Consider the following 54,774-nt stretch of genomic DNA (forward strand, 5'->3'; position numbering starts at 1 on the left):
TCAAGGTTTTGTGAAACCCCTTTGAATACTCTACCATTTCTTTCTTTCCATAGCACCTAAATAGTAGCTAGGAAGGACACATTCCATAGTGTTTTGCCTTTTGTCTTCCTAGGTACTAAAGACGAACTTTGAAGGAGGTCCCGAGGTCCACAAGCTTTTTAGGGAAAACCCAGGAAATGCCAAACCTGCCAGGCAACTTACTCCACACCTGTCTAGCAAATTTACAATGAAGAAGAATATGATTCGGTGATTCGCCCGCCTCAATGCATAGAGATACTAGTCAAGATTAGGTTAATCTTTATTTTTATTTAGCTGTTTTCATTCTTATCATAAGAGCTTTCGAGATCTTTATATTATATCTCTTGAGTGTTTAATATAAACACTCATTAGCTTGTCTCTAAAGGAATTCGTCATTGGTGGTTTGCTAGATATTTTGATGAAATGCAAGATCAGGTAGGGGGTAGGGGCCGCTCAATTGTATTTCAACATGTGTGTTGTTCAGCAAATGCGTGTGGCTGATAGGCTTGCTAGGAAAGGGGTTGAGAAGGAAGGCTTGGAGTTCTTTGACTTGTTGCCTCCTTAGTTTTTTTTTTTATCTTTTCATTGTATCTATCTTCCTTTTATTTTTCTTTGTACTTGACCATCGCGGTCTTTCTTTAATGAATTTTTTTGCCATTCAAAAAAAAAAAATGGAATGAAGAATTTTGACTCAAAAGTTGTGTCTTTGAGCACAAAAGAGGACTGGCCCTTCCCTCAAAGTGGGTCTCAAGAGGCTGATCTTCCCTGTAAGAGAATCAGTCGCATTGCGAATATATCCATTCCTTTGGCAATAATTTTTCCTTTTAATTTTCCTTGGTGAATCACTTCAGTAGTTTTCAATCATTCTTTCAAATTTATAGAATCAAATCATAAATTGAAAAAAAGAAAAGAATGCACCGACTGCTGCATGAAGTATCTTTTGGTGGCTTCATCTGATTCTACGCAGAGACCCCGATTATTGGAAGGAGAATCCTTTGACTCAGACGCCATTGATGAACAAAACAAGCGAAATTGACATTAATTCTGCAAAACCCATGTTGAGAAAAATGGAGATGAGGGATTGGGATGTTCTCTAGAATGAAGAAATATGCATTAAGAGAGAGAGAGAGAAGACCTTTCCTTTTGGGTCAGAAAAGACAAAGTGAGATGGAGATGAGGGGATTTTGATGGGGAAACGAAAGAGAGAGTGAGGAAGAGATGAAGGAGGATGCCATGGGCTATATTGAAAGAGAGGGAACTCACCTCCAGAACAATTGTAGTCTCAGGCCCTAATCCTGCTGTTGGAATGTTTGGATATTCCTCATTTTATGTGCCACTACTAGTATGCGTATAGTCCTGTATGTGGGGCCCATGTGATCTAAAAGATGGACCCAATGTCTCTCCTAATCAGAACCGTTGATTTGTTGTTCTAGTGTAAGGGTGCATTTTAGGCTCCAAATTTAGTATGGGTTATAATAATGGGAAATGTTATTGGCACAAACCCTGCTGTTTTTTCTTCTTTAGTTTGCTGGGGAGGGTTTTTGGGTAACCTTTTGACAGCTCTTTAAACACTAAAAGACAAGATGGGTCAGGTAAAATATGGAAATGATATTACACATCTTTTGATAATAAATCTACTACTATATAGCTAGTGAAAAAAGGAATTTCTTTTCTTTTTCTGAGATTTACGGCATTACTCTTTTACCATTAACCCCTTTGCTCATATCTAACATCTATCTCTATGAGAAATTATTTGAGGGTAAAATTGTAATCTACATACGAAAAGTACCGACCTGGGTACATGTATGTGACAATTACGAAAAAAAACTACCAAGAAGAGGTAAAGACATATGACATTGACGAAAGAACGACTTTATATTACTCATGCGGGACACTTGCAAAATATTGAAGGATTCCGAGCACCTGAAGAGGAACAACAATTATGGAAACCTCTATGGATTGGAGGGCTATGATCAGCCTAAATCGATTGGAGATCGAGGATCAACCTATGGAAATGATTTTACGGGCACAATCGATTGATATTGTGTTCCATCACATGGACGGATTGGATCAACCTATAACCCGCTATAGATCGAAGGGTTCGGATCAACCTATGAAAATTATTTTTGGGGCACAACCTATGTAGGCAGTGGCCCATCTAATAGACGGTTTGGATCATCCTATGGTACAGGCCATACCGTACATTTTAATAATGTGAGGAGTGCGATCATCAAAATACGGTGAGTAGTGCCATTATAAAATATAGTCGTGAGGACATTAGCACTATATATAATTTGAAACCATCGTTGTTACTTGGATGTTCCCATGCGGGTCGGGCTCAACCCGAATTTGGGTTGGGTCGGATTAAGCTTTTTCGCAAATCGGGTTGGGTTGGGAAAAATCAACCCGAATTGGAAATCGGGTCAGATCGGGTTGCCCGACAGCCCAACCCGACCCGAAACCCGAATTTGAGTTTCATCTGAAGAAGTTTTGTATATGTGTTTTTCTTTTTCAACATTGAAATAGTCTCCACAGTCCACAATGGAAGGTTTGGATAATCCTATGGTGCGGGCCATACCGTACTTTAATAAAGTGAGGAATGTGATCATCAAAATATAGTAGTGTGAATAACATTTTCCTTTGTTAATTGTTAGTCCCTGTTTGGTTTGGATTTTGAGAACCGATTGTGAGTTAAAAACTGATTATTGGTGACTCACTATTGGTTCTCAAAATCCAAAACAACCAAGCTTGAGTTGAGGTGGTCAATAATTGGTACCACATCAAATCGGATCAACCCGACCCATCCCAACCTGAATTGGAAATCAGGTTGGGTCGGGTTGAGGAAATTGCAAATCGGATTGGGTCAGGTTGAACCCAGTCGGGTTGGAAATCGGGAACTACTTTTCCTTATTCACTATGTGCGGGTCAAATTACAGAAAGTTTGATATTACGAATGCGGACACCTGTAAAAATATTGACGAATTCTAGGCACCTTAAGAGGAACAACAATTATGGAAACCTCTATAGATTGGAGGGCTAGGATCAGCCTATGGAAATTATTTTACGGGCACAACTTATTTATGTTGTGTTCCATCACATTGACGGTTTAGATCAACCTATGATGCGGTCTGTACAATTCTTTGTCGGCCCGTGCATCGCACCGGGTTTTTTGCTAGTTCACAGAATATGAGTATTTTTATCAAACAGTGTGTAAAATGATTGTAAAATATCATTTCGAACACCTTAACGGGTGCCTAAGGGCACATGTGTTGGCAAAACCCAATATCAAAATATAGTTGTTTTGATATCATTTACCGTAAATATTAATGCCCCAATAATTTATAATCTCACATATCTTATGGGATTTGCTAGGGACCATCACAAAAGGCATTATGCAGGCCGCCTGTTCCATGAGAGAAAAACCACATAGACTTACTTTTCAACAGATTTTGTCTTATTTCATGAGGTGGTTGCTCTCTCATGTAGGGGGCAACTCTGGTCGGGTTGGTTCAGGTTGAGGCCAACCCTAGCCCAGCCCGAGATAACATTCCCTCAACCCTAATCAGAGCCTTGGGTTGAGGATGGTCAACCCTGACCCAACCCGCTTCTAAAAGTCCCAGTCTCAACCCTAATCCAACCCATCTAACCTGAAATCAAGTCGACTTGAGTGGGGTCGGGTTCACCTAGGGCCAAACAAAAAAATACAAGAAAAAAACATAATCCAAAGAAAATCAAGATGAAATGGGAGGATGGTGGTCGGGTTCTTGGCACACGAGCCGGAGGCTGATCCTTAGGAAACAAAAATCCTAGAGGAAAAATGATCAACATTAGGATCCCACCAGGGACGTGCAAGTATAATCAAAAGTTGATCCGATGGACTCTGATGATTCGACTCCCCATATGTAGATCAAAGCTACAAAAATTAACTCTTTAGCTTGTCTTAGTTGAACCTTAAATGATGTCTAATAGATTAAAGGGCTAGGATCCTCGAATCAAGGTGGGTGGCAGGAAATCAATGGACATGATCACATCTAGATAGCACATGTGGTGCCCAAAGGTGATCTCGTTAGCAACTTAGCAATACTCGAATGCATTAAAGGGGAGAATTTATATGGTGGACAGTCGTGCATGCACATGCAGCCCAAAAACACAGCGAGACGCCGAGACCCACATTGTGGATGATCCAAACCCTTATTTTGTTGGACCCTGACTAGAATGGGTGTGCCCAGAAAATCCCCTCCATAGGATGATCCTAACCCTATGATCCGTGAACGGTTCTATACTGAGCACATAAAATCTTCTCCATATGATGATCCTAACCCACTGATTTGTAGAGGTTTAAAATTGATGGCGCAGGATAGAAACCTCCACGGATCATAGGGTTAGGATCATCCTATGGAGAGGATTTTTACGGCATACCCGTTCTACATCAGGGTCCAACATAAGAATGGTTTGGATCATCCAAACAGTGTGGACCCCTCTGTATTTTTGGGCTGTATGTGTCTACATACGCTGATGCTAACCCATTGATTTACAAATATTTCTAAGATGTTTTTGTTCTTTAAACTTTTTGAGCCATCTATTTTGCACTATTTTTAATGGAGGATTAGGATCATATGATGGACAAGATTCATCGGGCAACTTATCTACTTATCCATCGTGGAGACCGAAAAATGAACCGCTTAGATCATTTAGATAGGTGGGTCTCACTTTTTGTTTGTGGACGTGTATTTTCAATCGAGTATAGATATTCCCACAGAAATGGGCTGACTCAAAAAGTAAAATGGGCCTACCTGTTTCTATAATCTAAACCATTCATTTCATGGTCCCACCATAGATATGCAGTACCCCAAAATCTCCTCCATAGATCATCACCATAGGATGATGCTAACCATTCATTCGTTGGGCCTACTTCATAGGATGACCTAAACAGTTCATTTGCCGAGCAATAACATAAATAGAGTTTTTATACGGTCTTGTATATAGTCCAGTGTTTTTCAAAAAGTATTGCATGGCTTATACCATAGGATGATCCAAACTGTCCATTTGATGGGCCACAATGTAAATAGGTTGTGCCCAAAAAACCATTTCCATATGATGATCCCAACTCTCCGATCTATTAAGGTTTTCATAATACACAGTTCCTCTACAGATTGGACGGCTAGGATCATCCTATTGAAAAATTTTGTCGGGCACAACATATTTATGTTGTGGCCGGTTTGGATCATGTTATGGTGTAAGCCATACAGTATGTTTTGAAAATGGATAATCTTATGGTGTATTGAAAAATACTGGACTAGACAGTTTTACGCCATATAAAATGTCACATAATTAAGTTGCACCCCTTAGATCATTTCCATAGGATGATCCTAACCCTCCGATCTATGAAGGTTCTACAATGTGCAGTCCATCTATATAGATCGGAGGGATAGGATAATCCAATGGACATGATCTATGGGGTAGAGCCTATTTACATTATGGCCTAACAAATGAATGGTTTAGATCATTCTGTGAAGTGGGTCCCATTGCACTTTCTGAAAAATGCTAGACATCACGCGTACTCATCAATATACAGGGGATAAAATAAAAAAGCTTTTCTGTCCCAATCTCTACCTTCCAGTGTCCTTTAAAATATCAAAAATATTGGAAACTAGTGTTTTTTTATATCCACCTGTCAGTTTCCTTGTAAACGTATGATTGGAAAAGAGTCCTTTTAATCTCTGCTGTTTCCATGTAAACGTCAAGGTTCTGCCAAATACTGTCCTACTTATTCAATGCTTTTGTTTGTTTGCTCCCAAACAACACAGACTGTGGATTCATCCAAGATTATCACCCATCTAAATCAAAGAATAGAAATCCGACTTGAAGACAAATCGACAACGAGACTAAAAAATTTCAAACACTTCAATCCATGCTCTTCACTAAACCACAAAAAAAACCCATCACTATATCAAAACAACCAATAAGAAAATCACTCCTAAACTACCAAACTTAAAAAACTCACACAGGAAAAGACCCAGTAAAGAAGCAACTACTAAGCATAAAACCTATCAAAGAGAGCCAGTAAAGAAACAACTACATAACCATAAAACTCATCAAAGATACGAAAAAAAAACCCACATTCTTGTAGTATCAAAGTTTTGATCTCTGCAACCCAACTGAAAAAATGGAGAAATCTTGTTATAGCAAAGATGGCATATACAGGTCTCCACGTCCTCCAATCCATCTCCCAAAAGACCCCAACACTTCAATGGTCTCATTCCTTTTTCGCAACTCGTCATCCTATTCAAACAGACTAGCCCTTGCCGATTCCGATTCCGGCGAGTCCCTGACCTTCCATCAATTGAAATCCATGGTCCAAAAGGTTGCCCATGGTCTAGTCCAAATAGGTGTAAAACAATGTGATGTTGTTCTAATTTTCGCCCCGAATTCAATCCAATTCCCACTTTGTTTCTTTGGAATCATCACTCTCGGCGCAACTGCAACAACTGTCAATCCTTTGTACACCATCCATGAGCTATCTAAACAGGTTAAAGACTCTCATTCCAAGCTTGTTATCACAGTCCCTGAGTTATGGGACAAGATTAAAGAACTAGGCCTACCTACTGTGATACTTGGATCGAAAAACCATTCTCAGATTGTTTCTGATCATGGAATTACCTACTTCTCTGATCTGATCGAAATGGCGGAGCCTATGGATTTGGATTTCCCTCGGGTTTCGATAAAACAGACTTGACACGGCTGCACTGTTGTACTCGTCTGGTACAACTGGTACTAGTAAGGGTGTAATCTTGACTCACCGGAATTTCATTGCAGCCGCGCTGATGGCTTCTTCTGATCAGGATTATAATGGAGAGATTCATAATATATTCCTTTGTTTCCTTCCTATGTTTCACATATTTGGGCTTTCTGTTATTACATTTACTCAGTTGCAGAGGGGTAATTCTATTGTAGTTATGGGGAGGTTTGATTTAGAGGAGGTTTTGAGGTTGATTGAGAAGTATAGGGTGACACATTTGTTTGTTGTTCCGCCGGTTATGATTGCGCTAGCAAAGAAGAGTTTGATGAACAATTATGATTTGTCGTCGTTGAAGAGGCTTGGTTCTGGGGCTGCGCCTTTGGGGAAGGATGTAATTGAGGAGTGTGCTAAGAACTTCCCTCAGGCCGTCATAATTCAGGTACTTATGCAGTTCTGCTTGGACTGAATGATATATTGAAACAAATGGTGTAGAATTTATTTTGAGATTGCCCAGATAGGGAGTGACTTGATCTCTGTTTAATTTAACGTACTGTTTGTTTTGGATTTTGAGAGCCAGTTGCGAGTCCAAAACTGATTATCAGACTCAAATTTGACTGTGGTAATCAGTTTTGGACTCCCAACTGGCTCTAAAAATCCAAAACAAACAGGGACTTAGCATGATTTGAAAATTCTGGTTTGTCGGAGGAGAGGCAAATTGAGTTGTTGTGAGATACATGGGCTAAAACATTGGGGATTCCTTCCTCTGCCTAAACATGCGCAATAAGTGTAAGTAATAAAAATTATAAAACCTGTATGTTGGAAATTTTAAAGAATTTGAAAAGTCAAAAGTGATTTTTGCCTTGTCTTTAAAATTTAGAGGGAAAGATTCAAAATTTGGTTTCCTTCTTATTTCAAAAGCTAGTGACTTTTGAGTGCTTTTTTGGGTTAAATGAAAAGATTCTTTTTAATGCCCAAAACGGTTTCCATTACACCCCTATTAATCGCTAAACGTTTTTTATAATGGCACCTTAAACGGTTGTGATAATAACACCCATTAAAGTTGAAAAACCGTTTCATCTCCAACGGTCACAAATGTAAATGTTGGGAGAGAAACGTTTTATGAATTTAATGGTGGCTTTTAATTTCCCAACAGACACTTTGAAGTCTATAAAAAGGGGAAGAAACATCTTTGCAAAAACACAATGGTGTAGGCTTTTATCTTTGAACAGATGTTTGGGGTGGCTTTTGCCAACAGAAAAAGAAAGAGATTTACACAAAAAAAGGGTTATGTTTTCGTGGTTTTGCTTCATCTCCTTCCTTCCGTGTCTGAGCATAGTTCTAAGGTGGTTCTGGGTGGACCAGTCAGCGAGTGCACGTGGACTGGAGCCAAATCTGGCTGTTTTATCTTGGAGAGTCGATTCGCGGATCCCGGTTGCACCGGTAGGGGGCAGATACGATTCTTAAGGAGAGTGACCAGTGGCACGACTCAGCCTTCTCTCTTCAAATCTAAATTTTCCAAACGGTTTTTATCAAAAGAGATAAGTGCAATCTGTTTTCCATGTTTTATTTCAATTATGGTTTGATTTACAATACATGGATTTTTTGCTCCGACTTGCACTGTTTTGAGGTCGAGTAACATGTTTTCATTTCAAGTAATGTGTTTTGGGTTCAACTAAGCCATATGTCATTTTTCATTATTTGTTTATAAGATCTGTAGAAATCTGATCCTTCTATTTTATCCAACAGTCCTAAAAATCATATTTGGGCTTCTTAAGATATGGATATTTTTCCAACAATATTAAGAATCGTATTATATTAGATTTACTACTTCTCTTTTAAGGGTAAGAGTTGTTACTGATCTATGATCTATGGCCTTCTAAAAAACCCATTTTTGGTGCAAACAAAATCAAAAGATATGTTCAGATTTCTCAAAAGAAAATAGAACATTTTAATGAATTTTAGCTACATGCCATGATGTTGATTGTTGATCCATTTATGTTTGCTCTTAAAAACATGAACAGTTCCATAATTAGTTTTACATATAGTTTTGGAATTGCACATGCTTGGTTGAAATTCATATGATGATGTTTTCATCCTTTGGTTAAACCTTTTTTTATGTTTGGAACTAAAATTAATGGATCACATGGATGGGGTTTGGGAAACACTTTGTTTTTAAATTGGTGTAAAAACCCATCTCTTATTTGGTTTGGAAAATTAAAGGTTGAGTACCTTAGGACTCAATATTGTAATTGGCACCTAAACTAGTAGATTATATTTGTTTGGCTTTGGTGATGGATTTCCTTATTGTATCTTTACACAATTGCCTCAAGATGTTAAATTTCTGTTTTTAAGAAATTTTGATGGTTTGTTAATAAAAGGAAATTCATGGTTGATCATCATAGGGGCTTGATATTTAGACCGCTTATAAAATCAGTGGCTTATGTTTTGATATCAACACCCATTTATCTAGTTAAATGTTTTGACACTCATTTGTTTTCATAATGGTACATGGTTAAAAAATGATGCTTGTCAAGTGTTTGCTAAAATGCCTTTAAGAGATAAGCATGCCTTGTTGAATGCTTGTTGAATGAATCTAATGGCAATATAAGTAATGATTTATTTTCAATGAGAAAAAATCGGTATTACTAGAATGGGAATGCTATATAGTTCATACAATATCAAAGTTTAAAGTTCATGTTCTTGTTAAGGAACTTGGTGTATTGTCATCATGTATTGGAAATGATGTTTTATATGTACTATGGCATGAGAACTCTGAGAGCCAAATTGGGTTTGGCATTACCCTAACTAGTTCATGCCATCTAAAGAAGAATTGATGAAATTCATCAATATAATGCATGTTAAAATGTCACTCTAATTTTCCGGATTTTTTTTGAAAAATAAGTAGATTTGGCATATTGGAACACAATTTGAACATTATATGCATTATGTGCCAATTAGATACATACTCTACAGGTTGTAAAAGGTAAGTATATAAAAATACTTATATAAAGATTGGACTATTGAATGCAATTGCATATGTAATTATGCATGTATTGTATGGACATGACTCTAAATTCTTGGTTGGGAGGCTAACCATAACTTTTGGAATATAGCGGCTTAAAATGTAAATGCCATGTACTCACTTATGGTTTGTTGCTTGATAGGTACTTGTGTACATCATATTGGGATGGATTGAACCTTGTAACTCAGAATTGAGAGGTAATTATTCAAATTGTGGGGGTCCTGCTATTCGAAAAGGCTAGGTTGTGCTAATTGGATCTCTAATTAAGAGAATCCAGGAATACCAGTGGGCACTTATTCATCTTAAGTGGTGGAGCGATTTCATGAAAATCGGTTACACAGATGTGTTGTAAAAGTCCCACTATGATAGCAAGATTATAGCCTTATCCTCAGCAGGAGGTTGAGCCAAATGGCTCAAGTTATGTTTTAATGGCAAATGGGTTGCTATGGCCAAGACCAGTTCCCTCGGTAATTTTATACAGTGACTGTCGAAAAATCCTTTAGCCAAGGCCAAATGTAAGACCTTAAATGGCAAAAGGGGCATATTTGCCTAAGGCATAAGTTGGTAAAGCATAAGAGGGACAGTAACAATCGACCTTGTAAAGGCGGAGAGGAGTCTTCAGATCCTCTGGTAGAGCCACATAAAGTGGTGTATAAGGCATCGGAAAGGAATGGGGTTAAAGTCCGAGGCATTAACCATTAGTGATGGACACCCAACCTATGTGAAAGGAGATCCCTGGAATTAGGTTCAATGGGTACTAACAAGTCACCGGATGGTTTGTTAACACTATCATCCCCTACTCTTAGATGCAAAATGTTGAAGGATAGTGTTCACTGCAAATGCGGTAGGATGAGTTTGAGACTCTTAATCAGTTCATAACCTAAATTGGATGGTGTGTTACTTGCAGTGCACACTTGATGACTAATCTAAGTGATTGTGGAAGTGAGGCCGCTTCCTATGAGAATTTAACGGGTAATTCTCTAGAACATTCATGAGAACCAAGAGAGGAACAAGGGCAAAATGTTCCAAAAGCGTGAATGAATCACCAAGGAATCGAAGGTAGGGTGTGGGTAACAGGTTAGCCAGTTACACCTATGAGGAAAGGTTGAAGGAGTCTAACTCTACCTGTACTCGGTAACGCAATCTATTTATCCTAAATATCGGTTGAAGTCCAAAAGACACCGGTATGAATCCACTCTATTTTTCTAATGTGCTCAGATACTTCCGTTTTCAAATTCTAACTGTATTTTGAATCTTGTGGGGGATTGTTGGAAATTTTAAAGAATTTGAAAAGTCAAAAGTGATTTTTGCCTTGTCTTTAAAATTTAGAGGGAAAGATTCAAAATTTGGTTTCCTTCTTATTTCAAAAGCTAGTGACTTTTGAGTGCTTTTTTGGGTTAAATGAAAAGATTCTTTTTAATGCCCAAAACGGTTTCCATTACACCCCTATTAATCGCTAAACATTTTTTTATAATGGCACCTTAAACGGTTGTGATAATAACACCCATTAAAGTTGAAAAACCGTTTAATCTCCAACGGTCACAAATGTAAATGTTGGGAGAGAAACGTTTTATGGATTTAATGATGGCTTTTAATTTCCCAACAGACACTTTGAAGTCTATAAAAAGGGGAAGAAACATCTTTGCAAAAACACAATGGTGTAGGCTTTTATCTTTGAACAGATGTTTGGGGTGGCTTTTGCCAACAGAAAAAGAAAGAGATTTACACAGAAAAAGGGTTATGTTTTTGTGGTTTTGCTTCATCTCCTTCCTTCCGTGTCTGAGCATAGTTCTAAGGTGGTTCTGGGTGGACCAGTCAGCTAGTGCACGTGGACTGGAGCCAAATCTAGCTGTTTTATCTTGGAGAGTCGATTCGCGGATCCCGGTTGCACCGGTAGGGGGCAGATACGATTCTTAAGGAGAGTGACCAGTGGCACGACTCAGCCTTCTCTTTTCAAATCTGAATTTTCCAAATAGTTTTCATCAAAAGAGATAAGTGCAATCTGTTTTCCATATTTTATTTCAATTATGGTTTGATTTACAATACATGGATTTTTTGCTTCGACTTGCACTGTTTTGAGGTCGAGTAACATGTTTTCATTTCAAGTAATGTGTTTTGGGTTTAACTAAGCCATATGTCATTTTTCATTATTTGTTTATAAGATCTGTAGAAATCTGATCCGTCTATTTTATCCAACAGTCCTAAGAATCATATTTGGGCTTCTTAAGATATGGATATTTTTCCAACACTGTAACTTTGAAAGAGTTATTTAATATGGTTTTGTTGATGTTTAACAGACTATTAGGCTGTTGTATAGAATATTAGTTGGGACCTAGTGATGTTTTAGTGATTTATATGTGTGCTTCATTTCCTGTAAAAGGCCTTATTGACTATTCTACACCCATTGGAGGACAATCAAAGGATGACATTTAGTTTAGGGTAAGTTTTTGCCTTTCAAAGCCTCAAAGCCTCTGATGTTGCATCAATGTTGGGTTTGAGTTTGAGAGGAGGATGAATACTTTGCAAAATATAGGAGTGAAAAAAACTATCTCCAGACTTATTGTTTTAATGGATTCTTTAACAATAAAAAATCCTGTAAAGCTTTGAATCTTTCTTTTCTACCTCGTTGTTTGTTCAAATAACACATTTAAGTGTATTTTATTTTTGACCTTGCAAAAATTAGGAGTTATTGACTTTTTATTAGATAGTTTGGTCAAAATTGCAGTAGGATAGTGGTTCTTGGTTGGTTGCTCCATTGCTTTACAAGTTTTTTAAGTTATTATTTAGTACGAGTTAGATACAAAATAATTTGTATCACAGACATTACTTTTCCACTAAAATTATTTAAGCGGAAGAGTGTTGAGTTGGTGATACAAAATCACCGTTTCTATTTCATTCTTGGAGTGGGTCCCACTGCGCCTTTTAAGTGGGATGTGTTTTATCTCTATATATATGGTTTGTATATGAGAGGGTTTTGAAGAAGAAGGGAAAATATAGGGAAGAGATGAGAAAGCTAGGGCGAGACAAGAGAGGCTTCCTCTTGGGGGCTCTAGAGGGCTTTTGTGGTGAAGCAAAAGCAAGTTCTTCCACTCAAGGTTGAGAAGAAAGGTTACAGCAAAAGAGGGGTTTTCTCTTGGGGCTCATTGAGTGCTTTTGTGGTGAAGTAAAAGCAACGTTCTTATTGGAGGTGAAGAAAAGAAGAAAAGCAAGGGCAATAAAAGAATGGTTTTGCCATTCAAATAATAATAATAATAATAAAAGAATGGGTTTCTCTCGGGCTCTAGGAGGGCTTTTGCGGTGACGCAAAAGTTTTGCGAGGTTCTTCTTCTATTCAAGGTTTGGAAAAAAGAGAGGTTTTCTCTTGGGCTTTTAGAAGGCTTTTTGTGGTGAAGCAAAAAGGGGTTTTCCTCCTCTTCTTGTGATGTAGGACACTAGTTGCTAATTCTTTGGATTTTATCATTTTAGAAAGTAGGCCATTAGTTTCTTGATTTATTAGGATTTTATTTCCTAAGCGTATTAGGATTACCCTTCTAAGTATAGGTGTTTTAATTTAGTTCTTTCTTTATGAGTTAGGATTCTGGATTTTTCTTCTAAGAGAAGTTTACTTCTTTAGATATTGCATTTCTTTTATTTAAGAGATTGCAATATGTGAGTTTTAATCAATCAATGAAATAATACCAAAGACTTTTGTCTCTCTATCTCTCTTCTTCTTCTTCTTCTTCCTAGTGGAGTCTAGGGCAAATATTGGATCGTAAGCTTCGGGTGCGATCTTCGTTCGCGTCGTACGCTTCGGATACGATTCCACGTTTGATCCGCTGCGTTATCTTGTTTATCAAGGTGTATTCTTCTTCTTCTCCATAGAGTTTTCTTCTTTGCAAGGGAAGAATTGTATTGGAAGGTTTTCCAAAGGGATTTTTCTTCATACTCAGTGTAGAGATTTGAAGGTTTCTTTGTAGTTGGATATAAGGTTGGGGAGAAGAGTTGGATTTTACTGTGGAGGTAACATTCTACTATTTTGGTTCTAAAAAGTGGATTGTGTGTTGCCTTCTTTGTATAGTAGTCCATTGTGGTCAACCACGTATATTCTTGTTTCTTGTGGTATTTTGTTTTGCTCCCCTTTGGTGGACTGGTGGTTGCTGTTTGGTTGGCGTATATTTTCTCCTCTCGTTATTGCAAGATCTTGGATTTTTCTGTGTTTTCCGGTGGTAGATTGGTAGTGGGTTACAGCCGCTCCAAAGAGTAGAAGACTGATAATCCAAACAGTCGGTTTGATGGGCCACAACTTAAATAGGTAGTACCCCAAAATCATCTCCAAAGTTTGTACACACACACCATAGGGAACAATTTTAGGAGCACTTAGTAAAGAACAACTTACATTATTGGGTACATACTGTAGAGATTTTATATGGTGTGGGGGTCTAAAGTCCATCTTTTTTTTCAAAAAGTACCCACTTCATTGGATGGTCCAAATTGCTCATTTGTTGGCCCACAATCTAACTAGGATGTACGTCAAAAATCATCTCCATAAGATGATCCCAACCCTCCGATCTGTGGAGTGGAGGTTTTCATAATATGCAGTCTCACTAAAGATGAAAGGTTAGGATCATCCAGTAGAATGAATTTCAAGTTGCGTCATAAATCATCTCCATAGGATGATCCTAGCCCTCCTATCTGTGGATGTTCTCATAACGGTTTAGATCATCTTGTGAAGTGGGGCCCACTATACAACTCAACTCAACTTAACTCAACTAAACTAAGCCTTTGTCCCAAACTAGTTGGGGTCGGCTCATGAATCCTCTAGAAAAGTGGGGCTTACTATACTTTTTGAAAAAATGTCTTCACTCCTAATCCCAAATATAATATCTCCTAAAAAAATGGCTTCAAGTCACTATCTCTGCCTTTCCGTTCCTCCCAAAATGTCAAAGGAGTTTGTTTGCTTAACTCATGATCTTAGTAGTCATTGTTCGACTTTTTTGTTTGACTGGTGAGCTGGGCGCTTATTGAATACTTCAAAGAGTCTTTTTTATCTCTACCTTTTGAGTTTCCTCGTAAGAATAAATAATCTGCCCTGTACCACTTCACTTATATGGAATCAAACAATTGGAATCTGATAAGCCATCCTTATCTGCATTTAATTTCAACTACCAAGATTCTCGCCCATCTAAATCAAAAGCAGAGATACGGCTTCAAGACAAATCAACAATAAAACTCAAAAATTTCAAACACTTCAATCCATGCACTTCCCTAAATTACTAGCCAATAAGAAAAACTGTCCAAAACTCACCATAGGAAAGGACCCATTAAAGAAAGAATTACTAAGCTAAAAACCGGACCCATATGCTCTGTTTGGATGCAGGGTTTTTTTTTTTCCTGGGATTTATGTGGGTAAAGGTAGGAGACAAAAGAGGGGACAAGCATTAATTAGAGAAAGATATTATGATGAGTGGAGAGAGAGGGTAGAGAGAGAAAGAGAGAACACCCTTTTCAAGACAAGATTTTGCTGATGTCAGCAAGAAAAAGCTGATGTGACCACTAAACCTTTACCCACATAAATCCTGGGAACAAAAAAAACCCAGCAACCAAACAGAGCATAATCCATCAAACAGAGCATAATCCATTACTAAGCTAAAAACCCATCAAAGATCAAAGAGAGCCAACAAAGGGGAAAAAAAAAAAAAAACCCACATTCTTCTAGTATTGAGGTTTTGATCTCTGTAACCCAACTGAAAAAATGGAGAAATCTTGTTATGGGAAAGATGGAATCTACAGGTCTCCACGAGCTCCTATCCTTCTTCCGAAAGACCCCAATACTTCAATGGTCTCATTCCTTTTTCGCAACTCATCATCCTATTCAAACGGACTAGCCCTCGCTGATTCCTATTCTGGTGAGTCGCTGACCTTCCACCAATTCAAATCCATGGTCCAAAAGGTTGCCCATGGTCTACTCCAACTAGGCGTAAAACAGGGTGATGTTGTTCTAATTTTCTCTCCGAATTCAATCCAATTCCCCCTCTGTTTCTTCGGAATCATTGCTTGGTGCAATTGCCACCACTGTCAATCCTCTCTATAGCATCATTGAGCTCTCTAAACAGGTTAAAGACTCTAAATCCAAGTTTGTTATCACAGTCCCTGAGTTATGGGAAAGGTGAGGGAATTAGGCCTACCCGCCGTGATACTTGTATCGAAAAGCCAATCGAAAACCAATCTCAGATTGTCTCTGATCATGGAATTACCTACTTCTCTGATCGGATCGATATGGCGGGGCCTACGGCTTTGGATTTCCCTATGGTTTCGATCAAACAGAGGGACACGGCTGCACTGTTGTACTCGTCCGGGACCACGGGTACTAGTAAGGGTGTTATTCTGACTCACCGGAATTTCATTGCGGCGGCACTAACGGCTTGTTCTGACCAGGATGCCAATGGAGAGTTGCATAGTATATTCCTTTGTTTCCTTCCTATGTGGCAGCACTAACGGCTTGTTCTGACCAGGATGCCAATGGAGAGTTGCATAATATATTCCTTTGTTTCCTTCCTATGTTTCATATATTTGGGCTGTCTGTTATTACTTATTGTTGAATTTTGTTTGCAAAAAAGATTTGAATTTTAAAAGATCAGTTTTGACAGTTATAACTAACAGATATGACTGTTAGAATTTAAATGGAAGGGTGTCTTTTACAACGTGTTTTCCAACTGTTGGATATACACTAACAGATATGACTGTTAGAATTTAAAATGAAAGGGTGTCTTTGTCTACGTGTTTTCTAACTGTTGGAAGCAACTATTCATAATCTATAAATACTTTAAATTAGTGGGTTTTTCAAATATACTGATGATCTCTCTCTCTCTCTCTCTCTCTCTCTCTCTCTCTCTCTCTCTCTCTCTCTTTCTTTCTTAATATCTCTTACAGCCATTATTATACTATTTCATAGAGAATTCATTGGAGAGTTATCATATTTGCTTTCTGAAAATTCTCAAAGACTTTGTTGTATCCTGGAGGCAATTTGTCTGCAACCCTTAAGCAAACTCAAGATCGAGTGGGGACAAATAAAGCCTTAAAGAAAGCGATCAACGTGCCTCAAAGTCAAGGTTTTGTTTATTTCTTATTTCGATTGCAATATCTTCTAACAATTTTAAGGCTTTATTTGTGTTCTAATGGAGTCGGAATCAATCAAAGTGATGAAACTGGACAAATTTGATGGCAACAACTTCAGTCGTTGGCAAGATAAGATGAAGTTTCTCCTGACTGCCTGGAAGATCATCTACGTTTTGGATCCTGGTTTGCACCCAATCGTTGAAGGAGAAAATCTATCCCCTGCAGAAGTGGATCACATCAACAAAGAAAAGAAGAAACGTGACGAAGATGAATTGTTGTGCCGAGGACACATTCTCAACACTCTCTTTGATCGTCTCTATGATCTTTTCACTGATGTCAAGTCTCCTAGAGAAATCTGGGATGCACTGGAATTCAAATATAGGGCTGAAGAAGACGGTACAAACAAATTTCTTATAGCCAATTATGATGATTTTGCTATGATTGATGGTAAGCCTATTCTTGCACAAGTTCATGATTTGCAAGTGATTGTGAACAAACTGAAAACCCTCAAAATCTCTCTTCCTGAATCGTTCCAAGTGGGGATGATTATTTCTAAGTTACCCCCGTCTTGGAAAGATTATGGAAAGAAAATGATGCACAAAACAGAAGACTTTTCTGTGGAACAAATTCAAAGGCATCTTCGCATAGAAGAAGAGTCTCGTTTGCGTTTCAAAACTAACATTGTTCCAAATGAGTCTAATGTGCATTATGTGGAGGGGAGTGGATCACAATCAAAGAATCCTAATCTGCAAGTGAAAAAGGATAGTAAATTCAAAAGGAAATTTCCCAAGAAGGAAGGACAAAAGAAGAAGGGTGCTTGCTACGTTTGTGGGAAGAATGGTCACTACGCCAATAAGTGTAGGCATCGCAAGAACGCCAATTCTGAAAAGGCAAACGTGGTGGAAGAAAACCTTGTAGCCATGATCACCGAAATCAACATGGCAACAGAAAGTGCTGGATGGTGGTCTGATTCTGGTGCTACGGTCCATGTGTGCAAGGACAGATCTTTGTTCAAGACATACGAGGAAGTGACTGATGGCCAAGAAGTGCAAATGGGAAACCAAGCATGCGCCAAAGTTGCTGGAAAAGGCACTGTGGAACTTGACTTCACATCTGGAAAGAAGCTTATGCTTCTCAATGTCCTTCACATTCCCGAAATTAGGAAGAATCTAGTTTCTGTTAATTTGCTATGCAAAAATGGATTTCGGGTTGTGTATGAGTCTGACAAGTTAATCTTGTCAAAGAATGGACTGTTTGTTGGGAAAGGGTACTCTTGTAATGGGATGTTTAAACTAAGCATCAATAAGACTGCATCTTCTGCTTATATGGCTGAGTCTTCAACTTTATGGCATTATCGTTTAGCACATATAAATTCTCGTTCCATAAGGAATATGAAAAAATTAGAATTAATTACTTTTGGTAATGATGATCTTAATAAATGTGAAATATGTGTTAAATCGAAAATTGTAAAGAAACCTTTTCACAGTGTTAAAAGAAATTCACAGATTTTAGAGTTAATACATTCTGATATATGTGAATTAAATGGTGTTTTAACTCGTGGTGGGAAGAGGTATTTTATAACTTTTATTGATGATTACAATAGATATTTATATATTTATCTTCTAAAATCTAAAGATGAAGCTTCTGCCATGTTAAAAATTTATAAATCAGAAGTAGAAAATCAACTTGAAAAGAAAATTAAAATTTTACGTTCTGATAGAGGTGGAGAATATTACTTAGGTAATTTCTTTGAAGAACATGACATTATTCACCAAGTAACTGCTCCCTATACACCCCAACAGAATGGTTTAGCAGAAAGGAAAAATCGTTCTTTAGTAGAGATGGTAAATTGCATGATTGTGAATGCTAACTTACCAATGAATTTATGGGGTGAGGCTTTGTTGACTGCATGTTATATTCATAATAGAATTCCTTCTAAGAAAACTAATGTAAGTCCTTATGAATTATGGAAAGGAAGAAAGCCTAACCTCTTATATCTTAGAGTGTGAGGGTGTTTGGCTTATTATAGAGTTCCAGATCCTAAAAGGACTAAACTTGGACCAAGGGCCATTAAAAGTATATTTGTTGGCTATGCTGAAAATAGTAAGGCATATAGACTTCTTGATTTGGAGTCTAATGTTATAGTAGAATCTCGAGATGTGGAATTCTTTGAAAATAAGTACTCTCCTGATTTTAGAAGTAATTCTCAAAATCTAGAACCTACTGTTTCTCAAAGAATTGAAAATCAAACAGGAGATTCTAATATCTCTAAACCTAATCCAGAACCTAAGAGAAGTGCTAGAATAAAGAAAAATAAAGATCTGGGACCGGATTTTATTTCTTCTCAAGCACTTGTGTTTCTGGTTGAAGGTGACAGAGATAATAACATAATCAAGAAATTGCCTTTAGTTTTAAACATAGAGGATGATCCAAAGACCTTTTCTGAGACAGTGTCTTCAAGAGATGCTTCTTTTTGGAGAGAAGCAATTAACGATGAAATGGACTCAATAATGTTTAACAACACTTGGGTACTGGTTGATTTGCCTCAAGGATCTAAACCTATTGGTTGTAAATGGGTCTTTAGAAGAAAACACAATTCTGATGGTACTATTCAAGCTTTTAAGGCTAGATTAGTAGCCAAAGGTTTTAAGCAAAAAGAGGGAATAGATTATTTTGATACTTATGCTCCTGTAGCACGTATAACTTCAATAAGAATTCTCATTGCTATAGCATCCATTCATCATCTTTATGTTCATCAAATGGATGTAAAGATTGTTTTCTTAAATGGGGACTTAAATGAAGAGGTCTACATGGAACAACCCGAAGGGTTTGTTCTTCCTGGAAATGAGAAGAAAGTATGTAAATTAGTTAAATCTTTGTATGGCCTGAAACAGGCACCTAAACAATGGCATGAGAAGTTTGATTCAGTTATACTATCTTTTGGTTTTAGACATAATGGGGCTGATAAGTGTATTTACTCTAAATTTACTAATGACTATGGTGTGATAGTCTGTTTATATGTTGATGACATGCTGATTTTTGGGACAAATATGATTGGTGTGAATGAGACTAAGAATTATCTATTTTCCGTATTTAAAATGAAAGATTTAGGGGAAGTAGATACTATCTTAGGAATTAAAGTAAGGAAGCATAGTGGGGGTTATGTTTTGAGTCAGTCTCATTATATTGAGAAAGTGTTAACTAAGTTTAATCATCTTGGATTCAAAGAGTTTACTACACCTTTTGATCCAAATCTTAATTTAGAAAACAATTCTGGTAGAGCTATAGCACAACTTGAATATGCTAGTGCAATTGGAAGTTTGATGTATGCTATGCATTGCACTAGACCAGATATTGCATTTTCTGTATGCAAACTTAGTAGATATACAAGTAACCCCAGTATAGAACATTGGAAAGCCATTGGTAGAATCTTTGGTTATCTTAAGAGAACCATAGGTTTTGGGTTGTTCTATAATGTTTACCCGGCTGTATTGGAGGGATATACTGACGCTAGTTGGATTACAAGTGTGGGAGATAATAAGTCCACTTCTGGATGGGTATTTACTCTAGGTGGAGGTACAATTTCTTGGGCAAGCAAGAAACAAACGTGTATATCTCACTCAACTATGGAATCTGAATTTATTGCCTTAGCAGCAACTGGAAAAGAGGCTGAGTGGATTAGAAATTTATTGTTGGATATAAATTTATGGACTAATCCTATGCCTCCCATGACTATCTATTGTGATAGTGAGGCTACTTTACAAAAGGCATACAGTTGTACGTATAATGGTAAGTCTAGACACATAAGTCTACGACATGATTATGTGAGACAATTGATACAGGATGGTGTTATTACAATTGTCTATGTAAGGTCAAGCAAAAACTTGGCAGATCCTCTTACCAAAGCTCTTTCAAGGGAGTTAGTAAGAATGGCATCCCATGATATGGGACTGAAACCTAGTATTTGAATCACCAGTAACGGACACCCAACCTAATACTAGGAAATGACTAGTCATAAGGTTTAAAGGGTAAAAACGAAGTTACTAGAAGTGATTGATTAATACTGATACATGTGAGATCCATGAATAAAACAAATCAGTATTGTCCATTGCGACTTAGAGGTTGAGTAATACTCTTAATGAAGTCTAAGACCTTCTGGTAATGTGTCCAAAGCAATGGAGACACATAGTAGAGCTTCACTTATAAGAACATAGAAGTGGTGCCGCTTCTCAAGAGAGGTAAGGTTTACTCTCAGGAGTGTTCATGAACCCAGGGTATAGCACATGGCCATTATAGTGCTAAGTAGAAAAATAAAGAATTTCTCGTCGAAATAGGAGAATGGTGTGTGTGTGTGATGTCTCTGATTTTATTACATGGAGTACCTAGTTTAAAGCCGAGGCTACTAGTGACTTTTTATAGTCTTGAGGCATTTACACTAATTGAAGGTTTAAATCGAAAGATACCTCCTTGTATGCGTATCATTCTCATTTAACTATGGCTGTAGGAATCAAACTTTAAATCTGCTTTTTTCAAACAAAAGTGGGGAATTGTTGAATTTTGTTTGCAAAAAAGATTTGAATTTTAAAAGATCAGTTTTGACAGTTATAACTAACAGATATGACTGTTAGAATTTAAATGGAAGGGTGTCTTTTACAACGTGTTTTCCAACTGTTGGATATACACTAACAGATATGACTGTTAGAATTTAAAATGAAAGGGTGTCTTTGTCTACATGTTTTCTAACTGTTGGAAGCAACTATTCATAATCTATAAATACTTTAAATTAGTGGGTTTTTCAAATATACTGATGATCTATCTCTCTCTCTTTCTTTCTTAATATCTCTTACAGCCATTATTATACTATTTCATAGAGAATTCGTTGGAGAGTTATCAGATTTGCTTTCTGAAAATTCTCAAAGACTTTGTTGTATCCTGGAGGCAATTTGTCTGCAACCCTTAAGCAAACTCAAGATCGAGTGGGGACAAATAAAGCCTTAAAGAAAGCGATCAACGTGCCTCAAAGTCAAGGTTTTGTTTATTTCTGATTTCGATTGCAATATCTTCTAACACTTATGCGCACTTGCAGAGGGGAAATTCAGTTATAGTTATGGGGAGGTTTGAGTTCGAGGAGGTTTTGAGGTTGATAGAGAAGTATAGGGTGACATATTTTTTTGTTGTTCCACCGGTTATGATTGTGCTTGCAAAGAATAGCTTGGTTAAGGAGTATGATTTGTCGTCATTGAAGAGGCTTGATTCTGGGGCTGCGCCACTTGGGAAGGTTGTAATGGAGGAGTGTCCCAAGAATTTCCCTAAGGACGTCGTAGTTCAGGTATTTCTGCTCTGACCAAATGATTTAGAATTTATTTTGAACTTGCCCAGATAGGGAGTGACTTGAATTTGCAATCTCTGATTAATTTTTAGCAAGAATTGAAAATTCTGGTTTAGTTGGAGGCAAACTAAGTTGTTGTGTGATACATGGGTTGAAACATTGGGGAGTCCTTCTGCCTAAAAGATGCCCAATAACTGCAAGAAATAAAAAATATATTAAAAAAATATATAAAAGTGTTGGGTGCAATCGTACCAGCACAGATGCACTGGATCCCATCAGAATTCCAAAGTCAAGCATGCTTCGACGAGAGTAGTACTAGGATGGGTGACCTACTGGGAAGTAATTAACGAACGTGTAAAGTTGAAAAACAAAGTTATTTATTATGTCGATGTTTATTTGACAGATGGGTTGATGTTTATCTGACTGTTGGGCTATTACTAATTTGGATATAGAATATTAGTTGGAACAAGTGATGTTTTAGTGATTTATGTATATGCTTTATTTCCTCTAATCACCATGGATCTGGTGCCAAGTCCATGAACTAATGATGTTCTGCTGGATCTACTTGTAGGTGTGAAAGAACATAGCAAGAAAAATAATCATGTATTTATGGCTGTGCTGATCCACGGATCCGTGCTCCGATAATTATTTTTATCAGTTTAATCTTCCACAAAATCTTCTAAGACTAGTTAGGAGCTTTGAGATAAACATTGTTTGAGAGAGTGGGTTTTCTATCTCATCCATTATTTTTTAATATTACACATGAATATTTCTTATGAATTGTTCTTATCGTGGTTTCCTCCTATGTTGGTATCAGTCCAGGTTAAAATAACTCGGTTGAAGCTGAGTTTTTAGTTTGTTACCTACGGGTTGTGTATGTGTTTTTTCTAATATGGGCTAGTTTGATTTTTTTGGTTACCGTATGCATATGGATTTGATAGTTAGAAAATGGTTGATAAGATACATAACTAGTTGTGGCTTGGTGTTGGGTCTTGCATAGTTTGCATAGCAACAGTCAAATTGTCCTTGTTACAGACATGTTAAATAATTTAGAAGTTTTTCAGGTATGCCAACTCCGCATGGTACTTCATGATGGAAAGCATCCCATTTTAGAGATTTAGTAATATTATTTATATATGTATTTGAATACCAAGCAAACTTTCTTTGATAAAAGATTAAAAAACAGCAAAACAAGGCCCGATCAAGATGATCAGCCCAAGCAAAGAAAATCAAAATGGCAACATAATATTGACAAACTACTACATACCTACTAGACATTATGAAAAACAGGCATAAAATCTTATAAGATTGCCACTAGAGAATCCCTCATTAGCTCCCCTCTTGACATAGGTGCAAGCGATGTCCATTGAGCCTCTCAGGCACCTCTTCGAATATGGCACACCAATCCTCAAATATGGGACAGAGTTCAAAGGGTCCAAATCGAAATACATGAAGATCAGGATCCCAAACCCAGCAGCTGCTTGAAGAAACTTCCAATTTATACCACGACTGTTCAAATGAGCGAATGAATAGATGAAATGATCAGCCATGCTTCTCTTTGAACGATCAGACGGAATAACTCTAATAGCATCGGCTATCCAGTTGTCCAATAAATTGTTCGCCATGATCAAACCTGATATTCAGATAATACAAGATCAAGAGAGAATGGAAAAAACCTTGGATAAACAAATAATAGGGATAACTTAGCAAATCAATTACAAAGGAAGGATACAAGTGACGATAAACGTTCACTAATGATCCATGATCCAAAAGATGATCAATAGATCAGGAAGAAGACCACGACTACAAAATGACAAAAGTAGGTCATGAACCGGATCTAAATCCAGAGAATGAATGTCAAAACTATGCGATCCAGTAGATCAACAATGATAGAAAATGGTCATGAAGATAGCAGACAAACCATCGACCATATCTAAGACCAGACAGGCGAAATTTATCATCAATGAATCAAGAAATAAACCACGGTTATAGATGTGACAAGTACAAGCCACTAACCAGATTTAGTTCTGAAAGATGAACTTGTGATTGATTGATTCAGACTAGGAATCCCCATTAGAAAGCGGGTCCTAGTCTTGTAATCAAGGAGTATACAGACAGATTTTCCATAAATGGATCAAAAGATAGGTTGTGACCATAAGAAGGGCAAGTAAGTGCCACTGGTCAAGTCTAGATCTGAAAAATAGACTGATATAAATTGATTAGATTAGATAAGGAAACCTCACTAAAGAGAAGACCCTAAGCTAATAATTAATACATATATATTTATATATATATATATATACATATATATCCTAACCAGGGGCACCAGCCCTAAATATATTCTGACAGAGTCAAGACACTTGACTCAAGACAGACATGTGAGTGTGCTAAGACCGCATTGTAACCACATAATGTAAGTTATAATAATCTATAGATAGGACAAGGCTCCTAAAATCTAGGCTCCAACATATGTAAACAACATATGTTCATCCCTATATGAATGAATGGAATATATATATATAAGCACATGCAATTCCTAATTGGGTTTTACTAAGTCAGCAAATATACTCATGTACATAATATATGTAAAAGGAAAGTAGGGCTCCGGACTCAATCAGGTACTATGCGTATGATCCATACTTTAGATGTGTAACACAAGTACGCCTAGTGTTATACACAGTATGCTTCATTGCTCATCGGCTGCTGTAAACACAAGTACGCCTAGTGTTTACGGTTGCAGCACCGACGCATAACTTGGAAATAGATACAACAGCACCATCAGGGTAATGACCTCCCATCTGGCATGCACTATATCTATCCCGTGGAGCCAATTATGATGAAAAACAATAAAAGAAATAAAGAATATGATAATGCATGATGTGTAGTGTGTGAATCCCTCGTTTTAAACATTTATTTTGGTGCCCCTGGATTCTAAGCGCTTAAGTTCCCATTTATAATGATTTTGGCCCAAATTTCTTCAAATTTAATGAAAATGGCATTTTAACAGAGTTAGGCAATGTCTCGAAAGATTCCCCAGCAAAGTCGCCAGCCTGTGGACCCCGATCCTGAGAGCGGTGAGAGACGAGCCCCCGACGACCTCTAGATCATCCACGTGATGAAGAGCTCTACTAAGGAACTCTCGAAAGAAGTGCCTCTCACAGCATGAGTGGCGATGTAAAATGAGATACCTCTTGATTCGGGGACTAACCCGGATTCGAGACGTACCTAAATAACTCAGAGTCGCCATCCAGGGAAGTAGGCCCTGGATCCCATACTATGCTCTGTTGCAATGGATAACTAGAGATACAAAAGGTCCGTGCCTGGTGACGAATGGGAAAGGTCCGAAGAGCACTCCAAATTCGCCCAAGTGCTAGCACCTGGACTCTTATGCCATTTATTTATTAATTTTGAAGAATATTGGGCGAAAATCATATCAAATGGGAATTCATATCCCCGGGAAAATGTCTACCTAAACATGCATGTCCCGGAGATGAAAATAATAAACATACAACAGAAGTGTCACCTAAGCACAACTAGGTTGTAAGTGTCATACCTAATTGGTGTCTAAATTCTGATGTACAAACACATGCATGCTACCGCTAAAGGGAATGCAACTCTGACGGAGGCACATGAAGAAGATTCGCATAGACTTGGCACTTATGACATTTCTTCACGAATGCGAACCAGTCTGCTTCCATTGTGGGCCAATAGAACCCAAGTCTAAGGATTTTTCTTGACAGCATTTTACCATTCATGTGAGGGCCACAAACACCTTCATGTGTTTGCTCTATAAGCTCTGCAGCCTGATCCTCATCAACACATAAAAGCTGTATCCCATCAAACGATCTTCTGTACAGCTCTTCACCACAGATGATGAAGTTGGCAGCCAACCTCTGAAGAGTTTTTCTCTCTTTGCTTGAGGCTTCTGGAGGATGTCCCTTGCCTGAAATGATATTTCTGATATCGGTGTACCATGGCTTTCCATCTGGACACCGTGCTGATATCTCAATGGCATTCACTTGCGCTGGAGTCCATTGTAACCTCACAGCTAAAGGCTGGACCTCCATCGTTGCAGAAATATCCAACATCGAGGCTAGGGTAGCCAAGGCATCTGCAAAATGATTCCTGGTCCTTGATAAATGTGTAAATGTGACACTCTTGAATTTCTTGACCAGTGATTCAAGATAGAAGTTTTATAGGATCAATTTTGATTCTTTTGTTTTCCAATCACCATTGATTTGACAGATTATCAGAATTGAATCCTCGAATACATCTATCTCTTGAATTTTTAAAGCCAAAACTGCTTCAAGTCCTGCGATGCATGCTTCATATTCTGCCATGTTATTTGTACATTCAAACTGTAACTTGATGGATATCGGGATATATCCCTTCTTGGGAGATACAAGCACTGCCCCTACTCCTTGTCCCCGATTGTTGACAGCGCCATCAAAGTACATTAGCCATCTGGTACTTGGAATCTCTTCTTCAAGTTCCATGATCTCCTCATCAGGAAAATCAGCCTTTAGAAAAGCATTCTCCTCAATAGGAGCATCCGCTAACTGCTCCGCAATAACCCGCCCTTTAACAGATTTTTGAGTGACATATGTGATGTCAAATTCGAATAATAATAGCATCCACCTTGCAGTCCTTCCTGTAAGGGCAGGTTTCTCGAATAAGTACTTCAACGGATCCATCCGTGAAAGCATAAATACCTTATTCGATAGAAGATAATGTCTAAGTCTTTGGGTCGCCCAGACTAATGCTAGACACGTTTTTTCCAAGATAGTGTACTTGATCTCGTACTCTAACATTTTCTTGCTGATATAGTAAATAGGCTTCTCCTTCTTAGATCTTGCATCCTGCTGAGCAAGCATACAACCCACTGCTATATCCGTAATAGATAAATACATCAGCAATGGTTGACCCGGAATGACAGGTGATAGGACAGGAGGCAAAGATAAACATTGTTTAACCTTTTCAAATGCTCCCTGACATTCCTCATTCCATTTCTTGGAAGAATTCTTTTTCAATAACTTGAAGATAGGTTCACATGTCATAGTCAAATGAGATATGAAGCGCCTCAAATACTGAACTTTTTCAAGAAAACCTCGGATTTGCTTTTCTGTCTTTGGCGATGCCATCTCTTGAATTGCCTTGATCTTTTGAGGATCAACTTCGATTCCTCTCTCGCTGACCATGAATCCAAGCAACTTTCCTGATGTAACCCCAAATACACATTTACTTGGGTTCAGACGGAGCTGATATTTTCTTATTCGCTCGAAGAATTTTCTTAAGGCAATTGTGTGCTCTGGTCGAGTCTTTCCTTTGACAATCATGTCATCTACATAGACTTCGACTTCTTTGTGGATCATGTCATGAAGAAGAGTTGTTGCAGCCCTCTGATAGGTAGCTCCAGCATTCTTAAGGCCAAACGACATTACTCGGTAACAATATGTGCCCCATTGAGTAATAAATGCCGTCTTCATCATATCCTCAGGTGCCATCTTGATTTGATTGTAGCCTGAAAACCCATCCATGAAGGATAATAGAGCATGTCTAGCGGTATTATCTACCAGGAGATCGATCTTTGGAAGAGGAAAGTCATCCTTTGGACTGGCCTTGTTCAAGTCTCTAAAATTGACGCACATCCTGACTTTCCCGTCCTTCTTGGGCACCGGTACGATATTTGCAAGCCATTCAGGATATTCAACTACTTCGATGAATTTGACTTCAAGTAGCTTCTTAACCTCATCATGGATCATTAGTGAACGTTTATCGTCACTTGTATCCTTCCTTTGTAATTGATTTGCTAAGTTATCCCTATTATTTGTTTATCCAAGGTTTTTTCCATTCTCTCATGATCTTGTATTATCCGAATATCAGGTTTGATCATGGCGAACAATTTATTGGACAACTGGATAGCCGATGCTATTAAAGTTCTTCCGTCTGATCGTTCAAAGAGAAGCATGGCTGATCATTTCATCTATTCATTCGCTCATTTGAACAGTCGTGATATAAATTGGAAGTTTCTTCAAGCAGGTGCTGGGCTTTGGGATCCTGATCTTCATGTATTTCGATTTGGATCCTTTGAACTCTGTCCCATATTTGAGGATTGGTGTGCCCTGCTAGAACTCCCTTCTGAAGGACTTTGGATCTGACCTTTAAGCAGAGTTTCTCCTTACTCCCTTTTCTGCAAATTGTTTGCAAATCCAATCGTTGATGCTATGCCTTGTTTTACGGACACAAGCGTGCGAATTCAAGACCTCATTAAGCTTTTCTCTGTAAACAATGATCCTACTGACCTTCGTTTCCAGAGTTGTCGGCGTAGCGCCTTAATTTTTAGTGTCTTTGCACGCCATGTCATCCGTGGAGACTCTTATATTGCTCCTTTGACCTTATTGGCCGTGGTAGATCAGATCAACGAGGGGAGAAATCCTGTTCCTACCATACTAGCCGAGACCTTTTTGGGATTGGACCTCATTGCTCGTCAAGAGGTTCAAGATAACTTTTCCGGATGTGTCAAATTGTTGTATGTTTGGCTGTATGAAAAGCTTACTATCTACCAGCCAAAAAGCTCTGCTGAGTATACCATAAAACATTTCCGCCACTAGGAATCAAAGACCAAGCAACCCCAGCCTACTGAATGGCACAATTGGTTGCAACATATAGGAGAAAACCAGTTTCACTGGGTGAGTCATCCATGCTTAAAGGTTATTACCAATACCTCCCCATATCCTTTTGTCTATCTCATGGGTTTGAACAAGTCTTCATTCTATGCACCCATGCGTTTCCTCCAACAGATTACGGGAACTTCATGTCCTCCCTGAGTCATAACCCCTCCTCTTTGTGAAAATCTCACTCCTGATCTCATTAGATCCATTGCAGCTACTTGGGGAAACAAAACTATCAAGGTAAGATTCTCTCTATCAGCTAAAATCCGACATAAAGAGTTACCCGAAGAGACTGTGACTGGAAGAGCTCGGATCAAAGAGCATTGAAGATCTTTATTATAGTTCTGTTATTTTTCTTTGTTGTCAATCGATTATCCAGTTGTAATCAGAGATTAATGTGTTCATCTATTGTAATCGCAAATGGACCTTTATTAATGAAAGTGTGTTTTGTCTTTTTTGTCATTATTCGATCAAGAATATCTTATATCATTTATCATTCGTTTTAATCTAGTGTTTATACCTCCATTTCAGGATTCTGACATAGAGCAGTCATAGCTTCTAGAAAAACTCATATTTCAAAACCAACCTGGTCCCGTCAGTCCACTGATTCCAGGCTGAGTAGACGCTCTTTGTCACCTCTTTCTTTTACTTCCCTTCTGTTACCCATTTCAGATTTACAAGAAATTCTGTCACCCATCCTTCTAACCCCAGATCCCCCAGAACCGATGGCTGAAGCCGGGAATACCCTTGCTGAGATGGGTGAGATGATGGAACAGATGCTTTAACAAATGAACAAGCTAAGTGAAGAAGTAGTCCGGCTGAAAAATAACAGAAGGTCCACTTCTAAGGAGCCTACACCTCCACGACCCCAGACTGCACCGTTTGCACCACCTGTTGTTCCTCGACCCAATGTACTGCCTGAGTATGAGGACTTTGATGATGAGCAGTATGCAGAGGAGAATTGTGTCCCTCATATAGATAGAGCCGATAAGGGTAAAGGGTTAGTGGACAGACTGGACAAGTTAACTCAGGAGATGGAAAATATAAAATTCCAAGGCCCAAAGAAGCTAAATATGACCAACTTTATGATAGCACCAGGAGTTGTATTACCTCCTAATTTCAAAATGCCGGATCATGATAAGTATGATGGGACAGGATGTCCCAGAAATCATCTGAAGGGTATTATCTAGGGAATAGTCGCTTCAAAATGAATCCTCCCTATACCTCTCTTGCAACAACATGGTCTGAATCCAGAGCAGATTGCTCTTCTCTTTCCTAGATCTCTCGTTGGAACCGCAAAGAAGTGGTTTAAGTTTAAAACCTGAAGAGATCAGGACCTTGGAAGATGTTGCAAATCGATTCGTCGAACAGTTTTCCATGGAGGAAGGGATAGACGTGACCAAAAGAGATTTGAAGGCTCTGAAACAGGGTCATAATGAAACCTTCACATCCTTCATCCGCCGATGGAGGCGTAAAGCGGCACATATGACTCATCGATTGTCAGATGCAGACCAAATCAAGATTGTGGTAAAAAATCTGTCTCCACAGTATTTTCATCACATGGCCATTCAATACTTTCTTGATTTCAACCATCTCATTAAGACTGGAACTCAAATAGAAGATGCATTGTCCAAGGGGTTAAGGTCAAGAATCTCTTCTGATTCGAGAGAAGGGAAAAGACCTATAATGGCACCCAAGGAAGTCCATAATGTGAATACTGCTACACCAGCAAGGAGGGTAAATTTTGGAGAAGGTCGCCCAGAAAGGAAAGAACTGAGGCGATCTGATCCTTTGCCTTATTCTCTTTCAGTAGCATTGAAGAAGCTGTTGAGAGATAAGAAGATTAAACTGCTAGAACCTCGGGAAGTTCCAAACCCTCTTCTAAGATACTGGAGAAAGGGCCATTATTGCGAATATCATCAAAGTGTTGGACATCTGACTGATAGGTGCATGGCATTGAAGCACAAAATTCAAGACATGATTGAGGCAAAGGATATCGCTGTTGAAACCCCAAACGTTACTCATAATCCGTTGCCAACACATGCTGTTCCTCCACCGAATATTTACGCAATCTTCACAGAGGAAGTTACCTTGGATTATTCTCGTATCTGCGCGGTCATCTCCGAAAAACCTTATATTCTCAGATGGGAAAAGGAGGATAAAGAGATTAGAAACAAGAAACCTTATGTACTGTCCGCTCAGGATGAAGGATCATCAAAATCCTCTGAGTGTTCTTATGTCCTCAGACATGAGGAAGAAGAAAAGAAAGGAAAAATCCCCTATGTCTTGAAGTTGGAGGAAGAAGACCTGCTTCTTCTTGGAAACCCTTGTGACGAACTCTGCCATGTTACTCGTGGTGGACGTGTTTTTAAACCGGCCGAGCTACGAGTTGAGAATCCTGCTGAGATAGCAAGGGCATCAGAAAACCAAAAACAAAAATAGAGTTTGGATGAAGAAGAAGACAATTTGCTCAAGCAGCTGAAAAAGACGCAAGCTAACGTGTCCATCTGGGGTTTACTAATGGCATCGCCAAAGCATAGACAAGTAGTACTCCGTGAATTGAATGCGTCTCAAGTATCAGTTGACATCACTCCGGATGAGCTGGTCAGCCTAGTGGCTATGACGAGAGCTTCTAGAGCTTTATCCTTTACTGACGAAGATTTACCTCCCGAAGGGAAAGACCATACAAGACCTCTTCGTATCACTATACTTTGCAACAAGAAGAGGGTTCCCGAGGTGTTAGTGGATAACGGGTCAGCTCTGAATGTATGTCCTTTGAGCACCGCCACTACCCTGGGATTCGGGCCAGCCGATTTTATCCCGTCGGAACAGGGGATATTGGCATATGATGGGACAAGGAGAGATGTCATCGAGACATTGGCCACAGAAATAGAAATTGGAGGTGAGACCTTCGAAGTTGAGTTTCAAGTCCTGGACATAAAAACTTCTTTCTTTTACTTCTCGGCCGACCATGGCTTCATAAAGTGGGAGTCATTCCTTCCACACTTCACCAAAAATTAAAGTTTGTTCGAAACAATAAGGTCATCACAGTGCGAGGAGACCTGGAGCCTGAAATTGGGCAAATAATTGCTGAGTCAATTGATGAAAATGCCAGGGATGTTAGCCTGACAGGATTTTCCTTAGAGATCTCTACTATTACTGTAGAGGAGGCCATGAGAGAACAAATCATGTTTTTGTCTAGTACTAACACCCAAGTGGTCAGCATGATGCGTCGATATGGGTATGTCCCAGGAGCTGGTCTGGGAAGAAATTTGCAGGGCCAAGCTGAATGGCCAGAGATAAAAGCTGCGAATGGTTTATTTGGATTGGGATATGAGCCGACTTTGAAAGAGGTTCAAGAAATGAAAGCCTATATGCTGAAATGGGCTGAATGCCGTCGCCGGGGTGTAGAGTTTCCGACAGGACCCTACAGTATGGTCATGAATGGCTGATTCAGAAAAGAAGGAGCAGATTGTCCGTTCGATGGTTTTCCCGAGATCTGGCATGATGAGAATGGGACCAAGCTACCGGGTCTTGAGATCTTCTTCGCTGATGAATTGCCAGAGAAATTCTATGATGAACAGACTGCAGTGACAGCAGTGGTGAAGGAATCAGATTCAGATTGGGTTGAGAATATTGAACCACATCTCCTAGACTCCCTGTTTCAGGTTGAGGCCCCAATCATTGCTATGATTGGAGGAGATGTGCCTTTTATGAGCCCAAGAGACTGGATTACCCCAGCCACAGGATCTCTGGATAACTGGACCACACAGGTTATACCCCAAGTATCCCTTCAGTATAGTCCAGTCCCTTCAAAAGAGTCAGTCGTTTCAAAATGTGTGTCAGTTTCTGAGTATAACCCAGAGTCTGTCATTTCTAACTTTTCTTTTGATGCAGGTACCGTAGAGGTTGAGTAGATTTCTGGAGTCGATAACAAGTTTTCTCCTGGTGGTATCAAGTCTGAGTCTGAAGACATCTTCATTGATGTTCCATATGTACATAATTCAGTTTGTGTCGATACTGATGTCGACTTATCTTTTCATTCAATTTTAGAGTCTGTAAAGCCTGCTGTGGGTTATCTTACTGATGTAATCATTGATTCAAATGAAATAAAAGACTCTTTTGCGTATATTCCTGTACTTGTCTCTTCTACTGATTCTGCTTCAAAGCCTAATCAAGTAACTAATAATAATAATCAAGACCCCCCCCTCTGACGAGGAAGCCGACGAAACTCCACTTGAAATCAAATACATGATTCAACAAGAGGAGAGTCGCCGAGCAAAATCACTCGAAGAGGAAATTGAAACCGTAAATATAGGTGATGAAACCTTAGTTTGGGAGATTCGGATTGGCAAAATTTTATCTCCTAAGGAGCGCGAAGAATTAATCACCTTGCTAAAAGAGTTTAAGGAGGTCTTTGCTTGGTCTTACGATGACATGCCGGGATTGAGCGAAGATATTGTCCAGCACAGATTACCTTTAATCCCTGGCATTAAGCCGAAGAAGCAAAAACTCCGAAAACTCAAGATAGAATGAGAGTTGAAGGTCAATGATGAGGCTAAGAAGCTACTTGAAGTCAAATTCATCGAAGTAGTTGAATATCCTGAATGGCTTGCAAATATCGTACCGGTGCCCAAGAAGGACGGGAAAGTCAGGATGTGCGTCGATTTCAGAGACTTGAACAAGGCCAGTCCAAAGGATGACTTTCCTCTTCCAAACATCGATCTCATGGTAGAAAATACCGCTGGACATGCTCTATTATCCTTCATGGATGGGTTTTCAGGCTACAATCAAATCAAGATGGCACCTGAGGATATGATGAAGACGGCATTTATTACTCAATGGGGCACATATTGTTACCGAGTAATGCCGTTTGGCCTTAAGAATGCTGGAGCTACCTATCAGAGGGCTGCAACAACTCTTCTTCATGACATGATCCACAAAGAAATCGAAGTCTATGTAGATGACATGATTGTCAAAGGAAAGACTCGACCAGAGCACATAATTGCCTTAAGAAAATTCTTCGAGCGAATCAGAAAATATCAGCTCCGTCTGAACCCAAGTAAATGTGTATTTAGGGTTACATCAGGAAAGTTGCTTGGATTCATGGTCAGCGAGAGAGGAATCGAAGTTGATCCTCAAAAGATCAAGGCAATTCAAGAGATGGCACCGCCAAAGACAGAAAAGCAAATCCGAGGTTTTCTTGAAAAAGTTCAGTACTTGAAGCGCTTCATATCTCATTTGACTATGACATGTGAACCTATCTTCAAGTTATTGAAAAAGAATTCTTCCAAGAAATGGAATGAGGAATGTCAGTGAGCATTTGAAAAGGTTAAACAATGTTTATCTTTGCCTCCTGTCCTATCACCTGTCATTCCGGGTCAACCATTGCTGATGTATTTATCTATTACGGATACAGCAATGGGTTGTATGCTTGCTCAGCAGGATGCAAGATCTAAGAAGGAGAAGCCTATTTACTATATCAGTAAGAAAATGTTAGAGTACGAGATCAAGTACACTATCTTGGAAAAAATGTGTCTAGCATTAGTCTGGGCGACCCAAAGACTTAGACATTATCTTCTATCGAATAAGGTACTTCTGCTTTCACGGATGGATCCTTTGAAGTACTTATTCGAGAAACCCGCCCTTACAGGAAGGACTGCAAGGTGGATGCTATTATTATCCGAGTTTGACATCACATATGTCACTCAAAAATCCGTTAAAGGGCGGGTTATTGCGGAGCAGTTAGTGGATGCTCCTATTGAGGAGAATGCTTTTCTAAAGGCTGATTTTCCTGATGAGGAGATCATGGAACTTGAAGAGATTCCAAGTACCAGATGGCTAATGTACTTTGATGGCGCTGTCAACAATCGGGGACAAGGAGTAGGGGCAGTGCTTGTATCTCCCAAGAAGGAATATATCCCGATATCCATCAAGTTACAGGTGCAAGCGATGTCCATTGAGCCTCTCAGGCACCTCTTCGAACATGTCCACAAGTTTCCAAGGAAAGCCCACTCCTTCTCTTATCCATCTGACCAGCAAAGGTGAGACAAAGTGCTCCAATTCCATCTCTAATTATACCAATATCTGCTCGACCCATTCCCCCAACTTGACCATCGAAGTTCAATTTTTACTTCCCAAAGTTGGTGGTTTCCATCTAGGAACAATTTTTTTTTTTTGGACAGCACAATACAAAAATGTAATGTCACTTCTTTTTGCACACTATTAAAACAAGTTCGTCGTCAAAGCCCATTCCACGGATATACCAATCACTTGCTTCTTTAGCTTTTCTGCACTTGTAGCCTTTCTAGTGAAAACTTGCCGGTTCTTATCTGTCCATATTGTCAATAGAGCTGCTAGATGGCATGAACTCCATAGTAATCTGCACCTAGCTGACCATGGACCCACCTTCCAACCAATGATCAACATGGCAATTGACTTGGGGTTTCACCCACTGACTGTCAAACATTGAAAATATGAAGTTCCAAATTTCTGTTGCAAACGCATAAGAACTTGCTGCATAAGTTATGAATCCTTCAGTTTCCGTTATTAAGATGATCAATTGTAAGGATTTTGTAATGTGTCATGACCCTAACAGTACACGTGTGTGAGCAATAAATTCAAAGTGTCTGCTGAATCATACGTCACGACCGGCTCAGGCAGAAAGCAATACTTCTGGGCAGAGAAGGAATGGATAATATGAATTCTATCTTTGCATTTTCTGGTTCTCTACGTATGAATGCATAATACATGGATCTGACAGAAAACATACTATTTGTAGTTGGCATGAATATTCTCTTACCTGCACTTTTCTGCCGAGTGAAATTCTTGCCCAATCAACCAAATCCCCATTCCTTTTAAATTGTTAACCAACCAATATATCTTTATCTGTAGCCACTCTATAGAGTTATGGGAAGATTGTCTTTAAAGTATGATCTCCGCAACAAGCGTCTTGCCAGAATTTCACTATATTCACTTCCCCAATCCGAATTCTGCTCTGTAAGGTTGTCAGCAACATCACCAATGCTTTTCCATATTCTAGATCCTTCACCTCTAGCTAACTAACGAGGACACCAGTTGTTCTCCAAACTATATTTCTTAGTGGTGACCTCTCTCCATTGGCTTGAGTCCTTAACTCCAAATCTCCAGAGCCGTTTGCTTTATAGAGCTTGGTTCATTTCCTTCTGTCTCTTCACACCCAAACCACCCTCTCGCTTAGGATTTCAAGACATGTTCCAGGCTACTCAGTATTAATTGTGGATCTCCTCCTATCATTCCGAATCTCAAAGTTGAAGACTTGAAGTCGACTCACCCACTTTTCTAGTCGATCATTCAAATCCTGCTGTGAGAAGAAGAAACAAAGACTGTTGTGATCAGCCCTCACTATAAATCTGCCACAGGTCAGGTATTGTTTGAAATTTAACAAGGCATGCATGAGAGTAAGCATCTCCTTGTCTCTATAAATCTGCCGACCTATTGCCTTTCGGTTCTAAAAGGCAATAGGTCGGCCTACCATCGTCAGCACAGCTTCTAGTCCTAATCTTTAAATATGATGTCAGTAGTTATCTTTTTAGTTTCTGGTTATCATATTGGAAATCAACTTCTCTTATTTCATAGCAATTTGATGGTCACATCTACAAAAAGGTTAGTGGTGCTTGTTATTCTATTTATTTGTCAGATTTGATTGCTTTATTGGCACTATGATATGCTCTTATTACTCTCAGCGTGGTACTGACTTTCCCATGAATCTATTTTTCGAAATTGGATGACTATATTAAAATAATCTGCCAGAGTATGGAGACAATCATAAGAATTCTCCATTTTTTTTTACTGTGGTTAGATTATTAGAGACAACTATTATCATTCCCATGAATAACTAACTAGTGACAAGTAGGAGTCAGCTGTTTGGTAAATACTTGCAACACAAATTTTGTCGTTGACGGCTTCTGGAGGCAAATAAATTAAAGTGTGAAACATTTTTTGTTTAATTAACGAAGGGTATAGTGTTCATAACTTGTGGGTATTGATCGATGGGATGAATATCTGTGATGAACACTATTGTAACCATATTAAGAAACTAGATAGTGACAGAACTTCCAAAGGTTAAATTCTGTGTCGCATATTGACTAATTGCAACTTATTGCAAATATTGATGACACTTTCTGATCATGTAATTTATTACAAGATATATTGTATGAGTACAGAATTTGACTGATACTAAATTCTTTAGTGTTGACTTTGGGGCCATTTTTTGTTGTTGATAGGGGTATGGCTTGACAGAGTCATGTGGAATTACCTCATTGGAAAATAAAACAGAAGGAGATCAGCATTTTGGTTCAACTGGAACTCTTGTTCCTGGGGTCGAAAGCAAAATAGTTAGCATAGACACATTAAGGCCCCTTCCTCCTAATCAATTAGGGGAGATATGGATTCGAGGCCCAAATATGATGACAGGTATGGTTTTGGTTAATATTTTACTATCATTTTGTCTGTATATGCACTTTTAATGGACTCAAATTTTCGGCTGATATTAATTAGATTGTATATTTGTATGAAACGTCTATATCTTTCATTCCATAAACCATATATGACTATCTTAAATGTGGTCTCTATATGCACTTTTAATGGACTCCAATTTTTGGCTGATATTAATTAGATTGTTTATGTGTATGACACATTTATATCTTTCCTTCCATAATCCACATATGACTCTCTTAAATGTGGCTAGTTTTGGTTCTCACATAGATCCTCACTTATTTGAAGGCAATGCATCCCATTGATTTGAACTAGTTAGAATGTAAATTCATACCTTGTTTTTATGTTCTCCACTATCGGCCATTTGACCACTTTTTTTGTGGAATGAAAGCACCCTTGAGGGACTTCTTTCCTCTCCATAGGCTTTCTACATGTTTTCACATGATTTACATGCTATCAAAGCAAAGTTCAGAGCATATAGAAACAAAAGAATTAGATCTTTTGTATAAGCTATATCGATAATTAGATCTGTTCCAAAAGCTATCTGTTTCCTCTTGCTTGTGATCTCTTTCATTTCATCTTTTAATCTAGGTGCTGTTTTTCATCATTCTCTTGTTCCTCTTTTAAGCCTAATCAATTTCTTGTCCTCTTTAACTTTCATACATTTCATTTTAAACCCCATAGTTCTCATTTTCCCTTTGTCTATTTCCAAAACATTATTTCACATGTTTTTTAAACCTATTTCTCACTTCTCTATCTCTCTCATATATTTCTCTTCTTTATTTTTTCTTCTTCAAATCCTGTTTTGAAACTCTAGCTCTCAAACTCCGTTTTTGAAACCCTATTTTTCATTTTCGAAATCCTCCTCCTATTCTCAAAAGTCTATTTCTCATGATTTTATCTCTCCAATTTATTTCTTGATGCAAGTAAACTACTGGGAATCCACCATAAACACACAAAAAATGCTAGATAATTGAGCATTCATACAAAAATCCAATAGATCTTCACAAACAATGGCAGAGAAACAAAGACAGTAGATTTGATCAAAACATGATCAAAGGCAAGTAAATCACATCCAAAATCCAAAAGGGAATTCTCTTAACTCTTCATTAACCTCCCAAAAAATCATCAAAACTTCAGACTACCCCACACACACGCGCACACGCATGCACACACACACACATATAATAAATTATAGTTTCTATTCTAGAGAAACCCCTCAAAGGTCAGACTATATAAAGTGCCATACATGCTGCTGTCCTAAATATACTATTCACGTTTTCATTCCTAGGGCCCACCAGAATTTACTTAATCTTTAAAATAAGAATTACGATAAACCATCCTGGATTTGTATAAGTTTGTCAATTTTCATGACGATTGGAGTTGTGTAGGGCCCATTATTGATATTAACATGATGCTTTCAATGCTTTGAGACATCCAGGGGCTACTTTACCATATTCCGAATTCAATCAATGGTTTCAATCTTGGCCCAGATCTAGAACATATGCCGATCTGGCCTGGGGGATAGAGGCAGGAATGGGAGGAGTGAACGCGGGTCCCGATGTTTTTGAATTGGGCATTGAGAAGATGGCATTTTTAATTTACTTTCTTCTGGCATGGAAATCAAGCTCTCATTTTCCTCATCTCTTTCCACTCATACTAAAGTATTCAGAGATTTTTTCTTTCATTACTAATAATAATAAAGGGGCTCGATCCCTAACTGGAACTGGAGGGGGTGCTCCCTCTTCTTCTGGAATAAAATGTTTTCTATTTACATTCCTGTCCCTTAGAAAGAGCAGCTAAACGATCAGACCTGCTTTGAGACCTATTTCTGGATCTCGGTCAACCCTCTCTCTTGTTCTCTTGAATCATCTTTTTTGAATCAATGGCTTATTCGTGAATTTTTCTTGCATCAATTCTCCCTTGGGGAAAACTCGCACTTGAGTTTGCATCTTTGAGTGCCAACATCTTATCGTAGTCAAGTTTTCACAAGTTCTTTTGAAAACCACGACCTTGATTGCATTGGAAACTTGAGAACTTGTAACCATGTAAGGCAAATGACATCAAAAGAGACTTGGTACACAGTCTCTTGACCAGTCATAGAAGCTAAAGATCCATCAACCAAAGTAACAATCATATTAAATGAAAATTATCAAATGATGCTTGTCATATGGTCAGATGAACTGTAATCAATGATCCAAGGAGAGAACTGAAGAGATATAAGAAGCTGTTTATCACTTGAATTTGCCAAAGAAGCAGAGGATGAGGATCCACAAGTAGCTCACTTTTGAGTGTGCTTAACAAGCTTGTCGTAATCCTCACATGAGAGAACCACTGAAGCACGACTAGGAGCACCATGCTGTTGAGTCAATGAGAGCTTGTTGGGAAGTATACTCTCCATCAACAATATAGGAATCCAAATTCTCCCAGAAAGGTTTCCAAAACTTATCCGAGCAATTTTTAGATGTGATTTAATGTCCCACAATGAGCTCACTTTTTATTACCACGTCCTCTACCACAGCAACCACCTCCCCCAAAATGCCCATCCTCTGCCATAAGCACCACTACTATGCCATCATCACCTTGGCCAACAAAAGAAGCCAGGGATGATCCTCACCAATAGTTGCTTGTGAAGAGGATGAGGATACCTCAACATGTCTAAGTTGTGAATAATGGCTGTTCTAAGAGGGAAGCTATTTGCTAGCCAATATTTGGACATAAACCAAATAATACTCTGGATCAAGTCCAGAGAGAAAGTTAGCCACCTTAAATGCCTTTGGGTGTCAATTCTTCCCGCATACGACGAAGAGTATTCTAGTACTCAAACTTTTGTTCCCTTGTATGAACAATAAGCTATTCTTGAATAACTACTCATAGACACGATATATTTGCATTTGTCTTCTTAGCTCTATCAAGGAACATCGCATTAGCACTGACATGTGGTTCCATACAGTTTCAAAGCCAACTCAAGATCTGATAATCTGCTTAGATCCAATCTCACATTTAGCCGACCTCAACTAGCTTGGGACAAAGGCTTTGTTGAGTTGAGTTGTTGATTTAAAAATTTCAATTTACCCTTGGCACATAGGGCTACCTTTACTGATTGGGCCCATTGAGTTTAACTGAAGTAGGTTGGACACTAGCCATCTCCATGAGTTTGACTTACACTCATAATGCACAGTCACAATGTGAGTATTAATATAAGAATATATTCTTACGTGCAAAATAAATGGAGGACATCACAAGAGGCTGTAACATAATAGTCTACACATAGGAACAACACACCACGCATAGGGATCCAGAAGTCACTCTGTGTGGATAAACGAATTACAATAGTTCAATATTGAAGCTAGATGTATCCTTTTGTTATTCTTTAACTTCATATCTATATTGCTTTTACCATTGCTAGTCTAGCTTTTCAGATATATTTTGTTGTTTAAAATTAATTATATTAAATATGGCTCACTTAAGAATTTTTTCAGGTTATTTCAACAATCCACATGCCACTAAGTTAACAATAGATACACAAGGTATTTGGATGCAGAAGGACGATTGTATGTTGTTGATCGTATAAAAGAGCTAATCAAATATAAAGGATTTCAGGTAACCTAACCTTTTCTGACTATTTTTCTTTTCTATTTTAGAACAACAGTAGACCATCATTTGTATGTTCTTATGAAAATGTGCAGGGCATACACTGCTTTGTTTCATTTTTGAGAATGTCATGTGCATTGACCAACGAAGTCTCAATATATAATATGAGTGGTATGGCTTGCTCAAAGCATGCAAATGTGTATATTCTCTATTTTCATAAAGCACATCTTTGAAGTAGTTTTTTGTTTTTCCTTTTGATAATATACAATGTAATAAAAGTTATTGAGAAAATGATGTACAAGTTACATGTAGATAAGAGGTTAAAAGAAGTTATTAAGAGGAGAGGAAAACAACCTTAATCATTAGAAACTTTTTTAGGGAACCACCCTTAGAAACTTAATTGCTTTTCAAGACTCTCGGTGCTTGCTTTAGACCATCAATTACTTTTTTCAACCGATGAACACATCTTTCATTTTCTCTAGCCTCCATGTTGGGTAGTAGACCATGCAAAAAATGTTTTGTTTACATCAATCTGAAATTTTCTTCATTATAGCAGCTAGAAAAATTGTTTTCTGTTTGTATACTCCTTGCTCTTGCTTTGATATCAGTGATCTTCTACCTGGCGTATCGCTAATGATGTGTTTTACTGCAATTGACATGAATTAAGGCATCTGAGAAAGAAACAATATCTGTTATGGGATCATATTTACATCACCACACCCATACTTTGAAGAATGCACATAAGAAACCAATATCTGAATGGGAATATAATAGGGCCAGGTCTGCTCAGCCATATCTAAACTCCCATAGTTATGAACATAATGAGCGAGTGTGCTTGAAACAAAAGATTTATGTATCACTCACATATTGGTTCACAGAATTTGCAAATTGTGATACAAAAGATTTCTGTATCACTTGCACACATATTGGTGCACAGAATTTGCAAATTGTGATACAAAAGATTTATGTTTCACTCGCACACATATTGGTGCACAGAATTTGAAAATTGTGATACTAAAGATTTATGTATCACTCGCACACATATTGGTGCACAGAATTTGCAAATTCTGATACATAAGTACCAGCAAGTAGGACTTATCATAAGATTTGGATGATATAGTGATCAAGGCTTCTTAATTGCAGCCTTTGCAACTTTCAGCTGTTTGATAGGGTTGCTTGAATCTAATTGTGTTAGTAACTTTAGTGACATGGTTCAATAGTGAATTACCAAGGATATGGTCCTGCAATTGACATTTACTTCCAATCTGTGGTGGAAAAGAGAGGAGAAAATGCACGACGTTTGAGGCTTCTTTATGTCAAAGTTTACAATAGATTACTTCTCATCAAGAAAAAATGTATCAAATCTTCTAAGGCCTGGTTAAACCTACCCACCCTTCTTTTGAAAAAAAAAAATGCCTAGGTTACAAACTCTGTCTAGCAAAGAAAAACTAGTAGCTGAAAATGGAACTTTAGCTGATGATATAGAAGAGAAATCCACTTACTATATGTTATTATAGTGTGGTTGAACACTCATACGGAGATGGTTCTGATCAGGAGAAATAATTATCTGGATCTAGAGTTTTCCATCATTAGGCAGAGGTGGTCCTTGAGGTGTACAAGTATCTAAATTCTAATCTGTGTGGTGGAATTATATTCTTCAACCAGGCCATTTTGTTTATATTGGAAAACATCTAAAACATGTTATTGCACTAAGTCTTTTTGTTTGCTATGAAAGTATTGATTTTCATCTGTGCAATTGTTTATAGGTTGCACCTGCTGAGCTTGAAGGGTTGCTTCTTTCTCACCCCGAAATATTAGATGCCGTTGTCATTCCGTAAGTTGTAACCAGTCTATGCAACATGTATATGTCTATGCATACATGTGTATAGATATTTATTTATGTATACATGTACAATCCCGACAAAGGGAGGGACAAAGGCTATTCTCAATGGGATATTGTACCTCATGCATCCATGGACCTAGGACCATAGTAACATGACTTTCTCTATATCCATCTCAATATATATGATACCACATATTATTACTATGTAGAAATCTTTGTTCAATGCTAGAGAGACTATCTGTTGAAAGTTGACTAAATCTTTTTACCCTTGTAGATTTCCTGATGCTGAAGCTGGTGAGGTTCCAATTGCGTATGTTGTTCGCTCACCCAATAGTTCACTAAATGAGGAAGATGTTCAGAAATTTATTGCAAAACAGGTATGTAAATGCTTTCCGTATAACAATTTGCAAACAACATACATAACATATTACACTACGCTTGCTTCTTCAAAATACATAAATATATGTATTTATAATGTATATGAGAAAAGAGTTCCTACTCCCTAGAGTAGATAACTTATCTAGAATCCCTCCTTTTAACGATCCGGTTCCTCCACCACCGCGAACCCCTGTTAGATTCAGGCATGATACACTTTTTAGTTATTGGGAGAACCCAAGTACTCTCTTTTGGATCCATGAAACAACTAAGTTATCTACTCTAGGGAGTAGGAACTCTTTTCTCACTGTAGGGAACACATTGTTTGGGTGATGCAAACCATTCGTTTGATGGGCCCTCACATAGATAGGGTGTGCCCAAAAGATCAGCTCCATAGGAACATCCTAACCCTTCGAACCCTGGAGGCAAAAAATTAGGGGTGCAACTCGGGTCGGTTCGGGTTGGGTTGATGCCAACCCTAACCCAACCCAAGATAGGTTTCTCTCATCCCTGACCCAACCCCACCCGAGCCTCGAGTTGAGGATGGTCAACCCTAACCCAACCCGACCCTAAATCGGGTCGGTTTGAGTCGGGTTGGGTTCGGGTTCATATAGGGCCAAATAGAAAAATACAAGAAAAAATAGCATACTCCTAGAAAATCATGAGAAAATTAGAGGACGGAGGTCGGGTTCAGGTCCGGTTGCCAAGGCCTCAACCCTAATCCAACCCGAAATTAAATTGGATTGGCTTTTCCCAACCCTAACCCAACCCGAGAAAATGCCAACCCAACCTGAGCCAAACTTGGGTTGAGCCCGACCCAAGTTGCACCCCTACAAAAAATGGACAAATTTGTGAAGATACCCAGCTTCATACCCATCCATTATATATGCATTACATAAATATATGTAGCCGACCCCAACTAGTTTGGGACAAAGGCTTAGTTGAGTTGAGTATAATGTATATATGCATAGATATATGCACTTATAATCAGAGGGCATCCGTTATCAAATTCATGGTTGTGTTTTTTGTGCAGGTTGCGCCGTTTAAAAGATTGCGGAGGGTAACATTTGTGAACAGCGTGCCAAAATCGGCTTCGGGGAAAATCCTTAGGAGAGAGCTAATTGAGAAAGTCAGGGCGAAGAAGTGAGATAAATATTTGTTATCTTAAGCTAAATTGTTGATTATTGTTCTTCTTAATCTTATGGATGGGGTGTCCCTTGACGTGGGACCAGGAACATGTGGATCACCTCATGATTGTCTACAAGATCAACCATCTTTATTAGACGTGCATCTCTTCGTGTGGGACCTAAAAATCGATGGCTAGGATTGATTCCAAGGGTGACTGTGTGTGCCCAGTCACTATAATAATAAGGATTGGAATTTGTTACTGAGATTTAAAAGGAAAAGAGCCATCCAATACATCATCTCAAAACTATTAAATTCTCTTAGGCCATGTGTTGGCAAACATGATTTTTTTTATATGGAATATTCAATTACGAAGTGGTGAGAGCAAGGTTTGGAGCGTGGGGGAGGGAGAGGGAGAGAGTGGCTAAAAAATAAGGAAAGAAAAAACTCTATTTACTCTCGGGCTATCCCTCACCATGCCCTCTCTATTCTCTCCCCATCCCACCCTCATTGCCCTTCTCCTACAAGTTAATAAAATTACATTTCATGAAAAAAAAATCAAGGCTAACAAACGTGGCCTTAAAATACACAATCGTAAGTTTGAATTTTTAACAGATATTTCCCTCATGTGAAATACATATGACCGCATTTGTTTTGTATCATTAGAAAGCAATGCCTAACTTCAGCTCCAATACAAGTAATCAGGAGACTCACTTTTGGGGACCTTAAAATAAGGCTACTGATATTGGCACTACCTTGTTTTAATAATTATACAAACTCAGCTTGCCTTTTCTTCTTTAATTGGCTTCTGAGAGCTTTTTGGAAACCGTAACATCCTTTGAAGGTGTTTAAATAATAAAAGACTAGATGAGTGAGTATAATTATCAAAACATGGTAGTGCCAATATCAGTAGCCTAAAATAATTATTAAAGGGTATTTTGGAGCAGGAAATAATTCTTTTATGAGAAAAGCTTGCAAGATACCTGTGTGATTCTACTCGCTCTAATTATTTTTTCAGAAAATATGGCGGATGCTATCATTAGTATACTGCTTAGGAATTTGAACTCTCTAATCCAAGATGAGCTTCACTTACTGGGGGCTGTTAAGGATGATGTGGAAGAGCTTCAGAGAATCTTACCGATGATTTGTGATATACTCCCAAACGCAGAGGCGATGGCGGTCAAGAATGGGCAGCTGAAGGGTTGGCTCTCAAATCTTACAGATGCGGCCTATGATGCTGATGACATCTTGACGGACTGGGCTGTGGAAGCTCGGCGATTACGCTCAATTGGTTGTGGCAGCATCCAGGTAAGCAATACCTTCTTACCTTGTATTCAATTCCAACGCCATAAGATAGGAACTAGGACAAAAAAGATCCTCTACGAGATTACAAAAAATTGCACAAGAGAGGGAAAGGTTCAAATTGGATGTAACAGCTACGAGCGCTGAGAGTCAAGAGAGAACACCCACTGTGTCCTTAGTAGATGAATTACAAGTTTATGGGAGAGATGAGGATAAAGAAAATATTGTAAAACTATTGCTAACCGATGTGAGTAATGAAAATGATGTCCCGGTTATTGCCATTGTTGGCATGGGGGGTCTGGGGAAAACCACACTAGCTAAATTGGCCTACAACCACGAGAGTGTAAAGGGCCATTTTGAGCTTAGAATGTGGGTTTCTGTGTCTCAAGATTTTGTTGTTAAACGACTTGTAGAGGCAATTTTAGAATCTGCAACTGGAAGTACAAATATTCCCAAAGAGTTGGAAGAGATTTTTGCTTGTACTGGATGATGTGTGGAACGAGGATAGAGAAAAGTGGGATAATCTGAAGCAAATCCTAACATTTAAAGGTAAAGGGAGCAAAATCATTGTAACTACTCGTAACAAAACGGTTGCATTGATGATGGGTGCGCTTCATGACTCCCTCCTCAACTTGACTGTTTTATCAGACAGTGATTGTTGGTCTCTGTTTGAGAGTCAAGCATTTGTATCAGGGAGAAGTGAAGAGCATCCAAACTTGGTTGCAATTGGTAAAGAGATTGTCAAGAAATGTGGGGGTGTGCCGTTAGCAGCAAAGGCATTAGGTAGCCTCCTGCGTCTCAAAAGGGAGGAGGAAGCTTCGTGGTTGTCTGTAAGAGACAGCGACCTATGGGAACTACAAGGAGATGAAATTTTGCCGGCTCTAAGATTGAGCTATACTAATTTGCCATCTCATCTAAGGCAATGCTTTTCTTTTCGTTCAGTGTTCCCTAAAGGCTTTACCATTGAGAAGGAAAAACTTATTCTTTTCTGGATGGCTAATGGCTTTGTTACCCCTGATGGAACAATGGTGTCGGAAGACATTGGAAATGAGATTTTCAATGATTTATTATGGAGGTCTTTCTTCCAAGACATAGAAAAAGACGATGCTGGAAATATAACAAGGTGCAAAATGCATGATTTGGTGCACGATCTTGCACAGTCTGTTATTGGGAACAAGTGCCATACCGTGGATCCGGAAAAAATTGTAAATATTCCTCCATTGACCCGGTATGTCTTTTCTCATTTTCCTTCTTCACTATTAAATGATCAGAGTTTGTTCAAGGCCAAAACCTTACGGACAATACTACTGCGCGATTGTTATAATTCCCCGGTCCCTAGCAACATCAAGGAACTTAGATACTTGAGATGCCTAGATCTTAGTGGATGCAATGTTAAAGAGATCCCACATTCAATATGCAATTTGAAACAACTAAGATACCTCAACCTCTCCAATAATTATGACATTGAAACATTACCTGAATCGATTACCAAGCTACAAAATTTGCAAACATTGAAACTGAGAGGTTGTGAGAACCTCCTTAATTTGCCCAAGGACATGAGAAAAATGAGGAGCCTCAGACATGTAGATACTTATGGTTGTTGGTCATTAACTCGTGTGCCCGTTGGGATTGGGCAGCTGAGTTGTCTCCAGACGCTATCCGTTTTCATTGTGGGTGACATGGAAGGACGTCGCCTCAGTGAGTTGAGCAATTTAAAGCTTAGAGGAGAACTATCAATAGAACTTGGCCTTGTGAGAAATGGAATTGATGCCAAACACGCCAACTTGAAAAGCAAGAAAAATCTCAGAGAATTGGAGTAATCATGGCGGGATGATCGTTGTGATGTTGAGATGCAGGAAGAAGTTTTAGAAGGCCTTGAACCACACTGTAATTTGAAAGATTTGCGGATAATATGCTATGAGGGTATTCGATTTTCAGGATGGATACAGAATTCATTACTCACAAATCTAGTTAATGTTTCTCTTATAAATTGCCAGAGATGTGAAAATCTCCCACCACTTGGGCAACTTCCTTTGCTCAAGAATCTTAAGATAGATGGAATGCGTGCATTGAAGCAAATCAACAATGAGTTTTAGGGTAATAGCACATTGAATGGATTTTCCTTTTCATCTTTGAAAAATCTATTCCTAAGTGCTATGGGTAATTTAGAGATGTGGGCATCAGTGGAAGGAGGAGCTTTTCCTTGCCTGATGTGAAAACCTGGCATCATTACCCGAGGAGGAAGGGGTACTAAGGGGGTTGAAATCTCTTCAATCGTTGGTTATTGACGGCTGTAAAAAGATGGTTTCTTTGCCGGATGACTTGCGGTACCTCACTGCCCTAAAAAAACTGAAAATTGGTGGTTGTGATGAGTTGGCATCATTGCCGGATGGGCTGCGTTTGAAATCTCTTGAGTCATTGGAGATTGATGGCTGTAAAAAGATGGTTTCTTTGCCGGATGACTTGCGGTACTTCACTGCCCTAAAAAGACTGACAATCCGTAATTGTGATGAGTTGGCATCATTACCAGATGGGCTACAGCATGTCACCACACTACAACGTCTAGAAATTTACAGATGTCGGAGCATGGTGAATTACTCCGACGCCTCACTCCAACTTCTGTATATTATCGATTGCCCAAATTTGACGAGACGATGCGAAAGGGAGAGAGGAGAGGATTGGCACAAGATAGCCCATGTACCGGCTATCATCATTCGGCCACGTTCAACAACGGAGAAGATAACCAGATGCATCAATACCCTACTCCCCTGCTACCGTGCCCACTGAAACGGTGATTTTATCTCTCCGATTCACTCTACCATCCCAGGTTCGTTATTTCATAATCCCCTCTTTTATCTTTTAATTATACAACATATTTTCTTTCTTTAATTTTCCTTCATCTATCTAACCAATTTTTACCAAATAATGTTCTGCTACCTTTTTGGCTGCAATTTGGAGGATTTTCTGCAGTTTTGTGGCTGAGGTTGGGGTTAGAATTCTCTGATCGGGATTCTTGCTCTGCTCTTTTGTCAGAGGTCTATGTTGGTTCTTGAGGTTGTGGTCTGCTCTTGGGACAGAGAATTGCTATTTGGTTTTTGCTTCTATTTTCAGTTATATGTACTAAGCCAGCCTCTCTTCTTTCTATCTGATTGTTGTCTTCTTATAGTGTGTTTGCCCATGTTATGTCCGAGGCAATAGATTTCAGATGTGGATTCTAGTGTGGAGGTCTGGTTTAGTGAAATGTATTTCTGATAAAACATTATCTCTATTTCAACTTTTCTAGAGGCTTATTTGTATCACTAAATTCTGTACCCACTTTTGTTGATGCTGATTATTATCACTAAATTATCTACTCTCTGTAGTCTCTCTATTTTTGGTGTGTTTTTCAAATTCTGTTGGATCCTATTATTGCTTTATCTAATTATTAAAATTTGTAATGAGTTGGAACTTTTAGTGTAGTTTGAGGCACTGTTTGGATTGCATGAATTGTTTGGAAAAGAAAAGATTTTCCAAAATTTCTTGTTTTTCCATCGTTTGATTAAAAATAAAAACAATAACTTGAACCACAGTTTTTTTTTTTTTTTTTTCTGGTAGGTAAGCTGGGGTTAGGCGGACCCCGACCAGATATATTAATAGAAAATAAGAAGGTTACAATCTTTCATAACTTGAACCACAGTTGTTCAATATTTAGAGGGATCTTCAATTTATAGTGATATCCTTTTAAATAAGCCATAATCGTATGATTTCCCTATGAATCAGGCAAATGAAAAAAAAAATTAGGAAAAGAAATTCCACGAGAAATGTTTTTCCTCCAATCTAATCAGGGCATTTGATTTGATTTAATTCATTCTAATCAGATTTTATTTTTTAGTTATGTACTTCTCTTCTTTTATTATTTAAACAGCGCTCTCAAAATCAATTAAAACATAAAAGACAATCTAAGTTTGTGCAATTACTAAAACATGGTAATGCCAATACCAGTGGCCTAAACAAAACATCTTGCTCTTATTATTCAATAGAAGGTACAAAAAATTAAGAAGACATAAGAATGTGACTCTCCCATCAACAACAAAACAAACACACTATAATCAATAGTTTCCTCTTTGCCTAGGCAATTCAGTGGTATCAGGTTCATTACACATAGGAGATGTGAAGTAGAAGGGTCCTAGTGTATACTTGATCTGATCTCCATAAACATGAGAGGGCCGACTGAGCTTCACCCTCGAGCGGCCTCCGGCAAAGTCCGTGAGGATGTTACATGAGGGTTCTGGTGATGACACGAGCCTCACGGAACAATCTCCGGCATTCAATTCCTTCCCATTGATGTAAAATCAACACTCATTTTACACTACTCTGCCTCACGGAAATGAGCGTTGAATGTAAAATCAACACTCATTTCAAACTCGCCCTCTTCGTCGGTCTCGTTACTTGTATAGTACACTACTCTTCCTCACTAGTCCATGCATGTTAAGGCAACCGTGCAGCCTACATGTAAAATACTTAACTGACGAATGTTATTAATGCAAATTTGTACATACTCAGATGAATCATAACACCATTTTTTGGTAAATTACAAGTAAAGAAACTTTTTTGAATGATCATTATTTTTGTTAGGCTCCGTTTCTTTCGACGTTAAGTGAGCATAAAATAGATTTTACATCCATTTTTCCTTTCAACATAAAGATGGACGTAAAATTTGTTTTATGCTGTAAAAATAGGGTAAAACAAATTTAAAGTCCAATTTTACATGGAAAGAAACGGAGCCTTACTGTTGATGGTTGCGCCCTAGAGACATATCTGGGCCCAATGAGCCCTAGGAGCATTAATGGGCCTGGGCTGCACCCTAGAGACATATCTGGGCTCAATGGTCTTAATACACCTCTGGGATTAATTTATGATCGATGGGAAGATTTGGGAAGGGCTTTTTTATCTCCGTTGGACCTTTTGGGAGAGGGGAGTTTGCGTTCTGTTGATGAGTGGGAGATTACTTTTGAGAGGATCACATCCGGTGGATTGATGAGTGTTAGACATTCGACTTTGAGTAGGCAGATGTCTTGGATCCAGAAGGGTTTCAACTTATCGGAGGTTGCTACCACCTTGAACTTCAATTCTTCAGAGATTGTGGAGTTACCATATGAATCTCGAAGTGAAAGCGGAGGCACACAAAGGAAATCTGATTCTTCGAAGCTTGGAAGTAGTAAATCTTTGTTTGTTCATTCTGTAAGTAGTGGAGATTTGTCGAAAAATTCAAGTGAGGCCTCTCTTTCATCGCCAACTGGTTTGTATGGTTTGGAGGTTCAACCGAAGCCCTCTTATTCTAGGGAGAAGCTGATGGTTGCGGAGGGGGTCTTTTTCAGAGATGATCACGGATGGGGTGGATTTGGTTCATCAAAAATAAATATTTGTGAGAGATCTACCAAGAATATGTGTCTTTGGGATGTCAGGGCTATGGCTTCCGATGCTGTACGATGGGGAAAAATGTTCTCGAGGAGAGTGAACCACAATTTATCATCTATTGCAGAGGGGGATTATCCAATTATGGACTATAGCAACATTCCTCATCTGGAGTTGGGGGTTAGCGACCCCTGCGACATGCCAAAAGAAGGTATGAACTATTTCAATTATGTTATGGGCAATGCATCTCTCTATTCTTGTGTTGATATGCAGGTTTCATCACAAGGCTATAAAGATTCTATAAGTTCGATTGACACTCAAATTCCTAAAGTTTCTGGTCCATACTCTCTTGTTCATGCATCGTTATATCATGGTGTAGCAAACGATTTAGAGCGATTGATTTTGGAGGAAAACTCTGGCTTCATTGGATCAGATGATCCGATCTCTGAGATTGTGATCTCTAATCCAGAGGGGGAGATAGTTAGGAATGTCAATATAGAAAAATCAGTAAACCATACGGTTGGGATTAGCAAAAAGCTTGGACTGATCTTCCCGGGTCTGATGGAAAAGTTTAAAGATATGATCAGGTCTGCGGAGATCAGAGAGGCTGATGTGGCAGGTAATATGATGAGTGATTCTTCTGAGTTTTCTAGAAAAAAATTGAGGGAGCTCGCTAGGTTGAAATCTGAAGTGAATTACGGTGAGGTGGTAGTCGAGAAGGAATCAATTAGTTCTATTTCTGGTAGGAAAAAGAGTGCGAGGAAGGGGAGGAAATCAGTAAAATTTGTTTCCTTATGAAGATTCTATCTTGGAATGTTAATGAATTGGGAACTTTGGCAAAAAGGGCTCAAGTAAAAGGGTTAGTTAAAAAATTTAAACCGGATCTTATTTGTATTCAAGAAACTAAGCTGGAGGTAATTGATAGGATCATATTAAAAAGTTTTGGCATGAGTTCGGCATGGGAATTCTCTTTTGTTGAAGCTATTGGTGCCTCGGGGGGCATATTAGTAGCATGGGATGAATCTTGTTGGGTGCGGTCTGAGGAATGGAAGGAAAGGTTTTCAACTTCTATAGTCCTTCGTAGGGTGGAAGATGCGTCTCTGTTGTTGTTCTCTGGAGTTTATGGTCCTTCCTTATGGGCAGACAAGGGTCTGTTATGGGAAGAATTAAATGGATTTAGGGAAAGATGGTCCTATCCATGGTGCATTGGGGGTGACTTTAATGAAATTAGGTATGGATGTGAAAGATCTGGATGTCGGAGAGCTAATCAGAACATGGCTGCTTTTGGTGACTTCATTTCAGAGCATGATCTAATTGACGACAGGAGCTAGTTTCACTTGGAACAGAGGAGATAGTTATAGTAGGATTGATCGGTTCCTCATTTGTCCTTGTTGGATGAACCTAGTTCCCGAGGTTTATCAAAAGGCTCTCATACATTCGGTATCTGATCACTGTCCCCTTTTCCTGGATCCAAGATTGGAATCTTGGGGTCCTCCTCCGTTTAGATTTGAGGTTGAATGGCTTCAGATTCCCCACATGGAGGACAAATTGGGAAAATGGTGGGAATCTCATAAGTCAGTAGGTCCAACGGATGTGGTTATTGGGCGGAAACTTAGGCATGTTAAGAAAAAGTTATAGGATTGGGTGGCAGAAAGGAGATTATCTGACTCGAGTAGAAGGGTTTGGTTGGAAAAGAGAATTGGAGAGTTATCTTTGTTGGAAGAATCTGGGTTAGGGAATGTAATCTTCAGGGAGGAATTGGGGAGAGTAAAAGAGGAGCATAAATGATTGCTGCTTCATGAGGAAATAACCTGGAGACAGAAGTCGAGAGTGAGGTGGTTAAAGGAAGGGGACAAAAATACAGCTTATTTCCATGCAATGGCCAGTGCCCGAAGAAGGAGAAATAGGATTGAGTCTCTGGTTGACAACGGAGTTAGAGTGTCGGGGAAGGCAGATGTTACTAGTGTAATATTGGACTTTTATACATCTTTGTATTCGTCTGATTGTATTACTAGACCATCACCGGAGGCCTTGGAGTTTTGTGAGCTGAGTATGGGCCAGAGAAGTACATTGGAGAAACCTTTTGAGGAGGAGGAGATCGAAAAAGGAGTTTTTTTCCTTTAGCAGGGATAAGGCCCCTGGTCCCGATGGCTTTTGTTTAGCCTTTTTTCAATCTTGTTGGCCGTATGTGAAAGGGGATATCACGAAATTTTTTGACGAATTCTTCGATGGCTTGGTGCTGGACAAAGGCACTGGGGCCACTTTCATTACCCTTATTCCAAAAGTTGCTGGTGCTTCTAAAATTACCGAGTTTCGTCCTATTAGCCTGGTGGGATGTTTATACAAAGTGTTGGCAAAAGTGTTAGCGGATCGCCTAAAGGTGGTGCTGCCATCTATTATATCTTATTGCCAAAGTGCTTTTGTTGCTAATAGGCAGATCTTAGATTGCTCTTTAGTAGCTAACGAGGCCATCGACTCTTTTCGTAGACTCGGAGTGGGAGGTATTTTGTGCAAATTTGATATGGAAAAGGCATATGATAGGGTGGAATGGGATTTCTTGGATTATTTGCTTGGGAGGATGGGATTTGGAAGTAGGTGGAGACAATGGATCAGGGCTTGTGTTTCTTCTGCGTGGTCCTCCGTGCCGATTAATGGGTCTCCTAAAGGTTTCTTTAAGTCATCACGAGGTCTTAGGCAGGGAGATCCTTTGTCCCCTTTTCTGTTTGTCATTGTGGCAGAGACCCTTAGTCGATTGATGTATAAAGGGAGTGGGATGGGTTTTTTCAACGGTTTTAAAATACGAAGTGAGAAAGTTGAGGTATCTCTTCTTCAATTTGCAGATGATACTCTCCTATTTTGCGAACCGGAAATGAATCAAGTGCTCAATTTGAAATCTTCCCTTAGATGTTATGAGCTAATTACGGGTCAGAGATCCAATTTTCACAAGTCTAGGTTGTATTCTTTAAACATCCCGCAAGAAAAAGCTCTTGATATGGCTAAAATTTTAGGGTGTCAGTTAGATCATTTGCCTTCTACCTATTTGGGTCTTCCTCTGGAGGTTGATAGACCTAATAAAGCTTTGTGGGAACCTGTTGTTGAACAAATTGATAGGAGGTTGGAGACGTGAAAAAGGAATCTTGTTTTTAGAGGGGGAAGACTTGTGTTGGTCAAGGCGATGTTGGCTAATATCCCCATATATTTCTTGTCATTGTTTAAATGCCCGGTTAGTGTAGTTTTGCAGATTGAACAAATTCAACGTAGGTTTTTATGGGGATGCAAGGATGAGAATAAGGGTATTCCCTTGGTAAACTGGAAAAAGGTATGCCTCCCTATTAAGAAAGGTGGTTTGGGTATTAGGAGAGTTAAAGAATTTAATCATGCACTGTTGGGAAAGTGGCTATGGAGGTTTGGAGAGAAACAATCTCAATTATGGGTTAGGGTCATTGGGAGCAAATATGGATGCTTGTCGGGAAGGTGGGTTTCTGATAATCGCTTCAAGAAGAAAGGATTGACCGTGTGGCGTGACATTTTGAAAATGTCACATGCTTTTAACAAGTGTGTTAGGTTTAGAGTTTATTCGGGGGATAGGATTAAATTTTGGAGTGATGTGTGGTGTGAGGATGATCCTCTTATGGTTGTGTTCCTGGATCTATATAGTGTAGCTTCCGATAAAGAGGCTTTTGTTTGTGATTGTTTTGTCTGTGATGAGGGTAGTTTAGTTTGGTCTACGATCTTCAGGAGGAATTTCTTTGATAGGGAGTTAGAGTTGGTATCCCAATTTCTTAAGCTTCT

General features: G+C 38.7%; 3 pseudogenes across 2 annotated transcripts; all 3 read left to right on the forward strand.

Moving 5' to 3' along the window:
- Positions 1–6,019: 6,019 nt before the first annotated feature.
- LOC143859313 (putative CoA ligase CCL7) lies at positions 6,020–44,451 on the forward strand (annotated as a pseudogene). Its single transcript, XR_013239228.1, has 7 exons — positions 6,020–7,196; positions 21,961–22,203; positions 37,139–37,328; positions 40,832–40,952; positions 42,710–42,777; positions 43,061–43,163; positions 44,195–44,451. The product of XR_013239228.1 is annotated as a putative CoA ligase CCL7 (transcript).
- Positions 15,378–16,559, forward strand: LOC143859314 (putative CoA ligase CCL7 pseudogene; annotated as a pseudogene).
- Positions 44,452–45,318: 867 nt separating the features above from the next.
- Positions 45,319–48,896, forward strand: LOC143859028 (putative disease resistance protein RGA3; annotated as a pseudogene). Its single transcript, XR_013239095.1, has 3 exons — positions 45,319–47,404; positions 47,805–48,415; positions 48,559–48,896. The product of XR_013239095.1 is annotated as a putative disease resistance protein RGA3 (transcript).
- The last annotated feature ends 5,878 nt before the right edge of the window (positions 48,897–54,774 follow it).

The sequence above is a fragment of the Tasmannia lanceolata genome, unplaced genomic scaffold (genome assembly GCF_043159265.1).
Source record: "Tasmannia lanceolata isolate RefF3 unplaced genomic scaffold, GAP_Taslan_0.1 ptg000029l, whole genome shotgun sequence".
Lineage (NCBI taxonomy): Eukaryota > Viridiplantae > Streptophyta > Magnoliopsida > Canellales > Winteraceae > Tasmannia > Tasmannia lanceolata.